General features: G+C 36.1%; 5 protein-coding genes, 2 non-coding genes and 2 pseudogenes across 8 annotated transcripts; 1 reads left to right on the top strand and 8 right to left on the bottom strand.

The window, feature by feature from the left end:
- The first annotated feature begins 1,027 nt into the window (after window positions 1-1,027).
- Window positions 1,028-1,098, top strand: TRNAG-GCC. The gene has a single exon. It is a non-coding gene; the product is annotated as a tRNA-Gly (tRNA).
- An 88-nt stretch (window positions 1,099-1,186) lies between these two features.
- LOC113336123 lies at window positions 1,187-5,306 on the bottom strand. Its single transcript, XM_026582114.1, has 3 exons — window positions 5,051-5,306; window positions 3,336-4,384; window positions 1,187-2,199 (listed from the first exon to the last, which is right to left on the bottom strand). Exons 2-3 carry the CDS (start codon window positions 4,302-4,304, stop codon window positions 1,360-1,362), a joined length of 1,809 nt encoding a protein of 602 aa, XP_026437899.1. The 5' UTR covers window positions 4,305-4,384; window positions 5,051-5,306; the 3' UTR covers window positions 1,187-1,359.
- Window positions 5,307-13,484: 8,178 nt separating this feature from the next.
- LOC113336177 (translation initiation factor IF-2-like) lies at window positions 13,485-15,228 on the bottom strand. Its single transcript, XM_026582166.1, has one exon. It carries the CDS (start codon window positions 15,108-15,110, stop codon window positions 13,725-13,727), a length of 1,386 nt encoding a protein of 461 aa, XP_026437951.1. The 5' UTR covers window positions 15,111-15,228; the 3' UTR covers window positions 13,485-13,724.
- Window positions 15,229-29,362: 14,134 nt separating this feature from the next.
- LOC113335899 lies at window positions 29,363-31,547 on the bottom strand (annotated as a pseudogene).
- Window positions 31,548-31,754: 207 nt separating this feature from the next.
- Window positions 31,755-36,288, bottom strand: LOC113335938 (tetracycline resistance protein, class B-like). Its single transcript, XM_026581947.1, has 4 exons — window positions 35,739-36,288; window positions 35,166-35,604; window positions 34,044-34,795; window positions 31,755-33,416 (listed from the first exon to the last, which is right to left on the bottom strand). Exons 1-4 carry the CDS (start codon window positions 35,762-35,764, stop codon window positions 32,924-32,926), a joined length of 1,710 nt encoding a protein of 569 aa, XP_026437732.1. The 5' UTR covers window positions 35,765-36,288; the 3' UTR covers window positions 31,755-32,923.
- On the bottom strand, window positions 31,980-32,052 carry TRNAF-GAA. The gene has a single exon. It is a non-coding gene; the product is annotated as a tRNA-Phe (tRNA).
- A 168-nt stretch (window positions 36,289-36,456) lies between the features above and the next one.
- Window positions 36,457-38,106, bottom strand: LOC113335888 (annotated as a pseudogene).
- Window positions 38,107-38,503: 397 nt separating this feature from the next.
- LOC113336094 lies at window positions 38,504-40,946 on the bottom strand. The gene is made up of 3 exons (XM_026582083.1): window positions 40,284-40,946; window positions 39,197-39,942; window positions 38,504-39,114 (listed from the first exon to the last, which is right to left on the bottom strand). The coding sequence occupies exons 1-3, from the start codon at window positions 40,569-40,571 to the stop codon at window positions 38,616-38,618; spliced, it is 1,533 nt and encodes a 510-aa protein (XP_026437868.1). The 5' UTR covers window positions 40,572-40,946; the 3' UTR covers window positions 38,504-38,615.
- Window positions 40,947-41,064: 118 nt separating this feature from the next.
- LOC113336095 lies at window positions 41,065-44,784 on the bottom strand. 2 transcript variants are annotated; one of them, XM_026582085.1, is made up of 4 exons: window positions 44,391-44,521; window positions 43,537-43,615; window positions 42,635-43,383; window positions 41,065-41,805 (listed from the first exon to the last, which is right to left on the bottom strand). In XM_026582085.1, exons 2-4 carry the CDS (start codon window positions 43,573-43,575, stop codon window positions 41,319-41,321), a joined length of 1,275 nt encoding a protein of 424 aa, XP_026437870.1. In that variant the 5' UTR covers window positions 43,576-43,615; window positions 44,391-44,521; the 3' UTR covers window positions 41,065-41,318. The 2 variants fall into 2 exon arrangements, with proteins under 2 accessions (XP_026437870.1, XP_026437869.1); XM_026582084.1 differs by lacking the exon at window positions 43,537-43,615 and having other exon boundaries at window positions 44,391-44,784.
- Between the last annotated feature and the right edge of the window lie 27,305 nt (window positions 44,785-72,089).

Raw genomic sequence — 72,089 nt, 5'->3', positions numbered from 1 at the left:
GTACGGCTAATAATGGAAGACTTACCAAGAAATGTATTAAGGTACACGTGTACGGTACTTATATGTCAGGGTTTGTCTATAAAAAAAGGAATTCCTCCCAGAAAGATGTAAAGTTCTCTAGATAATTGTATTATGTATTGGCCACATTATCCTATGATAATTTATAGGTGTTTACACCCAGGTCATCATCTGCTAATTGACACTGGATCATCATAGTTTTATTATCTGTTAAACTGTTAAGAATTCTTGGTCGCTTCATCTCTAGTGTAACAGCCGCTCTCGGCTTGGAATTCATCTCGACTCTAGGAATAAATATCTCTGATTAGCTGCTGCAATATGCATTAAAATGTCTTTGAGTGGGTGTTTCTGTGTATATGCTAAAATATGTGAGAACCAAGAAACTATTTGCACTTATTTATATGGATCCATTATTGAACGAGAACGACAGCTAAAAATGAATGCCCCAATTACTCACAACATCCAAAAAGGATCAGTTACCCGCCCCGTCTCTCCATTGAATGAGGCATCTACTATGAACATGCACATCGGAACCTTCACCATCTCCATCTCTTCTTTTACAAATGCATGTATATATTCTATTTATGAATGCATGTATCCCACAAATATTTACACTACTTGTTAAATTAACTAGGGTATGATGGGTTTAGCCTTCTATTGGGTTCCTTCTGTTTGTAAAAGTTATACGAAGACAAAGGATTTGTGGCCCTGCTCCACATGCAGTTCCTTTATTAGTTTTGGGCAAAAACTACACTCCATCAAATACATTGGCGGCTAGGTAGCATGCTAGGTTCAGAGCAAGTGGAGAGTGATTAGAGGGGTTAGTAGAGTTTGTTGCTTCACTACAATCCCAACTTAATGGGTTGATTAACTAAGAGGCCCTACTAATTCAACAAATTAATCTCCTACTAGCTATATTAGAGCTGTCAAAAATCTCCTGCTGCCATTGTTTAAATGGGTACCAGTGTAAATGCTAGTGTATTTTACAATGAACATTTAGACACAACCAGCACCAGTGGTCTAGTGGTAGAATAGTACCCTGCCACGGTACAGACCCGGGTTCGATTCCCGGCTGGTGCAATGTTTTTTTTTTCTTTATATGGAAGAGCAATTTTTTCTTTTTTTTTTCCATATTTCTTGAAGACAATTCTAAGAAATCTCGAAGACAAAATGTAATGGACCTAAAACCAATTTAAGATGATAAATATTGTGTATAATAGGCAAAAACTCATAAACACGCACCAAACAAGTTTAAAGTTTAAACCCATATGGGGTTTTTATGTACAAAAACCCTGTCCTTAAAATCACTCATTAAGTATCATTTGGTTTCATATTCCGGTCCTATCTCTCCTCTGCGTCGAGTTCACTATCACCGTCGCCCATATCTGCCCTTCCATCGTCTCCTATATCACTTTCACTAGCTGTCTCCCACTCAGAATCGTCCGCTTCTTGGCCATAGACATTACCTCCTCCTTCACCCTCGCAACTAACCCCACCATGTTTAGTAGCAGCCTCAGTGAATAGCCAAGCTGCTCGCATCTGCTTCTTGACTAGCCTCTCAGCATAATCAGGAACCTTATTTTGCTTCAAGGAAAGGTCAGGATCATTCGACTGCGAGCACTCGTTTATGAATAAAATTGCATCGAGTAAGCTCTCTTTAGCTAAACCAAGCATGTCATATGCTTGAGCCCTTCTCCACAAGCTCTTTGCGTGACGGTTAAGAGGGTTATGCAGGCACAATGCACGTGTAGCATCACTTATGGCTGTCAGAGGTTGTTGAAGAAGAAGATGACATTGAGCTCGGTTACTATAAAGAACCACCCTCTCCTTTTTGGACCTCATGGGACACAGTGCCAATGCTTCTGAGTATTTTGATGCAGCTCCAGATATATTTCCTGAAGAGAACAGAGAATTGCCTTCGAGCTTGACAACTAGAGCTGCTGCTTGTTTGATATGAAGATCCTCCTTTGGCATATTTTTCTCCCATTTCAATCTCTGTCTAGAATTTAGTAGTTCATCTATTTGTTCTTTAGTGCGAGTACTAATAGAGGTACGCCCAGTCCCTGGTGATTCAACACATTCTTGAAGAACATTCACAATTGATTCCCCAAGCTTTTTGTGATCTCCCAAAGTTGAGATCTCTGCCAGGTCAATAAGTGCAGGTACGGCTTTATCAGTCACCTGTACGAGAAAATTCAAACAACAATTTAAAGAATATCGCGATCTAGAAGAACCGATGTGTGTTTCTGAAAAAGAAGATAAAACAAACAAATAAAAACAGAACTTCATTACGAGAGTTTAGATATCAAGAAGTGGAAAACTGAGCTTCTTCTTCTTGCTGCGGCATATTTATCAAACAGAAAATATTAACATTCGGGTGGTTCTCCTTTTATGAACAATTACACCTCACAACTGCACTTAAACGTTGATTGATCACTCCTAATAGTGTTTGAAACCAAAACAGCAGGCGTTTAATAACTAGGTGACCCATAATTTTATGTGCTACTAAGATTTTTATGCATTAAAAACCTAAAATTACAAAGTGACGAAATATGTATCCTAAGATAGAACCACTACTTCATGTGCAGTCTATACAGCTCTACTGAGCATTTCAATTTCTCTTTCAACATTTCAGGATGTCCATTGCTGTTTCCATCTACCTATAGACTATAGTTTCCATAAACCTATATAGACTATACTTCCACCATAAACCAAGACTATATTTTCCATAATACCTATATACTCAATAGGTTTGCTTCTTCAACATTTCAGGATATGCATTGTGGTTTCCATCAACCTATGACTATAGTGTCCGTAAACCTACAGACTGTATTTTCCATATACCTATAAACTAAACAGGGTTTGCTTCTTCAACATTTCAGGATATGCATCGTGGTTTCCAACAACCTATGACTATAGTGCCTGCAAACCTACAGACTATATTTTCCATATACCTTTAAACTAAACATGGTTTGCTTCTTCAATATTTCAGGATATGCATTGCGGTTTCCATCAACCTTTAGACTATTGTTTCCATAAAGCTATAGATTATATTTTCCATATACCTATAGACTAAGTCGGGTTTGCTTCTTCATGCTATCAAACATAGATGCGAAAAGGGGAAAAAGGAAATACGAAGCAAAGTACGAAGCTTTGCTTATATTTGTTGCAAGCATAGTTGGAATTACGGCCACAACAGTTAAAAAAAAACTACAGAAAATAGAAATTCATAGTTTCAATGGTTGGACTTTGAAACTTAGAAGGCAAAAGTTTTCGAAGAAAAACATATGCAGTACACATGTATGGATGAACCTTACCTTGTGACAAGTAGCTGGATCCTGAAGAAGCCAAATAAGGCAGTCGATAGCCATATATTGCCAATCATCAGAAGAGCGAGCAATATTACACAGAGCTTCAACTATACCAGGAAAATTAGCAACATGCCCTCTGCCAAGCTTATGATGACAAATTGTCCGCAGCAAACCAATACCAGCTGGTGAGTTTTCATTTACAAGTCCACCCCACATGCCTGGTAATTTTACTAAGAACTCTGGTTTGCATATGATAGATAGAAACTCAGGTTTGAACGCGAAGCAATTAATAAGCTGTAGAGACCAGCACTGCAACTGACTAGCCCATTCCTCTGCTTTCCTTGATTCCATCTCGACACCACCCATGCCACGAGTAAGCAAATCACAGTGATAATTAAGCCTTCTATCCATTTGCTGGTAGAAATGAGAGTAAACAATCTCTAACGAGCTCATTGCAAGCTGAATAGATAGTTCAAGAACCTCTCCATGATTTGCCACAGAAGGAAAAGTACTAGCATAAGTAGCCAAATGCCCAAGGGCTCGCACTGCTACTCTCTGCTCCACCCATGTTAACCTCCCTCTTAAAAGTTCGACCAATGGAGGAATTACTCCAGCATGAACAGCACTTTCTGCAAACTCTTCCATATTCATAGTGTAAGATCCAATGATATGAGCTGCATAGTATGGAATATATATATTCTGGTCATGCGAAAGCCAGCGCCGATTCTTCAAACCCTTGCATATAAGTGCAGACATACACTCAAATATTCCCAAATCAATGAACTCAGGATCATTCGGATGTGCCATGGCAGTATTCCAAAGTCCACTTATAGGAAGAACCTGACCATCCTCATCCAGAGACGGAAGTTCTCTAAAGAACTTCAATACACTTGTTCTGCGTTTACTAGGGTTAGCCTCCTTCATAACACAGAAGAAGCATCCAGGGTATGGACAATCTTGTGTCATTTTATCCATCCCAACAAAATCAACTAATCTTCACAACAATTAGAGCAGATTCCACCAAAATTCCCGAACAGATTACAAGAACTTCATCACTGCATAATAAGAAGATGCTAGTGTAAGACAAGATATTTAAAGATAACACAGGCATACAAAGATGTCAACAAACAAGAACTGCAATTCAATTAGACGGATAAAGAGAGCAAATGTACGAATCCTAGATTTCTAACACCCTCCTGGGAAGACTAAAATCAAACAGTAAACTTGCTAGTTAAACCCCCACTGTATGAAAAATAGCTTATCGAAAAGGCAAATTCAGACAATTCCATGAATGAATCCACATCTAAACTTAATGGGGCACATTGCAATACCTAATTTTAAGAAACAATCAACAAAAAATCTCAATCTCTGACAAAAACAGACATCAAAAAGAAAAAACTCATTAACTACAGTCACTCACTCAAGCAGATCAAACGTTTTATACCACGCACACTCACGATCATGAAACATAAAAGGAACAGAAATGAAACAGTTTAACTCCTGTACATCGAAGAATTGAAACTAGAAAACCCAATATCCACAGAAATGAATCAAACCAACACAAATGCTAACAAAAATCAACCTCCTAACAACAAAAAGAAAGGATTTAACAGATTACAAACCGTTTCAACATCAAAAATCCAAGAAAAAAAAGTAAACAAAACCCAGATAAGAAGATCCAAGTAACTCTAGAAAAAGTGAAGGAAAAAAAAAAGGCATACCTCAATCAACTCAGACAAAGAGACATTAATCAGTAACCTCAAGCTTCTGAAAAACCTTCCAAAATCTCAGAGTAATAGATAAATCCAGAGACGAGAACAGGAAGAAGAAGAAGAAGAAGAAGGGTATTCTGTGATTTTAGAGTTCTGACAGCGAATGAAGATCTTGCAAGAAAGTAATAGTGGTTTGAATACAGTCAATGATAAATAAATTATTGGGATTTATTTCCTAATAAAACGTCTTTTTATGTCACAGACTCGTAAACCGTTGATTCCCCTTGAGATTATCCATTTACCATAGTATTGTACGGTGGATGAGAGTGGGTTAAAGGTTCTTTATGGACTCCACTGACACACCAGAATTATTGAGTATCCGTATTTACGAGATACTGTATATACATACGGTACTGGATTGTATCGATTACAACAAATGAACGGCTGGGATTATGATTAACGTGATCAAAAATGAGATTGGGCCCACTTTGCTACCTTCCGTCCGACAAAGACGAATGTAGCATTAACGGCGATATTTTAGGACTTCATGCATGGACCCACAGGCCACTACTTATCGGAAATGACTAATCGGGTCAGCAATAGGCAGTCCTTTTAGATCCACATCCACTCCGACATGATGGCTTTGTAACATTCATCTTTTGGGAACTAGATACATTCAAATTTCAAAATCTTACTAGTATTCAACCAAGTTAGTTTCTAGTTTCCTTCCGTAAGCTGTTGTATTCTTTTGAGATTGGGTTTGGGATTCCACGCATGAAATGGTACAAACGTTTATGGGTCATCATATTTTCCATGGAGATGGGAGAACAGGAAACTAATCAATGGTTACAGCATGAATCGATGAAACACAAACTTCAATGGATATTGCAGACATTCCTTGGATTATCCAGTAATCGAGATCTTGGCTTCCCGAGATATAAACAAGGCATAAGAAGAATGGCCGGGATGTTCACGGGCATAGTCGTGGATCCACGAGTAGAAGCATGAATGTTCATCGACATAGCCAAGACTATATATGCAATGCAGTTGACTTGCCAAATGGGCTTGGGGATAATGACCTGTCAAATTTGGGTAAGTTATATAACGTGAATGGTTGTATAATATGCTAGAAAGCAGGGACGGACCCAGGATTTTCCCTTGGGTAGGGCTGGATTGTAACAGTCGGCCAAAGGCCGCGGCAATTTTGTTTTGGAATGCAACACATAATTAGTGGCCAAATAGTGATCCACTCGTACAATACTAAATAGTTAGGGAAATAAAATTTAAACAAACACAAATAACAAAAAAAACAAAGTAATTACCAAAAAAAAAGAAAGTATGAGTAGAAAGATAGTGAGTGGAAGAAGATTATTTACTTTAAACAATATTTAAATTTTGATCACCTCATAGTATGGGATAAAATCACATACAATTAGCTAAATACAACTAACATGTGGGCTAAACATAAAATTTAACCTAAATTTCTATACTAAAACTTTTTTTATCCAAAAATTAGGGACGAGCTATAGCCTCCTTTAGCCCCTTGCAAGGCCCGTCCCTGCTAGAAAGAGTCGTATCAAATAATCACCTGTTTCTGCTCGGCAAATTAATTCATCAAGAATATCTCAGTTCACAATCAACAAAAAGACAGGCTAGTATGGACTCTGGAAAAAAGTGGAAGATTCACAGTAAAATCTGCCTACAACAAAATGCTTAAAGACAGAAATGGGTGTAGCTCAGTGGGTTTAAGGTTGCAAAGCATTTTTAAGAAATTGTGGAGATTGCCTATCCTGCCAAGAAAAAATCAATTTTTGTGGAAATGTGCGAAAGATATCCTACCAACTAGAGACAAATTGATGGGAGTGATACAAGATGATAATTTTAGCTGTCTTTTCTGCTTTCATACTCTTGAGTCTGCAAACTATATTTATTCTTGAATGTTCTCTTTCCGAGGCAGTTTGGTTTGCAGTATTGGGAACTCATACTCCGCAAGGCATCAGTCTAGCAGAATGGTTTTGTGAATGGTTTGATAAACTCATAACCAAACAGATACAAGAAGTGGAAGTCTGTAAGTTTGCAATTGTGGCCTGGTGTCTATGGACAGCAAGGTGTGATAAGATATTCAACGGAGCTAATATATCGCCTGACAACATCATTCAAAAATGCAGAAGAGAGTTTGCAGTGCTAGAAAAGAAACCAGTTACAATTCAAAGAACTAATCTTCCCCAAAACAGAATCAATCTTCACTGGCAGCCACCTTCTTCTAGTTTTATAAAATTAACTCTGATGGATCATATCTTGCAAATAATAATTCTGGAGGAATCAGACTGATTTGTCATGATTTTGCGGGTACCCATTGTGGCTTGAAATGCATCTTCTTAGATCAAGTATCTAGTCAAGAACAAGCAGAGAGTAAAGCTTTATGGGAGGCAATGCAATGGGCATTGGAAAAGCAGCTGGATAAGGTGGTTTTTGAGCTAGACGCAAATCTTGTAGTGGACGCAGTTCTTGGAGACTCTCTTAACATCGATTGGAGGCTTAACGACTTTGATTCTAGACATAAAAAAAACTTATTAAGATCTCATTCCTCTTGGCAATGTTTCTATGTGCCTAAAGAACAAAATAAAGTAGCATATTCTTTTTCTAAATTAGCTAGAACTCAAAGAATTAGTGGAGTTTGGATTTTAACATGAAATTCTTAATGAACTTCATGAGGAAGCAAACTATGTAACCAATATTTGAGCAGCAATTCAAATTTCAGTTTCAAAAAAAAAAAGTAATTCATTAAGTTTTTACTTCTTCAAGGATACGGGGGCTTATTCCTTCATTTATTTGGTGGTCCATTTGGATGGAAATGGAATCCAAGGATTTTTCAAGGTAAATATGAATCAAATGAGAGGCTTATTAATGATATAAAATGTATGATTCTCAATTGGACTATTGGTTCTAGGAGATGTGAGCATTTATCTTTAGATAGGGTAATTAGGAACCCGCATCCAGGTCTCATGTAAGTTTATACTTTTTCTTTTTCCCTTTCTCTAGTAGTCAAATCACTTTCCTTGTTTGTCTACTTTTTCAATAAATTTTGTTCTTTTGCGCCAAAAAAAAAGTTGACTTACAATTTACCTCCTTTGAAATATTATTGAACAATTATATAAACAAATATAATGCGGAAAAGAAATAACACAGACACCATAAATCTTGTTAAAGAGGAAACTGCAAATGCAGAAAAACCCTGGGACCTAGTCCAGATTTGAACACCACATTGTATTAAGCCGCTACAGACACTAGCCTACTACAAATTAACTTTGGACTGGAATGTAGTTGAGCCCTCACCAATCTCACACTGATCAAGGTACAATCGCATTCCTTACGCCTCTGAATTCTACCAGGACTCTACGCACTTGATTCCCTTAGCTGATCTCACCCACAACTAAGAGTTTTTACGACCCAAAGTCGAAGACTTATAAACAAATCTGTCTCCCACAGAAATACCTATGAAGTTTTGTCCCGTCTTATGATAAATCAAGGTGCACAAGAACCAATTGATAATCCGGTCTTATATTCTCGAAGAACATACTAGAAATATCAATCACCTCACAATAACTTAACTATATGGTGGTAGAACAATTTATTGTGGAATCACAAAGAATGAGACGAAGGGATTTGTGATTACTTTTTATATCTTACCTATCAGAGATAAATCTCGAGCAAATCTTAGAGAAGATAGTACTCAACATGATAGAACAAGTAAGATCAGAATATCCAACTACAGATAAGATAGTTGGATCTGGCTTCAAAATCCCAATGAAGTCTTCAAGTCGTTAACCTATAATGGTTTTAGGAATAACCTAGGTTAAAGGAGAATTGACTCTAACCGAAACTAGTATCATACATGAGGTGTGGGGATTAGGTTTCCCAGTTGCTAGAGTTCTCCTTTATATATCCTTTCAAATTAGGGTTTGCTAAGTTAGCTTAGAAACAAAATATTCACTGTTAAATGAAAATCTGATTTAAGATACAAGCTAAGTTTGCTTGAGATTTAAGATACAAGCTAAGTTTGCTTGACTTATAATTTACCTCCTTTGAAATCTGAAGGCGCACACCCATTTTTCAGGAAAAAATTATTCCCAAACCCATAGTTTATAAAATTCTGTTTCGTTATTTTTTCTTCTTCTTCTTCAATTCCTTTTCTCTGAAATTGGGTGATAAAATCAGTGGAAAGTTACCGAGATTCAAGAATTGAAAGGGGGTTTTACATCTGTTACGTTCAAGAACACATGAGGAAAGAGAATTACAGCTGCTACTGTTGCTGTTGTTGTTAATGAAGTTAGGGTTTTGAATCTAAGGTTGAAACTGAGGTGATGGGTTTGAAAATCCAACAAATGAACTAAAAGTCATACCTTTCTTACTTTCTATCAGATCGAACTACAAACAAACAAAAATATAGAATTTTGTTAATGGAATTTCCATTGGCAGTTGACGGAGATAGCTTCTGTGAAACAAAGTCAGGGAAATACGGACACTTGTAATATAGAATTTTGTTGCTGCTCGAGAAGAATATAGTAGGTGATTGCTGTTGAGCTTGGTGTGTTGATGGCTGGTGAAGTCCGAGTGTAACAGAGATACGAGATTTGAAAGAAGGACGAGGCAGTGATGATCGATGGAGGCTGAGTTGATACGAAGGTCTGATGAACTGATCAGGGAGTCGAATATCGAGTTTGAAGCCGGTGGTGGCTCTCTAAAAGAGTCACAGAAATGATACCTGCAAGTGCACAGGGTCTGTTGTAGTGAGTGTGCAAGGCAGGGTCGAACCACAGAGACTTGGGTGTGAATTGAAGTGATGAAACAAGTGACAGTGAACAAGAAAATTCAGTGGCAGTGAGCCAAAGGCAGTGACAAAGAAACAAAGTGGAAAAAGTAGTGAAGCAAATGAAAAACAGTGGGAATGGAAGTGTATGGAGATGGATGAGAATTCTCTTTCACCTAGCTAGTTAGCCTAGGATAAATCCTTGTCATGTGGATAGTTAACTACCTAAAATCCTTAGATTAACCCCTAGCATTGCCTATCTGATTAAAGCATAAACAATCACAGGTCATTTAGGTTCCTAGGTTTCTAAATAATATGGTTTGTTCATCCCTTAGATTATTACTAACTCCTAGCATTAATGGTATGTTTAAAGCACCACTAATCACAAGCCAGTGAACCCTTGGAATGTCACTAACCTAAGTGTTTTGAGCTCAACAGGGTCTAACCCAAATGGCTAACCAACATGGTTCAATGGTCTTCTCACCCTAGTGGTGAATTAGAACATGCTGAAGTTAGGAGTTTTCATGATTGTCAAGCATTAAGACTCAAAACAAGAACATGTGAGTCAAACAGGGGAATTACATGAACATTAACGTACAAAAGAACATGAACATAACATCAGAACAAAGTTTAGAACATAAGAACAAAATTTAACAGTGAAGAACATGTACTGATAGTATTATGGAATTGAAATTCAAATTAAACATGAAATTAACCCAATTAGGGGGTATCTCGGATGACCCAAGAACAATTTAAACATTCTACATCAGTTTCTATTTATAGCTTACATCAAATCCCTAATTTCTAAACCCTAAAATTTGGGGATTTTCAATTTCTCTCACCCATTTGCGAATTCAGCTCGACCCATGCTTTATCTTCTCTTCCTCCTGCTCCTGCTACGTTTCTAGCTTGATTTGTGTCATCAACTGCACACTCTAGGGTTCAGAGAGGAAGAGTGTGATATTGATGGAACAACTCGGCTAGGAGGATAGGGGGCTAGGTGGTAATGATGGTTTGGGGTATGGTGAGATAGGATGGTTGTGGCAGGGGAAGTGGTTGCGCCAGAGGAGACAGTGGAGGTGGTGGCGATGGCAGGGTATGGGGGTGGAGCAGTTGCAGAGAAATGAGGAGATGGGGGAGAAGTCGATGAAAATGGGATTAGGGTATAGGTTTCTGATGCTAGGGTGTGAGGCGGAGACATCAAGAGTTTATGTACGGAGACGAGAATCCGTTGGATTATCCCATATAGATTGACTCGAACGGCTAAGATGAAGAGGTATGTAGCGACCGTTGGATGATTCGATACAACGAAACCGATGGCTACAGATGGAGCTAGGTACTATGGTGTTTGACATGAGCTTTGGATTTTGATGCACAATGATGAGGTGGTCGTTGGATGATGAGATGGATCCAATCTGACGGCTCTCATGGAAATGGGTATGGATAATGGAAATGGATTTGGGTAAGGGTTTTGGGCCTTGGGTATGCCAAGCCCATATCTTCTTTAAGAACAATTCTTCCTCTTCAAGCCCATTTCTAATTGATTCGGCTCTTGCAAACATCATTCTTCGCTGCCTTTCTGCGAGAGTCTTTGCCGTTTCTTTGCTCTTTTTGCTCCGTGAGTTAACCAGGCTTTATTTAGTACCTAAAAATGCAAAATTAATTAATAAAAATATTTATTCTTGAAAACAATGAAAATACAGAATATGGGATAAAATGTAGAATTAATGCACAAAAGATGAGTTAAATGCCAAGAAAAATATATAGAAATATGCACTTTTTAGCACTCATCAGCCGGCAGTGATGGTGACTGAAAGATGATAGTTCAGGTATGAGAGTATAATGATAAAACAGAGCTGTGACGGAGATGGTTGTTATTGGAGGTTATTGTTGCTACTGCAGATATCGGATTTTGTATTGGTTTTGGGTTAGCCGAGAAAACAAAAACAAAGAGAACCTGGCAAAGATGATGGTGGATGAATGATTGATTGAGGATTGTTGTGACATGGGATGATTACGAAAGAGATGGAACAAAGATTATTTTCTGTAAATGAAGAGAACATAGACGTAACGATGAAGCTTGGCAGTTATGCTAGCTGGTGATTCTCGGGGGTCGCTGGTGAGGTGAGCTGAACAGGGAATGAAGTTGATCATTGATGGAGAGTTGGAGTTGGCAGTAGCAAAGCTGGATGTCTACGGAGATGATGGACTAGTGCGGTTAAGCTTGGCAGAGATGGAACTCGAGTAACAAGACTAAAGACGATGGGAAATGATGGTGATGACTGTTATGGTTTGCTGGTGATTCTAATGGCTGTGATGTTTGGGAGTTAAACGAGCAAAATAGGTGTTGTGGCTAAAAAATTCTGTTTTGTTATAACGTATTATAATAATGGAGGAGTTAGAAAATTAGAGAATGAGAATGGATCAGGAAACCATTCGGTTCATCTTTTTAGACTTTGGTCTGGAAATTTCATAATAGTGGGGCGAAATACTAAAGTAGTGGATTCGGTAGATTTGGATGCATAACACAATATCCGGCATCTTTGTTATTTTGTGTGAAATTAAAAATTGATGCATAATGCATCATGCAGTCGAAAAAATAGATGCATAACCTGATATGCATCCAAAATACTGATGCATAATGCATTATGCATCGAGAAAATTGTTGCATAATCTTTTATGCATCGAGAAAATGGATGCATAACCTGATATGCATCCTTAGATATGGCTGCATAACGCATTATGCATCATTTTTCTAGTACGCACTAAAATCAACCAAAACAATGGCTACATAACGTGTTATAGATGCATAACTTGTTATGCAGTCGAAAAAATGGTTGCATAATTCGTTATGCGTTTGCATAATGTGTTATGCATCTTTTTTTGGAGTCTGCATAACGAATATGTAGTCTGTTTTCAAATTTTTTTCAAAAAATGAAGATCACCTCCGATTTTTTCGTGAAAAACAAAAATTTAATATTGTTGTTCGTACTCGTTGTGTAGCCCTCTTAAAAAGATTTCCAACGATATAAAATTTATAAAATTTCAAGGCGCGGATTTTTAGATATGTTATATCCAAGTTGCGTTGCCAATTATATCCCTAAAAAATTAGACTGCATAACGAGTTATGCCTGAAAAATTAGGCTGCATAATGAGTTATGCCTGAAAAAATAATATGCATAACAAGTTATGTATTGATTCTTAATAATTTCGGATAATTTTGGGTGTCACGGTATCTAAAATTATTTCTGGGCTTAAGAATATTATTTTTTTTGGACCTGCGCCTAATTTTCCTTTGTAAAAATGTTCTCGACCGCGGTATATAACGACACATGACCATGATCCTTGATACGAGCCACTATCAAATTCATGAATTTGAAAATGACAGTAATAAATGATAGATTTCATTTATGACAGAAAGAAACATAAGCAAATGTGTGGGTGTTTTTTCCTTCCTGTTCTCATGTGATGCTGACTACCGCTAGCCACCGACACTTATTTATACAATTATAGAACTCATTTTATTGTAACTTTATATTGAGGCAGAAAATATGGGCTTGGACATGGATGCCATTGCATTTTGCAAGCGTCGGCTTGTAGTAGGAGATGCGACTGTCACTCAAAAATGCAACATTAGCAAACAAGCAGCAACGCCTCTCTAGTAAAATAGTAAAGATATCCAATATTGGTATTTACCGTCTGAATCTAAAACTTGATCAAGCAATTGTATTTTGCTTTCTAATCAACTTGGTTCTAGATTATTTTAATATCACATTATAAAAAATATAAAATTCAAATGAAATTCTTCCATTTGATTTACATTTAATTTAAAAATAAAAATAAAAATCTTAATTATAATTATAATAATTATTATTAGCTCTTCTTGCCTTCATCACCACCATCTTCCAAATAAGCTTTCTTTCTTCTTTCAGCACCAGCAAACACACAAATCACCAGGAAACAAACAGCATAAACTCCATTAATCTTCCAATTACTCTTTGGTGATTGATTCAAAACAGCTCTATGAAACACAGTCACATAGTAATGCAACCCAACAGCAAACCCTACAATAGTCTGTCCTAATCCTAACACTTTAGTGCTTAATCCAGTTTCAGTAGAGAACACTAAAACTAAGTACATTAACAGTAACAGCAAATACAGAACATAACCAAGTGTTTGCAAAATCTGTAAACAAATGTATCTGGATTGTGATGAAGCAAAGAAGAATTTCAATGGCTCAAGACCAGTGATTAATGCAGATAATGAGAGAATTGAGAAGTAAATTGATAAGTAAATTTGAATGAAAATGATTATTTTTTGTAATGAGAAGTAAGTTTTGATCTTGTTGAATATTAATGAGACTAGAATGAGCGGCACAAGGATGGAAATGGCTGAGATTATTGAAGCGATTTGTGATGCATATTTTTTAGCATTTGTTTTGCCAATGTATGGTTTGATGTAACCTTCTGTGATTTCCCTGTTTGCTCTGTTTATGTATGCTTTTGATTTTGTTGACATTCTTTCAAGATCTGGGATAAGTGTTTCTTGAAACCTTGACGGTAAATCCGTGAATTCTGATATGAAATCTGTTGTATCATCTTCTAGCATCCAGATTGGAGTTATGGGTTTCTTTGGTTTGTTCTCTGTTTGTATTTTGTTCTCTTTCAGGGTTTTTGTTTTCAGCTCTGGGTTTTTGGATTTGAGTAGTTCTGGGGTTTTGTTTTTGGATGTGGATACTTCTTTTGAAAGTTGTTGTGATTTCTTTGTGCTTGGACTTGATGATTTAGTGGAATTGAGTTTCTTGACTAGTACTGTTTTTGGTAGACTAATTGAGATTGTTGTGTTCTTGTTTGAAGTTTTCTTCTTTGGTTTCAGAATTTGAATCTCTTCATCATCATCATCATCTTGTTTGATGGGTTTCTTCTTCGGTTTTGGAACTTGAATCTCTTCATCATCTTCTTTAATGAGTTTCTTCTTTGGTTTCTGAATCTCTTCTTGATCATCTCCTTTGGTGGGATTCTTTTTTGGTTTTAGAATTGGAGTATCTTCATCATCTTGTTTGATGTTTTTTTTCTTTTTCGGTTTCTGAATTACTTCATCCTCTGTTTCTTCAACTGAGAACAATTTTCTTGTACCACCAATGCTCTGTTTTCTTTGTATTTGCAGTGAAGTTTGTGATGAGAATGTGGAAGAGATGAAGATAGAAGAGATTAGAATGAAAACAAAGTAATGAAGAAACAATTTCTTAAAACTCATCATTTTGATTTGTTTGTTTGTTTCAGCTGAAGCTCAGAGAGATTGAGATGAGAAATTAGATTTTGTAGAGAGAGACAAAGAATTGGGAAATGTGGGGTTTAAATATGCGAGAGCAGAGAGAGAGAGAGAGAGAGAGAGAGAGAGGGAATTTAATGGAACGGAAGAAAACAAGGAGAAAGAAGAAGAAGATGATGTCAGTGTTCACATGGTGCATATAGACAACAAGTTTGTTTGTGAGACCATTACGCCCTCAGCACCCTTTGGCTGTTTGGCAATGGGTTTCCTCCATTTTTGCAATAAACTCGTTTCTTAAATCCATTACACAATTTTACACCAGTAAACTCTCCTTGGATTCCTCTCTAAGCAAAGAAAAACAAGTAGCAGACATATTTGTTGAAGGAGCTACTGGCAAGCTGCCATTGTCGTCTATTTTCCCATTTTGATTCCTTAAAATTTATTTCTGCAGCTAGCATCGGGGTCTTCACTCACTTCTAGAGCCCACATTGTTAATGATTGAGAGATCTGGCAGTGGAATTCACAGTCCAAGGTCAAGTGATTTGAGTTCAGACGCTAAAGTTGACTTTAATGCACACTACTAGTGCGTACTACTGACTAGTGATGATCAAGGGCAAGAAGCCAAACATGTATTGATTGTTGATGATGTGCCCCATATCTTATACAGCTACATGCATGTATTTCTAGCCGACATTTCTATGCAAACTCTTTACAGCCCTTTCCGATAGCACATCGGAAATGGTTTTTCAACTTCTAGAAGTCAGTTTGACCGTCAAACTGACTAAATGATTTTTGAAAATCAAAAAATTGACTTTTTGTCAAACAAAATGGTTTGGATTCTGATTTATGCTTCTGACTTCGATTCCTGGAAAAGGAGAAATGAGAATCAAATTTATATCCAAACACGTTATTAGAGTTTGAATTGCAACCACATTTCAAGAGGAGGATGTAACCCCGGAAACAAAATTTCATCTTTTTCTTTTGTCGGATTCATATTTGATCAAAAGTGAAGAACCGACACAAAGAAAAGTGCATTAAAGAACAAAGAATGAATCCACATTTAAAGCTACGGGGAGGTATGGGTCCTTTTTAGTGGTTAGTTTGTTGGGATTTTTATTCAATTCAACCTAGACTAGACTGAGCTGCAGCAGCATGGCACAGAGTTCATGCACTACTACTACTTTTGTGTTAATGGAGTAGATCTCAGATGTCTATTTATGGTTTTATGAGCCCAACTACCATTCATATGATCTACGGTACCTTTAACCACGTTCTCCAGTTTCTTAGGACCATTTATTAGAAGAAGAAGAGTTCTGCACCCATGGGAAGGATTTCCATTTTTTTTTTAAGTCGACGTGATTTTATGTTGGCTGTGAAAATTATGGGTAAATAATGACCGAAAAATCATGATACAATCACCAAGTCCGTAAGGTATGAGGTGAAGTTAGTATAAGGCACACATGACAAAAGTAAAACAAGAAAACATAGTATGTTAATTTATTGCCCGTGTCACTGTAGTATAGTAATAAAGTCATCGGGTGATGATATCAGTGAACTGAGTTAAAATCTCCCGGATCAAAAAATATAAATAACTTATAAAGCTTGCTTTTTTCACCATTGGATTCTTACATATTTCATGAAAGTGTGAAACGAATGTTTTCTGATTATTGAACTACTATCTATCATAATAAGTCTCGACCCTTTCCATAAAGAGATGTGAAAAGTAAGTAGTTTAATTTCAAACTTTCATGACCAGATCATTAAAGTTTCCATGATATCATCTTGGCACCCTCTTTGAGTCACATGGCTCACCTCATTGGTCTCCTTTTCATTGTCTCGAGCTTTAAATCAACCATTTTCTTGTAGGGTATGCATGCTCCTAGCTGCAATTCTAGCTGGCTCATTCCAAGGATGTATAGTAAGTAATGCGCCCTTGTTTCACCACTGTTGATGGGGCAATATTTTCAAACTTCTCAAGAGAAGCAATGGATCATTTTCCCCTAAGTTCTTGGATGGTAAAAGGCAACATTGCTAATAGGGGATGTCATATTGTTTGGGATGTACCAAAATACACATAAAACAAAATGTTCAATCAATATAACTAATATCGGATATCGGTTTGTGTCGGTCGAAACCGATACAACTTTATATCGGGGATATTATCGTTGTAATATCGGTTCCAAATCCTATAAATATATTTTTATAGTAAACATTTCTCACCCAAAATACTTAAATTTTTAAAATACCACGTACACTTGACATTTCTTCGTGGATACATGGCACCAACAAGGACTCGACAACGCGAACTCAATGCATCACTGATGAATCTTTGTAAAGCCTTGGTGCGTACATGTACATAAGTAAATGGTCATTAACAATTAAATATAATATAACATGGAATATAATGTTGTGGACACGAGTTAATCATGTTTTTTTTTTTTCACAAACCCATTTTTTTGTGATTGATTTTCTTAGCTTGTTAATCAGTACTGGTTGACTAGATCTTTTCCTAGACTTTTTGGGTTCTACATGTAGGATGGATTAATAGAAATGGTTCCTTTAATCTTTGCACGTGAAATCAACAAATCTGGTTCTCTTTAATTTTTGTATATGAATGTCTGAGTAGTCATCCTAACGAAGAACAAAATAGAAAGAAATATCGTCCGAGACAAACCGGTTTTTACCGATCAACCCGGTTCCGTCGGAGATTTCCTGGAAAATATCTTTTATACAGTTACTAATTTTAACATGCATTGTATTTTCAAGAGGAAATGAGACCTTGGAAACAAAATTATTTTTTTGTCTGATTCATTCATCATCTTAAGAGGAACCGACACAAAGAAAAGGAAGATTCCAAATCTTAAAGCTTTTCCGGGAGGCGTGGGTCCTTTTAGTTAGTCTGTTGGGATCTTTTATTTAACTTAGACTAGACTTGGCAGCACGGTACAGAATTCATGCATTACTAATTTTGCATTACAGAGTAGATCTCAGTCAGATGTCTATTTTTAGTTTTATGAGCCAACTACCATTCATATTCATATGATCTTACCACGTTCTTGAGCTTCTTAGGACCATTTATCAGTTGGAGAGCGGACTTCTACACCCACTAAGTGATTTTTTTTTATTTTTTTTTTGTGAGACGTAGTTTTGTGAGACGTAGTTGTGTGTTGGCTGCAAAAATTAATGAGGTCGAAGGTTCAAATGAAGAGTGGACTTCTACACCCATCTGGTGAAAGTTTTTTTTTTTTTTTTTTTTTTTTTTTTTGTAAGACATGGTTTTTTGTTGGTTGCAAAAATAATTGAGGCCGAAGCTTCATGGGTAACGACCGAATTTACTCACGAACAAAATTCTAATTAAAATGGTTTTTTTATTCTCAAAATATCAAAACCAGCCCATGACCATTTTCTAACTCCACACTCCATGGTCAATTGAACAGTAATTGCGGTGAAATTTAGGAGATGTCCCTATTTTGTCGTTTTCTTTTTAAATTTTGGGCTTCTAATCGTCTGTGCCCAAGGGAGGATGTGCCCAATGTGCTATGTGAATGGCTTGTAGACACAATGTCTTCCCTTTCTTATCCCGATTAATCCATTTATAATTTCTACAATACAGGGAAGACAAGTATCTACTAGTCATTGGCTTGGCACATTGGGAGCATCCTCCCTTGGGACAGAGGATTCGAAGCCTTAATTTTGTGGTCCAATATTAAAGTTGCTGTAAAATAATGATCTAATTGCCAAGTTTTGTAAGATATGATTTGAAGTTAGTAAATGAGATGTGCCCTTGAAATAAGGCACACAAAACTGAAGCAACCAAAAAATTAATGATAATGATTTTTCTTTTATACATAGAAAAAGAGGTTTTCCTCGGATTACAGTTAAGAGTGGACCATAACGTCCATAATTTGAGGTTCTATAGACCATTACATCTTGATTCCAATTCTGAAGATTCGAATAAGTTAGGATTGCCCGTATAGCACTGTATTTCTATACATGATTAATAGAGTACTTGTTACAAAAGACTGGTACATTGGCAGCTCAAATTATATATGATCTCACTCCTAAGACAAAGGACTGAGCTAAAAAGTTGATGTCAAACTTAGTGTTGTCAAAGAATTCACTACTGATCTTATATCGTTGTTATTTTTCCTTTGCGTACTTTTCTATAAGCAACACAAAAATAGGTTGTCACTTCTAAGGGTATTAGTGGTGTCCACTCCACTCTGATGCCCATTTGAAAGCCCTCCCTCCTCAACCCTAGTTAGTAAGTTCGCGAATTTTTCCGTATCACGAATTTTACCGTCTTATTCGCGTACGTTTGCAACTCCGAACCCAAGTCGCGTATTATGTGGCATTCCCGGATTATTCGCGAACCGTTCACGAATTTTACGTATCCCGAATGATACGTCCGCTTAATTCGCCATAAATTCTTTAGCTTTTACTTTTTAAAGACTCCACTTTTTGGGCTTTACTGCCTCCCGAGCATACACGACCGAATATTAAAAGTGTTGAAATTTTTATGAAACAAAAACGACTGAAGAGATTTGAAGGTGAAGGTGAGAGAGATCTCAAACTCACTAACCAAGCATCTAAACCACCATACGACGTCCTCTTGGATAACTAATGTTGTATATATTATTAATATCATCATATTAAGTTTATTTTTTCTTTAAATAACTCACACATATGCATAAAAATTGGTCTATGACCTTATAAATAAAAATTATTTGTTATATATAGATACCGAATTTTCAGAGCCGAACTCACATTTATAAATCGAATTATACACATACGTATGCCGTTCCGAATTACTGACGAATCACGTCCCGTTGACCGAATTTTAGACCGAATCTGGATTTTACAAAACCGTATAATACTCGTACGTTTGCCGTTCCGTACGTTTTCCGAATCCCGAATTGCTAACTAGGTCCTCAACTACTTTTTCTCTCTAATTTCTCTCTGGTTGTTGCGGTGGATTACGTCCCTCTAGCTTTTCTGATGTGACCTGTGTAGTTACACAATGTCAGTCCAATACTAGATTTAGCATCATAATTCATCATTTGTCCTTTTTACCCTCTTAAAGTCTGAAAGTGTAAAGCGAATGTTTTGTGGTTATTGAACTACTATCATCTTAATAACCCTTTTTACAATGAGATGTTATAAAATACTTTCATGATCATATTAAAAAGTTTCAATATCTAAAAAGGAGAATTTAAATCCATGTGGGAAAATATATCATCTTCTCACTATCATTACAACTAGTAAATTAACCGATTGATCTTTATTCAAATTTCTTAATAATATCACGTACCAGGTGTGCCAGTGTTTACTCGAGAAGTAAACTCACTTCACACAATAAGATGAAATTCAAAACCTCAAATATAAGTCCGTCAATATGACCCAAAATCTACCATGTGACTCAAAATTTACTAGTTTTGTTGGTCTGCTTCATTGAATGGATTAAATAATTCAAGCATGTTGACGAGTCCCCTCCCCCGTTTTACTAATTGGCAAAATAAATTATCCCATTATTTGTTCACAGTTTTTTTCCGAAACAAATCTACATACAACCAGGCATGAGCACAACATGAAATAAATTTTACTCTTAATTTATTGTAAAGACTAATTTCATACACAGATGGGAAGCATGCTCATCTATACCCCGTTTTCACATCATATTTTAAAAATGCATGCAACATGAACATCCGAGGGGAGAGACAAGTTTTTAGGTTCAAATCTTCCGGTACAGTATTAATCTCCTGTATGGTGCTCACGTTAAATCTCACTGGATAAATTTGTTTAAAAGGACAGAAAATGGTTTCTAGTTTCATTAAGATAGAGCTCACCATCAACTGGAAAAATATCTACACCGTAGTTTTTAATGTGCCAAATGGAAAAGTTGGAGAAAACTAATAATAACATGTTATGATTGTTAGGGTGTAGATCGGTATTGTATTAGATTTTTATCCAACTCTAAATTCTGTCAGGATGTGGTTTTAAGTTTTAGCGTGAATTCATTAACAAACACTTTAAAGGTTAGAGAAAATTGATAGTTAGGGTGCACATACAGGGCAAGGAGCTAAATAAAAAGGAAGATTTAAACCATTACATTTGGTACTTTTTTTCTTTCCATTTAAATACCAAGTTTTGAAAGAATAAATCTCTAAACACTTTTTTTGGCAGCCCCCATCGAAAGAGTGATCGCTTTAATAACTTTTAAACATAAAGTTTCCCTCCTTTTCTTTCTCTATTAAGAAAATTTGATTTTTATTTATACGACACATTGTGTGTATTGTGCTTGGATTAACTTTAACACGATAAGATCACTCCTTTGAATGAAAGAGTTAGTCTCAAAATGGGACTACCCACCCATGGCCCATATGCGCTAAGGCCACACTGTTATCGAAAACGTTCTCTTGAAGTAGATATTGGGTGGAAATATCCAATGTCTCCATTTCTATACAAAACTTTGAAGAAGTGCAACGGCCATTTATCAAAAGGAAATGAGACTTTTTTATCTATTATACAATTACTATTTAAATGTTTGCCCCCAAAAGTTTATTGCATATGTATATTCTTAATGTGGATTCAAAACCAAGATTCTATTCAAGCTTTGGTGGCAACAAAATTTTATCATATCCGTTTGGGTATTTTAGACGTGCACAACTCCATGTAACAAAATAATTTTTGGAATTCAAAATAAAACTGTAATTGGATTTGAAATAAAAATATGATTGTGGGATCATTTGCATCTAAATCTAGGATCTAGAGATGAAAACAATGTAACTTTAACAATCTTAAGTATTATGTGGAATGTATTGTTTGAATGAATATTAAAACCATTATTTTTGCTAATACAAAATGCCATTTTAGCCAAAAGAATCTGGAGCACTGATGTATCTCCAGACTTGATCATATCATGCATATTTTCTGAAGTTGATTACTTAGTGCATAATTGAAGAATTGGGTGTTAATAATCTGATTTGGGTGAAAGCTTCTATTTTCTATGCTTGATTAGACATAACCATATATACAGGGGTCAACAGATTTCATTCATATGCGAATTTCAGTGATAATATTTTCGTAGATACTTTATGTGTTGGAACTATCATATTCCTGATATTTGGTGCGCATTGTATAGGGGCCAGATCACTTCTGATTTACTCTCAGGACTAGAAAAGCTTGAGGAGCTCATCGTCGAACAAACTGGAGCGGTTGCTAGATTCCATATATTGGGTTGCTGATGAACTTGAAATACTTGAAATACAAACAAGACGGCGTATTCCTGGTATAATAAAGACCATGAAATTCCAACAAAAAACATAAATGTGTGGTCTAGAGCCTGGTCGCACAAAGTGGGATTTTTTCTATGGCAGGTGTATCATAAGAAGATAGTAACAATGGACGTTCTTTGCAAAAAAGGTAAACTAATAGTCAACGGTTGCCTTCTTTGTTGCAAATCAGGTCAGTCGACCACCCATCTTCTTCTTCATTGCCCGATAACCTCCCTAATCTGGCAGTACTTTCTTTCTTATACAAATCTGGTCTGGGTTATGCCCAATTGCATTGACACAAACATCAAGGGTTGGAGGTTTAAAACTCAATCGGCAGCTGGCCAAGTTCTATGAAAGTTGCTGCCGGCAACAATTACTTGGACTATATGGATGCACCGCAACAAACTTGTCTTCGAAGATGTTACGTTCGACGTGGAAAATGTCATAACCCAAGTGAAATCCCAAGCCTATTTCTGGGGCAGAAACGATGCGGCACTCAAAGGGATTCAATTAGATAATGTTTTGTCCAACTGGGGACAGTTTTTTGTTAGCTAAAGTGCTTTCACTTTTCTCAATTTATTTGGGTCTTAGAGGTTTGTTCTGGGTGTTGTATAATGCTTACTCTTCTCTCTCGTTCTTAGTTTTGGTGTTTTTGTAATCTGCTTACTTCCCGTAAGCTTTTTCAATATAATTCTTATCTTTGCTGAGGAAAAAAAAACAAGCTTTAGGGATTCCCAGACAACATTTCTAATTACGGGTAATTTCTTGGTTTTCTATTTTTTATTGAGAGTTACTTTATCTTTTCAAATATTAAGTAGGGTTATGCTTTTTAATGCAGATCAATAGAGATGGATGTAAGCTTTAACAAAGAGTTATATTATTATGAACCTGGATTATTTTCAGACAAAACAATTTCGGATGTGTAAGCTTGGGGAAAATTGAAATATAAGTTCTCTCACTGCAAACAGTCACTAGATTAAGTGATAAACCATTTTAAGCACCATCAAAGAAACAACTTGCAAAAAGTACACTATGGTCGGATAATGACTGATTTTATAAGCATTTTTTTGTTGCAAGGTTCGTTTTTATTTTTGTACCTTGGAGAAATTATAAGCTGCTGGGATTAAGTTAATGGAACTAAGAGAGGGTTTTCTTTTCTTTTTTTGAAAAACTAACATAGGCTTTCACTAAAACTCAAAGATATTACACGGACCTTTGAAACAAGTACTTGAGTACATCGGGTAGAGTGTACCACCATAACATAACACAACCCGAAAAGACGAGGGTACTCAAAGATATTTAAATCTTTTTCCAATCCTTCTTCCTCCCTTCATATTTGATCACAATTATTATTCATTTCATTCGTCACCATAAGATGAACCGCCATAAAGAAAAGGAAGACTCCGTATTTAAAGCTACCCTGCGTGGGTTGTCCTTTTAGATAGTTTGTTTGGATTTTTTATAACCTTAGCAGGCAGCATGACACAGGATTCATGCATTACTTTTGTGTTCCAATGTAGATCAGATGTCTATTTTTTAGTTTTATGAGCCAACTACCATTAATATGATCTTCATTACACGTTCTTGAGTTTCTTAGGACCATTTATTAGATGGAGAGTGCTCTCAATAGAAGAGTTTGTTGGGAAGAAATTCTGATTTCTTGTTTTCATACGTGGCTTTGCGTTGATTGTGAAAATCACATATAAATGAGATCATAGTTTCGTAGCTAACAACCAGATTTACAAATGCAACAAAATTCTAAGTGGATTAATCGTTTTCATTCTCAAAATATCAAATCTCATGCGATGTTTATTATTCAACTCCACACTCCACAGTCGATTGAATGGTGATTGCAGTGAAATTCAAGAGATGTCTCTATTTTATCTTTTTAAATTTTGTGGTCCAACATTTTAAAACTATGAAATGAAAAATAAATATCTAATTGCCATAAGATATAATTTGAAGCTAGTAAATGAGATGTACCCTTGAGATAAAGGCACAAAAGGAGAGTAAGAAAGATTGACCATCATAATATGTTGTTACTTACAAAGTTTGCTTCGTAACACCCTTGGAATCTTTCATACTTCATGAAAGTGTGAAATGAATGTTTTCTGATTATTGAACAACCATGATCTGAAGTCTTAACCTTTTTCACAATGAGATGTTAAGAGTACTTCCAAACTTTCATGATTAGATTAAAAAGCTTTAATAAAAACCCAATAAAAGGAAAAAGGAGAATTTGATTCCATATGGGAAGATATCATCCTGGCACCCCTTTTTGTGTCACACGGTTCACCTCATTGGTCTCTTTTTCATTGTCTCAAGCTTTAATCAACCATTTTCCTATGGGGTATGTATGATCCTGCAATCCTAGATGGGTCATTCTAAGGATATATAGTATTGTTCCCTTGTTTCACCATTGTTGATGGTGAAATTCTTTTCCAACTTCTCCAAGAGACGCAATGGATTAAACGAAGTTTTTTTCCTGCAAGTTCCTGAATGAGAAAAAGAATCAGAAAGCATAGTCTTTGATTCAATTAGCATTTGATATTTTATTTTTTTGTACACTTTCTCCACATACAATATCTTGCTTCCTTTTCGATTGCACAACGAGATGATAAACAATTCCAGTATTTATCTACTCGAACCAACTATTGCACATCTACAATGCCCTAAACTCAAGTTACCATACTTACATGAGCCTTCTCTACAAGTGCCTTCAATACTGAAGGATGCTCAATTGGTAAGCTATAAAAAGTTTTAGTATTCATCTACTCGAACCAACTGTTGTACATCTGTAATGCCCTAAACTCAAGTTACCATACTTACATGAAGCCTTCTCTACAAGTGCCTTCAATACTGAAGGATGCTCAATTGGTAAACTATAAGCAGTAGGGACTTCATGGGTAAGTAGGGACTTTTTGTATCTATCGTCGACTTCAAGGGCATGCTTCACTTTGTAATAAAGCTCAATCACAGTTCCTTTTTATATACTTTAGAAGCCTGAATTTTTGAGTAGTTTCCATCTCTTGGAGGTTTTTCTGACTCCAACTCCTCCATTTAATTCAATTAGGCCTATTCCTATGCACAAGGTTAAAAAAAATGTTTGACATACTAGGTGGCATGGCATATGTGTTGCGCAAGTATGGGAAAACCACGAAGCAACATAGGTTCTATCGACCGTTATTATTAACAACGCTGGTGATATTATGAATATCACTGGCGTCATCAAACCCATCGTGCAATTTATATAATATCGCCAACGATATTATGATTATCGATTAGTAGTTATTTTGCAACGACTATATCCCCCTGCTAGCTCCTATATATACGCCCTTGTAATTCTTCAAATTACTCACACCTACTTCTACATATATTTCACCAATTTCTCTACATGTATTCTCAATTTTAAATTTCATAATCATCAATGGAGAGATCCAATGAATAGAGGAATGTTCTTATAAATCGGTTTAGATTACATCCAAGGTAGTTAATATCGTGTATCGATCGTGTCCGATACACCTGTACAAAAGATAATATCGGTTTTTATCGGTGATACATCATTAGAACTAGAATTTCAAATATTTATAAAACCATAGTAAACGATAATAATAATCATGCATATATCTCAAATTTCCAAAATACGAGGTGGTTTATTAGCCAACATTGTAATTGTTTTCCCATTATGCCGGTAAATCTTTCTTATTATCCTTCACTTTTATCTTTTAAATTTTCATGCCTTGCAATCTAAATATGGTTTCCATCTTATATCCTACCATATAGTCGTTGATTTTATATCAAAAATATATTAGGACTTTTTACCTTTTCCAATCGACGTTGTACTTATTTGTAAATACTAGATGCATGTTGACGGAATACTTATTCACTGAAACTGATATTATCGGTGTATGAGTGAAACCGATATATCGGCCTGTACCGCCCTGTACAACCGATAATATCATTCCATCTTTGTATCGCCGATATTTTCAGTATCGTATAGGTATTTTCCAATACCTAATAAAAACCTGTAATATCGGCATATACAACCGATATTGACTACCGTGATTACAGCAAGAAATGCATCAAAGGAGGTTGCAAGAACTTGACGATGAGGAAGCTGAATATAATAAACTAATCGACACTCCGATGCTCATACATACGGGCCAAATACCTAGAGTTCCAGAGCCACAAGAAGATATACGTATCGAGAGGGAGGGAATTTTACCACCAGAAGCTGATGCACGATTATTTTCTTTCCAATTGTACGTACTCTGATCAAATTTTCAAGGTCGATTTCGCATGCCTCGGCATCTGGTGAAAAAGATTATTAAGGTCAATTATTAGTTTCATGCAATGAATATTAAAGGTCATAATTCTGGACAAAAAGTTATTCTGACTTTAAGGATTCTAGGTTATGGAAAACCAGCGGATGCGAACGATGAGTACCTTCGTATGGGTAAAACAACTTCATTCACTTAACTTTCATTGTTTTGTGAAGTAATGATTAGTTTTTTTGGTCTTAACATATTTAAGAAAACCAGCCGAGGAAGTTGTTAGACAAATATTGAAGGAGAATGAGGAAAGGGGATTCCAAGAAATGCTAGGTAGTCTTGATTGTATGCATTGGGTATGGCAAGAATGCCCTGTTTATTGTGCCGGTCAATATAAGGGTGATTATTATCTGAAACCAACTGTTATCCGTGAAGCTGCTGCTTCTTATGATTGTTGGATATAACACGTTATTTTGGTCTTCCAGGTCTAGAGAATGATATTAATGTTTTGCACAAGTCGACTAAGATCTGAAGTATGAAAGTTTTCCCCAGGTCCATTTCATGATCAACGGCCATCAGTACACTCACGGGTATTATTTTGCGGATGATATCTACCCAAAATGGTCAACATTGGTTCAATGTTACCCTCAGCCTCCTGCCGGTGCATTGTGCCATTGATACCGACATTTTAGTGAACGCCAAATAGCAGTGAGAAAGGATGTGGAACGCGCTTTTGGAATTTTGAAGAGGAAGTTTCCTATCATTTGTGGGCCACATCGTGGGTTGAGTCATCCTGAAATGCACAAGACTATGCTCACTTGCATTATTCTTCATAACATGGTACTTGAAGAAACCCGTCGCCATAAGGAGTGGACTAACTATGAAGATGATATATGAGGCCTAAGATTCAACCACAAAGAGACGTGTCAACAAGAAGTTATGATCAAATAACTAATTACATTCAGAACCACAATTTATATGACAGTTTAAGAGAAGATCTGAGAGTGAATCCTTGGGCAGAGTATGGAAGAGCGGGTGGGCGTAATTATTAAGCTATGTGTTTTAGATTAAACTGTTGATTTATTTGTAGTTTGTTTTATTCAATATTAAGTAGAATACAACAACATTTCAAATTAATCAACTTTTCATTTCAAACTAATATTAAGTAGAATGCAACAACATATCAAACTAAAATGCAACACTTCAAATTAAAACTTAAATTAATACATCAATTATCTAGAGGTTCTAGTACATCGAATTCATCATCATCACCACCAGGTTGGTTGTTATTAAATCCAGTTTGTTGTTCAATTTGTGCTTGAATCTCCTGTCAAATTCGATTTGCCACAGAGGTTTTTCCGGGGGTTCATAATTGAAGTGTCATGTTTAAGAATATTATGCTTGTCATAGTCATTCACAAATTTTTCTTGAGAAAGAAGACTTTTCTTACTCTCTGTTTTGAAATTTCCTATCAATCGCTCTTCGCTTCTCGACGGTCTTCTGATGTTCCGTAAATTCCACCATGTTGAATCCGTCGGAGCTTCCATCTTCCTGAGCTAATTTTCTAGCAAGTCTTGCTCTGTTTCTTCCAAAAGTTTTTTTTTTAGCATCATCATTATTGATAACTAAGTTGACATTTGATTTTCCTGGGGTATTAGTGAAGAATTTGACGGGCCTGTTGAAAATGGTGACAAATTTAGTGTTGAGGTAGAAGAGCTGCTAAAACTTCTGGATTATATCTGTTCAACACCTTCAAAATATGATAATAACTTTCGAAATCGAAAACTTTTGCAATTTTTTCGCTGCCATTCTGTATGAACCTATCTTTCAACATCACCATCCACAAGACTACTCTCCCGGACTCCCTTGGCTTGCATTATCACAACAACATATTTGGCGAATTCCTTGTTGATTACAATGAAGCGTTCTGACAAGCCTTTTGCATCACGACTACTGATGTTCGTGGTTTTTTTCATATTTGCAAAATATGTTATCTCACGTGGTGTTACCATGTTGTTGTGCACCATGAACACAATTTTGGGTAAAATAAACATAATTACGATAAATGCATTCATCTTCTATGATGGTGTATTTTGCACCGCAGACTTTGATCTTTTTACCTTTGCCTTGACTTTGAGATTGTGAATCCATATTACAAGAAATTAAGAAGTGTAGAGAAGGTGTGATTCTTTTGGGTTTGAAAAACATTGACAGATTGAAAAATTTTAGAGGAATTTAGAAATTTTGGTGTGAGTTGAAATAAGTTTGAAATTGAGTATTTATAGAGGGGGAAAGTTGTAGCCGTTGGATTGGTAATTAGACGAAAAAAAAATCTCTTATTTTCTGTTAATAACAATCTTCTTTATAAAAAGCACAATACATTTACACAGTGAGATCCGTTTTTATTTATTTATTAATCCTTAATTACTTTTAGTAATCCTTAATTATAGTGAGATTATTTTTTATTTTTTTTTATCAATCTTCTTTAATTATTGATGTCGATAAAATTCGTACTCAGACCACTTGCATAATCACCCGATGACTCTACGGATGTACTACAATGACATTAGCTAATTAATTTCTCCTTAATATAAATTAGGTGGATAACAAAAAATTTGGGCAAAAGTTCCATACTTCCATGTAAGTTTGAAATTGTCATATTATAATCAAGTGCAACAAATTATGAGAAATAACGCATCTGGGACCTTTATTTATTTTATTTTTTTTGAAACAATCTGGGACATTTATTTAATAATAATAAACACTCGTACAACCAACCAACCAACTATAAACCCAACTGCTTATTCGCGGGTAAGCAGAGACTTCTCATCACTATCATCGACTTCAAGGGCATCCTTTACTTTGTAATCAAGTTCAATCACAGTTTCCTTTTCATAAACCTGAACTTGAGAGTAATTTCCTTCTCTTTGAACTTTTTCCGACTCCAACTGCTCCATTTCCGATTCAATAAGTGCGTTCATTTTTGCACGGTCCCTGTCTCTAGGGTAAGTACAATATAGGAAGGAGTAAACGAAAACACAGATAGTCATTGGAATAGCTATTGCCGTGTAAAGTGCCTTGGCTAGTGAGGCTGCATTTTTTTTTATCTGTTTCGACCTCAACTGACTGACTTGAACCTTGAGGAGCAGGTGTATAACCAAAAACATGTTGGGATAGAAGTCCAACCATTGGAGGAGCAAAAGAAGCTAATATATTCTCAAAGGATCGATCCAGTGCATAAATGCTCGTACGAGATTTCTCAGGAACTATCTCTGCAAATATTGGACTGCATATAACAACATAGATGACGAACATGAAATATCAGCACTTGCTCAAGTAATTCAAAAGGAGTAAATGGGATCAAATAGAGAGTCCTACTTGTTTGTAGCCGCAGCGTTCCAGGACGTAGACAGACCGATAATGACAAAAACCAGACCGTGTTTGAATGCGGTGGACGGATCATCAGGTAATCCAAGCATCAGAATCCATGCCAGTGGGATGAATGAGCCTGCACTTATCTGAGATAAAATGATCCTTCCAGAGTTTGGGAAATGGACAGAAAGTACATCTCCCATCTTTCCTCCAAAAAGTGCCCCAATAGAACCAGCCGCTGTAAACGTACTCCAGAGGAAAGCTGTTTCTTTGTGGGTGAAGCCTATAAGTTCTAACCACATTGGCGCGAACGCAAAAGCCGACCATGGAAATGATCCACTAACACCCTGTGCTATTAAAATCTGAAAGGATGGGATTTTCATCACAGATTTTGCTTCTTCAAGAAACTCCTTCAACTCTCCTGTACTTGAATCCTCATTCGTCATGTTTTTCTCTACAAACGAAGGATCTTTTGCATACAATCGCACTAAAATTCCAACTATGATACTCACAATTGCAACTATATGAAAGGAAATCCTCCAACCAGAAATACCCATGAATGATGTGGAAGCAAGAAGAATTGACAGCATGCCACCCAGAATGGACCCAATATTTCCTGTTAGTTGAAGCCATCCAAAAGCTACACCGCGGTTATGGTCCTCAGTAGAATCAGCAACAAGGGATTGAATGGCGGGTATAACCATAGCTAGTCCAATACCATTTAAACCCCGTGAAACGGCCACCTGAGTATATAAAAAAAAAGTCTATAAATTTCAAGCATTCGCTGTTTTCAAATGCACCAAAATGAAAAGAAATGTTTATTTATTCCCTGTGCAAAAAATCTAGACATTGCACAAAGAGCCATTGAGTTTGTAAGAAGTATGTAGATAGTGGAATGAATGCAAGGTGAGTGGGCACACCATATGCCAGCTTCACAGCGGCCGATTTAACGTAACACGGCCTTTTTAACGGTAACGAACGTGAAAAAAAGTAGGCCCCATCAAATGGATCTAGACATCTTAAATTTAAAAAAAGTCAAACTGAAATCCATTACGAAAACTAAACAAGCAAATGAAATTACTCAAGTAATAATTTCAGAAAGCAATAATGTCAAGAGACAGTACCTGAAAGAATGTGGAAGAGATGCCAACCAAGAAAGTTGCAAAAGCCCAAAGAAAAGCACCAAGAGCAATAACATGAGTACGATTATGACGAGCTGCGAGATACATTGCTAATGGGTAACACAGAGTCTGAACAATTGAACGGAAGAGAGTTAATGAACCTAAACCAGTTGGATCAGTATGTAGAGCTGCTCCTACTTCTTTATAAACACCTGGTAGTAATGATTCATCTGCTCTTTCCATAATTCCTGCAAGATTCACTAAAAGTAATGTTAATGTTTCTGACTTCATCTTTAACTCTGCCTCTATGGTGTAGTTTCAGAGGTTCAGAGAGAGAAGAAGCAGAGGAGATCCATGAAAGGTGTTTTTGTTTTGTGTTGACTAAAACAGTTAACACTGACCAGATGAGTCGACTCACGTTGATGAATATTGAATAAGAACTGAGGAAAAGATTCCTTGAAAGTGGGACAGCCTGAAAATTTAAGGAATCTTTTTATGTACTACTATTAAAACTAAAGAATTTGATTCCAGAATCTTTGGGATGTGAATGAATTGAGATGCGGCACGTGTGCAATGTAGTATTTTTGTGCCAGGTTGGTTCAAACTTTCCCAACAGAAGCAATGGATTTAAGGAATTTGAGTGTACATCTTTACAAAATCTTGCAAAACTACATATATAGGTAAACTAACAGAACAATATGAGATGGAAGTTTCATCCTCTAAATTTGTAGAGATATCAAGCCTGTGGCAATGAGGCAAAAAAAATGGCTCAAACAACAAAACCTAAAGCTAGAAAAGAAAAAGTTAAAAAAATATTTGTGCGGTGAAGATGGATCGAACACCTGACCTTAGGATCTTCAGTCCTACGCTCTCCCAACTGAGCTATCCCCGCTGTTGACGTGTTCCTATATTTAATTAAATATATTTTAAAAACAAACTGAACTAATACCGCAATCCAAAGTCTGGTCTAAATTCATAGCTCACACAATCCAAAGCAGGGCCCGTCTTAGCAAGTTTATCCGCCGAAAAGTTTACCTCCTCCCTGTGCACATGGCTAAACTGGATGCTAATTCTCTTCCAACCAGCTACGATTATCCACAGCACTTCATTATTGAAAAAGCTCTGAATCACACTTTTAGAATCTGAAACAAGCTGCACAGCGAGAAACCTCTTGTACATGCTCACTCCAGAGCCAAAAGAATTACCATCGATTCAGCCACGTAGTTGTCTGAAATTCCCAAACCAAGAGACACTGCGTAAACAAATTCACCTTTATCTTTCCTGCAAATGAAGCCAGCCCCAGCCAAACCTGGATTGCCTCTAGCTGCCCCATCACACCAATCTGATTTGAATCTGGCAATTTCCATCTGCATTCAATAATTCTCTCCCTTCTGATATGCCTGCAAACAACCCCAAAACTGGAGCAACTGAAGTTCATATACAGTTTAACATATTACCAGACATCCTCCGTTTTCATACACATTTTGCACAATTTTCTCTTTAATCTTCTGTAAAGACCAACTTGCATCTTCGAAAATGATAGCATTTCTCATCACCCATATCCCAACCATTCCACCAAATACTGCAACCACCCAAAGCTCTTTGACAGCAGGATTTATATGTTTAGCTTCATCACAAATTAATCATTCTCACCCGAATTGCTTCTGTCAATTACAGAACGAGCAGATCAACAGTTGTGTTATCTTTTGTTCATAAGACAACCATCAAAGATCCTCCAATGCCCTAAACTCAGGATATCGTACTTACTCATGGGTAAGTAGGGTCTTTTCATCACTATCATCGACTTCGAGACCATCCTTTACTTCGCAGTCCAGTTCAATCGCAGTTTCCTTTTCATAAACTTCAGAAGCCTGAATCTGACAGTATTTCCCTTCAATTGGAAGTTTATCTGATTCCAACTGCTCCATTTCTGATTCAATCACTGCATTCATTTTTGCACGGTCTCTATCTCTAGGGTATGTACAGTATAGGAATGAGTAAATGAGTGCACAAATTGTAATCGGAATAGCTATTGATGTGTAAAGTGCCTTGGCTAGTGATGCTGCATTTTTCCGATCTGTTTCTAACTCAACTGATTGGCTTGACCCTTGAGGAGCAGGTGTATAACCAAAAACATGCTGGGACAGAAGTCCGACTATTGGAGGAGCAAAAGAGGCTAACACAGATTCAAAGGATTGATCCAAAGCATAAATGCTTGTTCGAGATTTCTTGGGAACTATCTCTGCAAATATTGGGCTGCATATAACATAGATGATAGATATGAGATATCAGCACTTGCTCAAGTAAGTAGATCAATTCCTAAGAAAAATATACACACACAGTCATTATTTAAGAAGTCACTCGAATCGAGGATAAACGTGATTTGTAAATTGTGGAAGCCCTTTTTGGCCATTTCAAAATGCAATTGTACATATTCACCGGGGTTCATTAGCTAAGCCACTCAGAGATTAAGTAAGAAGAATGGTTACTAGATGGTGTTTGGTAAAGCTTGATATTAAAACCAAGGATTCTCAGTAATATGGTCTCTACCAGATTGTTTGTACAACCACCTGCTCATATCTTAATATCCAAAGCTTGACAATTAAGCATGGACAGGCCAACTTTCTTCGCTAACAGGATCCTAAATTGCAGCTTCACAACAAGTGCTACCATCCATTGGGTCAATCAAGATGAGTTTCTCAGGAGTACCAAAAGCAAGCATGAAACAGAACATATATGAGTGGGTTAAATTTCAGAAAGGCAAACGTCTTCTAATTTCAGAACTCAAACATATATGCTGGGTTTAATATTCATTTTGCAACTTAGCAGCACAAGTTCTCCTTAATTCAAAAAGGGTAATTGGGATCAAATAGAGACTCTTACTAGTTTGTCGCCGCGACATTCCATGACGTAAACAGTCCCATGATGAACAAAGCCAGACCATGTTTGAGTGCAGTGGATGGATCATCAGGTAATCCAAACATCAGAATCCATGCTAGTGGGATGAATGAACCTGCACTTATCTGAGATAAAATGATCCTTCCCGAGTTTGGGAGATGGATAGAGAGTATGTCTCCCATCTTTCCACCAAAAAGTCCCCCAATAGAACATGCAACTTGAAACATACTCCAGAGGAAAGCTGTTTCTTTGTGGGTGAAGCCAATAAGTTCTAACCACATTGGTGCGAATGCTAAAGCCGACCATGGAAATGATCCACTAACACCCTGTGCTATTAAAATCTGAAAGGAGGGGATTTTCATCACGGATTTTGCTTCTTCAAGAAACTCCTTCAACTCTAATAATAATGATTTTCCTGGACTTGAATCCCCATTCACACTGTTTTTCTCTACAAACATAGGATCTTTAGCATACAATCGCACCAAAATTCCAACTACGATGCTTACAACTGCAACGAGATGGAATGAAATTCTCCAACCAGCAATACCCATGAATGAAGTGGAAGCCAGAAGAATTGATAAAAGGCCACCCAGAATTGACCCAATATTTCCTGTTAGCCCAAGCCAACCGAAAGCTACACCGCGGTTATGGTCCTCAGTTGAATCAGCAACAAGGGACTGAATGGCTGGTGTAACCATAGCTAGTCCAATACCATTCAAACCACGTGAAACGGCCACCTGAGTACCATAAACAAAATCTATCAACTTACAACATTCACCGTTTTGGCATTCTCAAGTGCACCAAAATGAAAGAAATTATGCATGGACAATGAAATCTAGACATTGCACAAACAGCCATCGAGTTCCTGTACTAGATAGTGGAGTGTGATTTTAGGTGAGTGGGCACACCATGAGCCAATGATAAATGTTTAGACAGCGGTAAATAACCATGAACAAACATATACCCACCGACATCTATTTTGGATCTAGAATCTTAAATTCAAAAAAGTCAAATTGAAATTCAAACCCTACAACAAGCAAATGGAATTATTGAATCCACATAAATGTGGGTTTAAACAACTTGGGAAAATACATCAAGAGAAAGTACCTGAAAGAATGTGGAAGAGAATCCAACCAAGAAAGTAGCGGCAGCCCAAAGGAAAGCACCAAGAGCAATGACATGAGTACGATCATGACGAACAGCAAAATACATCGCCAATGGATAACAAAGAGATTGAACTATTGAACGGAAAAGAGTTAATGAACCTAAACCAGTTGGATCAGTATGTAAAGCTGCTCCAACTTCTTTATAAACACCTGGTAATAACGATTCATCTGCTCTTTCCATCATTCCTGCTAAATTCACTAACACTAAAGTTAATGTTTCTGACTTCATCTTTAACTCTGTCTCTGTCTCTCTTCTGTTTTCAGAGTTATAGAGAGAAGAAACACAGGAGATCCATGGAAGGTGTTCTTTGTTTTCTGTTGACTGTCTCTGACTAGATGAGTTGACTTGGCAGTTGATGAAGTAGGAAGTAAGGAACAGCCTGGAATGGGATCTAAGAAATATTATTTTATGTATTAACTAAAAAAAGCACAACCCATTCACAAGAATATAAAACTGATTAATATCTGGATATCAAAAAAATAAAATTAAAAAATAAAACAGATTAATATATACCAGTATTTGTGCCCCTGATTCACCATTGTTCTAATAACACAATATTTTTTGTGCCATTAAGAGAGAGCCTTCACCCAGGTTGCCGTTGGTTCAAACTTCCGCAACAGAAGCAACATGGTCTTTGTTTCAATTAGAAAGATTAAGAATAAGTTTCCACACTTTCTCTAAGTACAAAATCTTGCTTCCCTGTACCACGAGCTGCTGTAAACTCAGGTTATCATAATTGCATAAGAAACCAACATAGACCCGCCAATGCCAGTAAACTCAGGCCACCACCTTCTGCTATCTTCTTCTCCTCTTCGGATGCAAACTCTTCCAATACCAGTTTCACAACAATAAAACGATGGTAACAATAACAACAACAGAATAGGAAGTGGAAAAAACAACATTAGTGAAGACTGAAATAACAGCTTTACATCTTTACAGCCATCAATGCAACCACAGCAGGAACCCAAGACACTAAGATAGTGAGAAATAGAAGATCATCAAATTATTTCATTTCATTTTTTTGAACATCAACTAGCAGATGACAAAAGCTCTTATGTATCAGACCTATTGTTGAGTTTCAATATGTACAATGACTCAACTGATAATAAAGGGTCACCAACATCCAGTCTATTAAAGTTTCATGGAGGGATGCAAACCGTCAAAAAATTGGTTGAATACCCCCAAACATCACGCTCTTCTAGCAATCCTATCTAAGGTTGAGCAAGAAATGTAAGGAATAAGGAGTAAGATTATGCTCATTGGGAATAAGATCACCCAAAACAAGCTTAACTTATCATGTTAGGTACCCACATCACCTTCGGGTAGTTCAATTTCATCCACATAATCAGTTGCAGGCTTGCAGCAGCATCGTCATCACCAACAGAAGCCGCTTCATCTATATGTTTGGAACTATAGGGCATAGGACTATGTTTTAATTCTACTGCAGCTTCAAGAAGTTATGGAAGCTCTAAAAGCTGCAATGGGAGATATTGTTTGAGGGTTTCCCGATTGCCCAGATAAGGAACCCCTCGACATCGGCTGGTTGGGACTGCAGGGAAGGACAGTGTACACAAAATCAAAAGGCTTGAGGCCTCTAGTTGTTGCCAGCTTACTCTTAACCCAGTCGCGACCTTGCTTGTCAAGATAGACACTCCCCAACCATGTGGTATTTCTGGTTGAAGGAAAGATAGGATTGAATTTCCCTGTAATTGAAAGCCATTCTTCATCATACTGAATCTGCAGAAATTGGCATCCAGGGAGGCACTAATCAAGTGCAAGAAATTTGCATCCGGACCAATGCTGCAAATATGCAATGCAGATGAGCTGAAAACCAGTAAGGAGGCTTCAACTTCTCTAGCAGATCTGCAGAAGCTTTACTTCCCAAGTTTTTTCTTGAATTTCTTTCTTAAAATAGGGTTTGAAATGAACCAGTTGCTGCCGATTTTCATAGTCGGTGATACCAACAGGCCAATCATGTGAAAGGAAAATATAGATAGGTTCTTCAACTTGCATGAGCTTGTAGAAACCGTACACAAGCACATGATAGAGAGATCGAATGTCATTCTCGCTAGGAGGCCTCTTGTAGTGTCCTTACCGGTAATGGCGTGCATTGTACCGTGTCCAGCCTCCATAATACAATTCCCACAAGTAACTGGATGCTTCATGATTCCCACCAATAAAGACGGTAGGAAATGGAGCAACTTCTTGACCTGGGTAACACTTCCAGAATGAATCCATACATAGTTCTGTATGTTGGCTTCACATTTGAACTCTCCAAATCCTTGTCATACCTTACAGCCTGAAAGTCACCACAACAGATTAGTAAATCAATATTTGTCTTCTCAACTTTCTCCAAATGTAATAAAGTCGGACACACATTGTCTAGATCTCCATGAATGCATCTTTCTACTGCAATTACCCACTTAACAATCAAATACTTGAAAGCTTGATTCCACTGCAACTTCAAAATCCAAACGCAAAGGTTCAGCACTCCGCCCTTTAAGAATCTTCCCTAAACCAATTTTGAATTTGATTTTTTTTTTGAAGAACCAATTTTCATTATCCGAAATCATGACCATCTTGTAACTACAGATGTTGCTATCATAAACAAACCCGTATCTAACATAGTTTAGCTTTCAATCAATCAGAAAATCAGATATATTCCGCAGTCGAGTAGTGTTGAAATTGAATTGGTAATATTCGGAATTGATCATAGGGTTCATACTGAGATTGACCAAACATGAGTCTAGGGTTGTTACTTTGAATTGTAAGATTAAGCAAGGTGATTCTTGATAAAACTAGGTTTAGAAAGTGGATTAACTGGTAGTAATCTGAGAAAAGTATCTACCTGAATCTCTTCCGGAAGTCTCCACATTGACATTTCACATTTCTTCAAATTTCACTTCATCAGGAAACGAGAGAAACATAGAGAGAGAGGTTGAGAGACTACTAAACGGGGAAATGAACAAAGCCTTGGCCTTTCACTTGCTTTTATAATGCTATGAAATGTTAGTCCCACATCGATCAGAATTAAACTTGCGCTTGGTATATATACCCCAGCACTGATCTCAGTATTATCGATCTACTTGTACAGGCTCTGTAGTTTAGGACCCGAAGGAACACTTTCCGCCACTCGGGGAATGGTTTTTTTTTTTTGGTGGGAAATTATTTTTTGTTTTTGGCCGTTCTCTGCAAGTTCTTCAATGGTGAAAAGAATCCCAAAATGTAGTCTTTGTTTCAGTTAGAATTGTTGTGACATTAAATTTCTTACACTTCCTGTTAGTACAAAATCTTGCATAAGACAAATACCAATGTCAGTCCCCCAATTCTAACTATTTTACATAAGACAAATACCAATGTCAGTCCCCCAATTCTCTAATCTCAGGTTTATCATGATTGCCCATGGGTAAGTAGTGTCTTTTCATCGCTATCTTCGACTTCGAGTCCATCCTTTACTTCGTAATCCAGTTCAATCACAGTTTCCTTTTCATAAGCTTCAGAAGCCTGGACCTGGGAGTATTTTCCTTCCATTAGAACTTTTTCTGACTCTAACTGCTGCATCTCAGATTCAATTAGCGCCTTCATTTTTGCGCTCTCTCTGTCTCTAGGGTAAGTACAATATAGGAAGGAGTAAACGAGGACGCAAATTGTGAAAGGAATAGCTATTGAAGCGTAAAGTGCCTTGGCTAGCGAAGCTGCATTTTTTTTATCTGTTTCAACTTCAACTGATTGACTTGAACCTCGAGGAGCGGGTGTGTAACCAAAAACATGCTGGGATAGAAGTCCAACAACTGGAGGAGCAAAGGATGCTAATATATTCTCAAAGGATTGATCCAGAGCATAAATGCTTGTTCGAGATCTCACCGGAACTATCTCTGCAAATATTGGACTGCACATAACATAGAGGTCAGCACTTGCACAAGTAAGTAAATCTCATAAAGGGGAAAATGGGAAGAAATGGAGAGTCTTACTTGTTGGTAGCTGGAGCATTCCACGACGTGAACAGGCCAATGATAAACAAAACTAGGCCATGTTTAAATGCGGTGGAGGGATCATAAGGTAATCCAAGCAACAGAATCCATGCCAGTGGGATGAATGAAACTGCACTTATCTGAGATAAAATGATCCTGCCAGAGTTCGGTAAACGGACAGAAAGTATATCTCCCATCTTTCCTCCAAACAGTCCTCCAATGGAACAAGCAACTGGATACATACTCATGAGAAAAGCCGTTTCTTTGTGGGAGAAGCCAATAACTTCTAACCACATTGGTATGAACGCCAAAGCCGCCCCTCCAAATGATCCAGTAACACCCTGGGCTACGACAATCTGGAATGTCGGGATTTTCATCACAGATTTTGCTTCTTTAAAGAACTCCTTCAACTGTAATGATTTTCCTGTGCTGGAATCCCCATCCACACAATTTTTCTCAATAAACCGAGAATCTTTGGCATACAATCGCACTAAGATTCCAACTATGATGCTTACAATTGCAACAAGATGGAATGCAATTCTCCAACCAGCAATGCCCATGAATGAAGTGGAAGCTAGAAGAACTGACAACATGCCACCAAGAATTGCCCCAAGATTTCCTGTTAGTTGAAGCCAGCCAAAAGCCATACCCCGGTTATGGTCCTCCGTTGAGTCAGCAACAAGGGATTGAATAGCTGGTTGAACCATAGCTAGTCCAATACCATTCAAACCACGCGAAACAGCCACCTAAATACCATAAGAAATGTCAGCATTCCCCATTTTGGCATTGTCAAGTCAAGTGCACCAGAAATGAAAACAGTGAGTGGAAAATTAGGCCTATACTCTGACATTTAGACACACTAACATCATAAGGTAATACAATACAGTGCTTGTAATGCGAAAATCTGTGAAAGGACATATCCCCCCATTAACATTAATTTTGGATCTGGGCATCTTAAATTCCATTAAGTCAAACCTAAATCCAACACCATAAAGGCAAAAACTGAACAAGTAAAATGAAATTACGGCATCACTAATGTTAGAAATCAATGAATATGGAGTATTTTACAACTTGGGAAATTGCATACCTGAAAGAATGTGGAAGAGAATCCAACCAAGAAAGTCGCAGCGGCCCATAGAAAAGCACCAAGAGCAATAACATGAGTACGATTATGACGAACAGCTAGATACATTGCCAATGGATAACAAAGAGATTGAACTATCGAACGAAACAGAGTCAATGAACCTAAACCAGTTGGATCAGTATGTAGAGCAGCTCCAACTTCTTTGTAGACACCTGGTAATAAAGATTCGTCTGCTCTTTCCATTATTCCTGCTAGATTCACTAGCACTAGTGTTAATGTTTCTGATTTCATCTTCAACTCTCTCTGTCTCTTCTGGTTTCAGAGGTTTAGAGAAAAAAGAAACAGAGGAGATCCATGAAAGGTGTTCTTTGTTTTCTGTTGACTAAAACACTGACCAGATGAGTTGACTCAGAGAGTCAGACCTGATGAAGTAGAAAGTGATAGTGACAGCCTAGAATCTAGGAGATGTTTCGTTGGTGTAATAAAAGAGTTTGACTCCAAAATATTTGGGATCTAGATGTGGCACGTGCGATTGCTTTTGGATTGCATTCAATTTCTGGGAAGATGGAAGACAAATCCCAGCACTAGCAGTTGTAGTACCCAAATACTGGGAGTGGGAGCCTCCATGCCAGAAAATGAGCCAAAAATTGCAAGGACTGCTGAAGTGGTGGTGGTGGATCCACTGGAACCATTGCCACATTCACCATTAGGTGCAAATCGATCTGTTCACTTTTCTTCATTGGCCCAAGACCCTGTCTCTGAACAACAATAACAAACATTTCTCTTCTAAAAAGTTATATTTGTACACCCTGTTATAAGTACAAAATTTTCTTGCCCAGTCTGATTGAACAGCGGGTTCAATCGTTTTTAAGGATATTTGTATGTGGAACAACAACTATTTTATTGATCCTACTATGTCCTAGACTGATCAGTTTATTATAGTTACAGAATCTTTTGCTGTTCAAGAGGTCAAACAAATTACATTTCTGCAAAATATGAAAGATAATACCTGCTTGGTATATTAAACCCAATTGATTCTTATTCACGAGTAAGTAGGGTCTTCTCATCACTCTCATCACCTTCAAGGCCATCCTCCTCCGCTCCATAATCAAGATCGATCACAGTTTCTTTTTCATAAACCTGAACTTGAGAATAGTCTCCTACAGTTGGAAGATTTTCCGACTTTAACTGCTCCATTTCTGATTCAATCAGCGCGTTCATCTTTGCTCGGTCTCTATCTCTTGGGTAAGTACGATAGAGGAATGTGTAAATGAAGCAACAAAGAGCCATTGGAATTGCTATTGCTGTGTACAGGGCCTTGGCTAGTGATGCAGCATTTTCTCTATCTCTTTCTACCTCAACTGACAGACTTGATCCTTGAGGAATCGGTTTATAACCAAAAGCATGTTGTGATAGAAGTCCGACTACCGGAGGTGCAAAAGATGCTAACACAGACTCAAAAGATCGATCCAGAGCATAAATGCTCGTCCTAGATTTCTCTGGAACTATCTCTGCAAATATTGGACTAGATACGACATACAATTTCATATCAGCAATTGCATAAGTTTTAGAAATATTGAATACACCTAGCACAGACCAACCAATAGACTTAAGACGTGACTCTGAAATGGAGCAAACAATGACATCTAATCATGGAAGCTGCGTTACATGGAAACTGCCACGGGTGTCCGACACGGAAACGTTTCCGTGTGTCCATTACAGCAATTCTGAAAATTCATGATTCGAGGACACGACAGTATGCATAAAATATTACTAATTTTATAAGATATGCAGAAATACAAATGATGACACAATGTTATTTGTCCATTCATAAGTTAGTACTCTCATGAACAAAAGTGAGTACTCAGCAAAAGTTTAGTGTTGCAGACAATACTTACATGGTTATTGGTTATACAGTTAGATTTTTGATTGCGTTGCTTACAAAATAAGTTGGTCATAATGAGCCAGTACTAAGGTCTTACTTCAATAGGAATACTAGTGACGAGATTGCAACTGTTGCATTCTCTTCATCAAATTGCCTTCTATTTACAGCCACAGAGCAGAAGAGTTTTGTGTGAATAGAGTAATAAATTTTTAATTGCCTGTGTCCAAGGAGCGTCAGTGTCAGCATCTGTGTCCATACGTATGGACACGGGACACGAGCATACATCTGAAGTATCCGTGTAACGCAGCATGGAAGTAATTTTGGCCATGTCACTATGCTTTGTTTCGATACCAACGGCATCATGGCTCATTATTTCAAAGTTACTCAGGGTTCAGCCAGAAATTTATTTGTTTATTAACCTACGAAACTTCAAAAGAATCAAACAAATATGGGAGTAAAAGAGGCTTACTTGTTTGTAGCCGCAGCGTTCCAGGTTATGAACAAACCCATGATGAACAAAATCAGGCCGTGTTTGAATGCAGTGTTGGGATCATCAGGCAAACCTAGCAGCAGAATCCCTGCAAGTGGGATAGCTGAACCTGAACTTATCTGAGACAAAATAATCCTCCCTGCGTTTGGAAAACGGACAGAGAGCACATCTCCCATCTTTCCTCCGAAAAGTGCCCCAATAGAACTAGCAACTGTAAACATACCCATGAGAAGTGCTGTTTGTTTGTGAGTGAAGCCAATAAGTTCCAACCACATTGGTGCGAATGACAAAGCGGACCATGGAAATGATCCACTAACTCCCTGTGCTACAATAATCTGGAAGGATGGAATTTTCATCACCGATTGTGCTTCTCGAAACAATTCCTTGAACTCTAACAATACTGATTTTGCTAAACTTGAACCATCTGTACTACTTTTATCTACAAACCGAGGATCTTTGGCAAATAATCCAACTAAAACTCCAACAATAATACTAACAATCGCAACGAGATGGAAGGAAATTCTCCAACCAGCAATACCCATGAATGACGTGGAAGCTAGAAGAACCGACAACAGACCACCGAGAATTGTCCCTATATTTCCTGTTACCTGAAGCCATCCAAAAGCTACACCACGATTGTGGTCATCAGTTGAGTCAGCAACAAGGGACTGAATAGCTGGTATAACTATAGCAAGTCCAATCCCATTCAAACCGCGGGAAACAGCCACCTAAAATATCAAACATCAAACAGCTTGAATAACAAACACCAAAATGCAAAATGCATCTGTTCCCTATGTGAAACATACAGTTCTCAAGTGCTAGAATTTTTAAGTGGATCGAAATGACAGTTAGTTTACCTATCTACGGCAAAATTTGCTTACCCGTTCTAGGTGTGAGCCGTCTGTTGTATGCACATACATACAGTTCTATCTCAAAACCTCCCAATCCCAACAGAAATGTCTGCACAGAGGATGAGATTCAGACATGTTCCGGGACTTCAAGTACCCTACACCAATCTATAGAGGAACACCAACTGAGTTGTTTAACACTATAGGCCTATCCCCTAGACTCCTAGGGGTGGCTGTTCTTAGTAGACTGTGTTTACCTATGTAAACCATACAGTTCTCAAGTTTTAGGATTTTTAAGTGGATCGAAATGACAATTAGTTTATCTATCTACTCCCTTTTGGCAAAATTTGCTAACCCATTCTAGCTGTGAGCAGTCTGCCATATGCATATACATACAGTTCTTCTCAGAAATTCACTACCAAAACAGAAATATTCCTGCAGATGATGAAATTTAGACATGTTCAAGACTCCAAGTATCTCACACTAACTAATCAATAAGCCTTGCCCCTAGGGTCCTAGCAGTGGCTGTTCTTATTATAATCAACCCCATGAATACACAATTTTCTCAACAATTTCAACTTTGTGGAGTTTTCCCACTAGTAAATCAATAAACCAACAACCCCATTTTCCAAAAAGAAGAAAATCGATTTTGGATCTACAAATTATAACTTCCAACAAACAAAACTGAAACCCAAATCCCACTGAAGTACGAACACAATAAACAGATCTATAATTATGAAATTAACTAAAAGCTAGGGAAATTCAACTTAGGCAAATTCAATTAAGGAACAATAGATGGATACTTTAGTTCAATCAATTTGTGTATTGTGGGGGAATTCCAAATTAAGCAACAAAAATGAGAGAGAGAGAGAGAGAGTACCACCTACCTCCAAGAAAGTAGAAGAGATGCCAACCAAGAAAGTTGCAAAAGCCCAAAGAAAAGCACCAAGAGCAATAACATGAGCACGGTTATGACGAACAGCAAGATAAGTAGCTAATGGGTAACACAGGGACTGTACAATTGAACGAAACAGAGTTAATGAACCTAAACCAGTTGGATCAGTATGTAGAGCTGCTCCAACTTCTTTATAAACACCCGGTAATAACGATTCATCTGCCCTTTCCATTATTCCTGCTAGATTTACCAACACCAATGTTAATGTTTCTGATTTCATCTTCATCTTCTCTGGTTTCTCAGAGATTCAGGGACGGAAGAAACAGAGGAGAATGATTTTCTTCCATGTTCTTGGGTTTTCTTTTGGTCTGACTTTTGACTCAGAGACTTTGGTAAAGGAAAAGGAATGTACGGGAACTTCGGGTAAGAATTTTGGTTTCACAATTTGTGGGACAGGTTTAGTGGATTTATGACACGTGTGACGGTGTCTGTGTTTTTGTACGCATGACAATTTTTTGTGTTGATTTGGGAGTTCATGGCACATGAGACGTGTAACAAGAACCCAAGGGTCCAAATGAATGGGCGCAGCCAAGATTGAATGTAAATCTTACAAGTTTTTCTAGAAGGTGTTTCTATATATTCGTGTCAGTGGCTCGGTCTGTTTTATTACCTTGCTCAACCGAATTGGAATAAAGGGTGAAGTCTATGTCAGATACTAAGTCAGATTTGAATCAAAATAAAAAACAAATGATTCGTCATCTAACTCATGCTAAATCATGAATTAATTCAGATCCAAATTTCGAATCAGATGCAAACAAACATGTAGTCACTGTCTAGTTAGATTCTACGTAAAATGTGAGCATATTAACATGTACACCATTCTAGTGTAAGATATACACGTACTTCTGATATGGGCGATACGACTCATCTTCACAACATGGCTCTACATCACGGTTTATCCGTACATGGCACCTATAATAAACCTGTTCTATCTATGCTTAAGATTTTCCTTGGATTCAAAGCTCAAAATGTCATTAATCAGCAGGGAAAAAAAAACCTAGCCAAATAGGGGTATACCCAGATTAATTGGGATATACCTAATAAGTCAAAACTCGTATCATTATGAAGTAAAACACAACACCCCTTAACCATTTAATTTCAAAATGCCTAATCTATCCTTACTTAATTAACATTAATTAATCAGTTTAGGTTAATTAATATAGTTAATTAATTTGTTGAATTCGAATTTTGAAATTAGGTTTTATTTAGATTGAACTCATCGATTATGTGGGAAGGTTTTTGAGATTTTTTTTTTTTTTGAGATTTTTGTTTGTAACGGGAATGAATTCACACTACCCAAACATTTATATAGATGGGATTGTAAAGCTGTTGAATGATTTCATGTTCAAAATTTGAGAAGAAATGCACACTTTTAAAACTGAAAGTATGAAAAGTCGGCAGGGTCGTCAATGTTGGAAGTAACGACCACAAATAGCCGATAGGGTCGACTATATGATTTTTGACCTACATGAAAGATGTTACAGATACATGGTTAGTCGGCAAGGTATTAATTTCATAACCGGCCGACTAAACTGTAGTCTTCAAGGTATAAGGATGAATAGCGCGAAGATCCTGTAAATGCTAATTTCAAAGATGAAAAGTCGTCACAATATTCAACCTATAAAGATATCGACTAATACTAGTCGACAAGGTCGACAAAAAAACACCCTGCCGACTTTTGATAAAAATGTGAAATCATGTATTAGTCGGCAAGGTGGACAAAAAAAATACCCTGCCGACTTTTGATAAAAATGTGAAATCATGTATTAGTCAGCAAGGTCGACAAAAAATACCCTGCCGACTTTTGATAAAAATGTGGATTCATGTATTAGTCGGCAAGGTCGATAATAAAATACTCTGTTGACTTTTCATAAAAATGTGGGTACAAAATCATACCCAATCTCAAAACCCATACTCAGTTTGAGATTGGGTACAAAATCATACCCAATCTCAAAACCCGTATGATACAATTTTTTAGTTCCTTCTCGATTTTTTTGTTTCGTTTTGATTCTTCGTTTTTATTTTTATTTTTTATTTCATCATGTATAGTTAGTTAGAGTATTGAAGAAAGATTTAGAAAACTGTTTGGATATGTTTTAGCCCGCATGGTTGTTTTATTCTATTAATAGTCTGGGAAATTTAGTCTTTTAACACCTTTTAGACACCCCTTAGCACACTTGCTTGGATGAGTTTATATTCGGTATACCCCAATTAATCTGGGTATACTCCAATTTGGACAGGAAAAATAAATGAATAAAATACAATAAATCAGAATTGGAAACCTTACCTAAAAAAATAAAAAACAGAAAAACAGGGAAAAAAAAAAGATGATCATGTGAAAATCGCCTTGTAACATCTTACATGATTTGTGTGAGACAGTCATTTGACGTAGACTCGGAATGTTTCGTATTGATCATTCGATCACTTGAAAATTGTTTTGAAGCTAATAGTTTGTGTGAGACAGCTATTGCTATCTTCCGAGAATGTTTCAATGATTGAAATGGAGTTTAGAACAATTAGATATAAGCATAGTATGCGTACTTACATATATGTAATCCAAGTCTGGGAACCATAGTATGCATACCCATATGCGTACTGGTTGGTTTAGAGAAAGTCCGGGAACCTTGTACGCATACCGGAACGCGAACTGACGTGAGGTTCAGGTCCGGGAATTTCTGCTGAGTTTGGAAGGTATGCGTACCCGTTCGCATACTGGCGAACCCAAACTTAGTCCAGGTACTTAGGTATGCGTACTTGTATGCATACCTGAGTAAGTTAAGTTCTAAAATCGATTTTTTCATGAACTAATACATTTATATAATAAGAAATGCAATCTTTTGCAAACCGTGGCTATAATGTTCATGACTTGATTCGAGTGAATCAAAATCGATTTTGCTTCAATTGTGTCTTGTATACTTCTTTGAGAATATAAACAGTTGAACAACTCTAGAACTAGTTTCATTTGAGTCATTTGAACTAGTTATGGTTAAGATGAATGAGGTTGATATGAAAGTGTTCATATGGCTAACTTCGGTTAACTATTGTTGAGCCAACAAGGTGTACACGTTTAAGTACGGTTACTCATATCTAAATGAAGTCACTTTTCATTTGTTTATAACAAGCTAAGTTCGATCTAACGGTTGAAATGTATTAGCTTGAGACTAATCAGGTTTTCATCTGACGGTGAATATTGAATGCTTTGTTAACAAGGTAGTATTGATTGCGAATCCTGATTTGAAGACTATATAAAGGAGAACCATAACAACTGGGAAACTTAATCCCCACACCTCATGTGTGATACTAGTTGCGACTAGAGTCGATTCTCCTTTAAGCTTAGGTTTTTCACGAAACCGTGTAGGTTAACGACTTGAAGACTTCATTGGGATAGTGAATCCGGACCCAATTATTTTCTCTGTAGTTGCGTATTCTGATCTTGCTATTTTCTATCGTGATTGAGTACTATCTTCTCTAAGATTTGCTCGAGATTTAATCTCCGATAGGCAAGATAATAAGTAATCACAAACATCTTCGTCTCATCGTCTGTGATTCTACAATATCTTGTTTCGCTACCATACGATTAAGATTATTGTGAGGTGATTGATATTTCTAGGCTGTTCTTCAGGAATATAAGTCTGGTATATAAATTGGTTCTTGTTCACCTTGATTTATTAAAAGACAGAAAAAAACTCATAGTTTTATCTGCGGGAGACAGATTTATTTATTCAATAGACTTTTCTGTGTGAGACAGATTGGTTTATCAATTCTTCGACTTTGGGTCGTTGCAACTCTTAGTTGTGGGTGACATCAGCTAAGGGAATCAAGTGCGCAGAATCCGGCGTGGTTTTATAGGCTTAAGGAACGCGACTGTACTTTGATCAGTGTGAGATTGGTTAGGGATCAACTACATTCCAGTCTGAAGTTAACTTGGAGTAGGCTAGTGTCTATAACGGTTTAATACAGTGTGAGTGTGGTGTTCAAATCTGGACTAGGTCCCTGGGTTTTTATGCATTTGAGGTTTCCTCGTTAACAAAACTTTTGGTGTCTGTGTTATTTATTTTCCGCATTATATTTGTTTATATAATTGAAATATCACGGGTTGTGCGTAAGTTCAATCAATTGTGAATCCAACCTATGGTTGTTGATTAAATTGATTGACACTTGGATATTGGTTTGTGATACCGTCCAAGTTATTTCTTATATTCAATCGGGATCGCAAATTTCTATTTGCTTGATTGCAGATTGAATTGAGAAATAGAGATATAACTCTTTGATATACTTTTCTTAAGATTGAGTCTGACTGTCTAGTTGATTCTCTTGAAAGTATATTAGAGTTAGTCCATACAGATTGCTAAGCGAAATATTGAGTGTGGTTGTTAGACCCCGCTTTTTCAGTAATATCAAATGGTACTGTATATTTATTAAAGAAAACAATCAACAACAACCAAAAAAATTTCAGATCTAAAGCTAAATGTATTACTGAACATTTAATCTAGATGTAAACTGTTAAAATCATGCTCAACCTCAAACCAAAACCATCTTTTCAATGAAACCAGCTAGTATTTTTCTCAAAGATACAATTTAAAAAAAGTCAAAGCTGTAATTACTGAGGTTGACCATCAAATTTAATATGTTAACAAGCATTTTTTTGTGGGAATCATATATACCTTTATATGAACCTTTTGATGATGAAGGTTCTGATGATGATTGTTCCATATTTGCTGGAAATTCTCTAAAAGAACAAAGATAAAACACATATTAACAACTAAAAAAACCTTTTATAAAAACAGATGGAAAACCCATTCCAACTTCAAAAAAAATAAAATAAAAAAAGTAGTATCCTCATAAAAAATAGAGAATGAGATGATTGGAAAGAGATAAAAAGATGTTTCTGAAAAGTTTAACCTTCAAAAAAAACAACAGAAGAAAATGTATGTGAAAAACATAGTAGGAACAATAGATCACTGAGAAAAGATAAGAGATGATTTCCGAAAGAACAAAACAGAAAAACAAAATCGCTTATAGAAAATCCAAAACTAGATAGAAAAAACTCATTCAAGAACAAGGAACAAACTAAAGAAAGAAGTATGTAAAGAAGAAAGTTATAACAAGGAACGTCGTCATTCTGCAATTTAAATATAACTTAGATAATATTTTGTCTTGCCGAGGAGAAAATACCAATCAAACAACAACAAAACCTATATAATGCATCATATAACAACCTATTTCTGATCTCAAGGATCCCAACAAGGAAGCACTAACAACCTTAACACTGCTCCACTGCCCATTACAGTGACGTTGATCAATTTCAGTTGATACACATTGTTCTGCATAATTAATGCAAAATTACCTATTTCCTCTAGCAAGTTACATCAATACAGTTAAACGATTGGATTTTGTTTAGGATCTCACCTTAACCATGGTGGCTTCAAATCCCCAATATTAAACATAGAAATACTCCTCCTTCATCATCTATATTTGCTTTTGCAACTCTTCTTTGAGTTTCATCCTCATGTAATGAAATTTGTTTTTGTTCCTATGCACAGATCCATCTCGCAGAGGTTGCCAATTTTCCTTCCTCGCTAATCTCTTTCAACTCCGTACCAAGAATGACATCCACTTGCTATCTCAATTTTCTTCTGAAACATATAGAGTATTATGGGTTTAGGTTAGCATGTCATACAAATAGGAAACTTGTTCAGAAGTTTAATAATAACTTTATATAAAACATTATACAAAGCAATAGGTCGAAAATGAATAGGAAGAGAAGCATTTTCTACCTTGGGGATGATAACAATATTAGTGTGATTGAGCCTCCAATGAATGGAGGCAGAACTAAAAGCATTCTTGATCATCTTGACGACGTCGCGACCAACTGCATTCCAGCATTTTCTATAGAAGCATACCAAAAATCCATCTGGTTTTGGGAAACTATAGGACCCCATATTTTTCAAAACATCATTGATCTCTTTGAAAGTATGGATATCTGATAATGAATTGCATTCCTCCATTGACATTCTAGTACTCCAACTGGAAACATTGATGAGAAGCATCTCCGTGGAAACTTCACTTACAAACATTTGTAAAGTGACTAATCAGCATGGATATTTTTATCTTTTCAAACTCTTTAACATGATATATGATATGAGTAGATTCAAATTAAAGGACAACAAATGAATCTCAAATAGAAGCAGAATTTTCAATCAAACTAAAAAAATGGTAAATTGAAATGTAAGGCACTAGAAATATCTCAAATAGAGTCAGAACTTTCAATCACACTAAAAAATTGATAAATTGAAATGTAAAGCACTAGAAATATAGAACAACATAATAAAAATTGATCTTATATATCATATAATTGAAGTTTGTTGATCATATCTTGAACCTACTATTCATCTAATAGAAGTACTATAAGAGAAAGGAAATAAAAAAACAAAGAAAACCCTCAAAGTACTCAAGTTTCTTCCTCGTAATAAGATCCCCGAAAGTAATTTTCCTAGTAATATAATAAAACAGAATCCCAACCAAAACTCTCTAAAGCCTTAACCCCTATATGACTCATCAATCTGGTGGAAACCCATGTGTGATATCAAGGGAAGCTAATTATTTTCTCCTCTTCGCCGCATCCTCCAATTTCATCTTCGCTACTCTCTGATTTTCTGGAGTCATATCAGTAATCATCTCAAGGAAATCGACACAGCCTTTGACAAAGAAATCATGCATGTAGTAAATGTTCTTATTGTTCTATATGGGATAAATCTTGAAATCCTGATGAACATGAAAATAACCCCAAAAAAAATTTAGAAAAAAAAATGTTATAAAGGAAATAAAGAGAAAGAGAGAGGAGGAGATTATTTTACATACATAGTTTCTCAGACAACTCAAGACACAAGAAACCTGTTTTGAGGCATATAAAACCATTTTTCTATGTAGGGTGGATTTATAAGGGGTGTCCTAGCAGTGGGTAGATTACTAAGTTACCCTTAACTATTTTAAATTACTTAAATATCCTTCACCTAAATTTAAAACACAGACCAAGACTAACCAAAATCCAAAATTATTTTCAAAATAAAAACACATTTTCATTCCTAACCTAATTTAATCATTAATCAAATTAACAGTTTTGATTTTATTTTTCATCGGTGATTATTGATTAAAATGAGTCGTGTGAAGCGTTGCACAAAAAGATTTAGTTTCAGATCCGCATATTGGAAACCATATCTGTGTTCTTCCAATTTTTTTTATGTTTCCGAAGAACAGTTCGGCTGATAATTAAATATGAAAATGATAGCCGAACTTGACTTTGTTAAAAAACACACTTTGTTCGGTTGTTCAATTTTTTATTCGAATCAGCCGAACCTAAAAGAGTGAAGTTTCGGCTGATAACTTGTCAGCCGAACCGTTCATCTGCTCAGTAGATCTAGGTTGTAAAACATCAATTTTTTGACAAACTCAAATAATAAAAAGGACATTAAACCTCGTTTAGAAGTCTACCTCTGTATTAACAAACCTTAATTATCTATTAGTTCAGCAAATCTCAAAAGCCTAATTTTTTTTTTCTTTAACAACCCCTAACCTAACTATTTCTCTTAAAAAAAAAACTTTGAAACTAAGACTACAGAATCATTGACATTAACTACTAATTATTAATATTATATTATAATCGTTATCATTAACGCTAATGAAGTAAGTGCATTATTGTCGTGATAAAAATAGGATGGATACAAGGTTATTGATTTTACCACATGATGAATCTATTTTTCCATTACCGTGTATGCCTCAAAACAGGTTTCAGAAACATTGTTTAGTACTCCTCAATTTGGGCTTAGCTGCATCGACCCTTTGTCCACGTTCTTAACCAGCACGGTCCATCCTTCCCTGTACCGCTCAACATATTCTTTGTTTGCAGGGTCATCAAAAACATGGTAAAAATCTTCAATAAACGATTGGCTTACATTATTGGTCCTAATTTTTGGTTCATTATCAATTGCTTTTGCATATGAAAAAGCGGGGGTCTAACAACACCACCCAATATTTCTTTTGGCAATCTGAATGTACTAGCTCCAATATACTTTCAAGAGAATCAACTAGACAGTCAGAGTCAATCTTAAGAAAAGTATATAAGACTTATGAGGTCTTTGCGAGCCCGATTGATTATAAGAGGATTAACTTGAACGGTACCAAAGACCAATGTTCAAGTGTCAATCAATTCACTCAACAACTCAAAGGCCGGATACAAGAACTGATTGATCTTAACGCACAACCTGTGATATTTCTATTATATAAATAAAATATAATGCGGAAAGGAAATAACACAGACACCAGAATTTTGTTAACGAGGAAACCGCAAAAGCAGAAAAACCCCGGGACCTAGTCTAGAATAAACACACACTGATTATAAGTTGTTACACCAATTTCCTAATACCTATTCGGACTAGATGTAATACCTTCTTCAGCACTTGTATAACTCCTAGCAGAATACCAATTCTCTTTAGAAATTCTTCACGCAAATCTTCTAGCAGAATCCGAGGTTCTCTTTAGAAGATACCACAACACGATTGATACGATTCGATATTTTGTTTGCACAAAACACCGGTTTGATTTCCCTTTAGATGTGAATCAAGGTTTTGGAAATCTTGTGTTTGTTTTGATAAAAACTATTACTAGGTAAAAGTGATATAAAAAAACAAACCTATAGATTAGGGATTATTATACTCTTCAATAAAAGGAAGAGAAATCTAATAACTCTACAACAAGAACAACTAGAATAAATCTAGAGATATCTTGTTTAAAACTTCAAAAGGATTTTTACGAGATACCTTAATCGAAGTTTTCTTTCTAGCTTCCGATTTCAACTAACAAGTGTTGATATACGATCGGAAACTGAAATCTATTAAAACCTAGGGTTTATGATCAACAACTCTTGAATGGTTTTATATCAGAAGAGAAAACCTTAGAATAGTCAAGAGGTGAAAAACTTAGATTACAAGTTGTATGATCAATCACGAAGATAAAATCCAACTCGGCTTTGTGATCCCCAATACAAAGACTCTTATCTCACTCTTATTCACGAAGAACAGAAGACGTGGAAACAACCTGCAAAGCTTACGCCAATTTTCCAAAAGGGGATGAAAAACATGTAAACTCACGAACCCTTTATTTATAGTGAACAATAGCTTGGAAGCTAAGCAAAGATGTTTTCCTTTTTCAAGACTCTCCTAATTATGGGAGTCTTTCCTAAGTTACAAATATTATGCATAAATAATTAATTAAATAATTAAATAGCAAATATTTATTTATGCGAATAAATCACATTCTAACTTAGGCGGGAATTAAAAGTTATTTTAAATGCTTTAATATGGTAATAAAATATATTTGGAATAATAGCCATCTTTCCTAGACAAGGAAACATCACCAACTTGACCAAAAATAGCTTTTAGTCACGAATTGGGCCCAAATCCATGAACTACTAAAAACAGCCCATGGATTGTTTCCTACTAACGAACTTTAATAAATCACTCATAACTTCATCGTTATAACTCGGAATTGGGTGATTCTCGGCTCGTTGGATTCGTAAGCTCATTCACTATAACATGAGATTCTTTATGAGGATAAAGGTTATTGTCTACAAGTTCATGAATCAAATAACCTCAAGTATATATACATAAATGTACATTTACCATCATCGGAATTGTTCCATAGAGTGAGCATATATCTTGATAGATTATAAAGGTAGAATTGAACAAGAATCCAAATGAAATCAATCACATAACTTTGTTGATGAAGTACTTGTTGATGTCTTCTTGTAGTCTTCAATCTTCATCCTTTAAGGATAGCTTCGATTCAACTTCTTAGACCTAATCTAGTCCGAAACTATCTTTGTATGCTTAATCAAGAATGCATTTTGGCAACTAAAATTGAAAACTAACTTGACATACCAACGCTAGTGGGTTCAACCGAGCAGTACTCTAACAACATATATTATAGAAAGTGAAACTCAGTATACATTTTAAACCCTAAATTTTCTTATCCGAATCATAGATCTAACTAATCATAAACCCACATCCCACTAAAAATAGAGCTTAAATACTGATTTTCTTTAAGATAAAAGTTGAAAAAATAGTCAAAGTCTTGCTGACCGTCAAGGAAAATAAGTCAACAAGCATTTGGGATGAAATTAATATACTTGTTCGTGCACGTTTTTCAGTTGTTGTTGCTGATTCTGCCATCTTAACTGAAAATCTCTGAAAGAAGAAAACTGAAAATAGATTAATGAGTAAAAAACTTTTTATAAACGTACAATCATAAACGGAATAAAAACCCATTCCAATTCAAAAAAAAATCACTAAATATACACATTGAAGTTCCACCGTCAAATAACAATAACAGAAGATGATTTCTATGTGAAAACCAGAGATAAGAATATGATTTCTAAAAGTAAAAAAAAAAAAAAATACAGAAAACCCAAAACTAGCTAGGGAGAAATCCATTCAAGCAACTACCTCCAAAAGACAACATAATAAAAAGTAGATGAAAACAGAGTAAATAGATCCCTGAAAAGAGATAAGAAGATGATTTCTGAAAGATAAAAAGAAACATAAAAAAAAAATCCAAATCTAGCTAGAAAAAACCATTCAAGTTAACCTTAAAAAGATAACAGAAGAATTTTTTTTTAAAAAAACAGAGAGAACAAGTTGACCATTCAAGAACACATAAATTAATTAGTTGTATAAACTAATAAAATTAATTTGATGAATCAAAAGGCAATGCCTAATGAACTTGGCACAAAGGTTGTTTTAGATGACCTAAATATTGTTAGATACTCCAAATATTTACGTATTTTTGGAGTAAAATTATATGAAAAGAGAAATAGATAGAGGCATAGAATAGATTTCTATTGATAATGGACCAACCTTATTACATAGCTATATTATCCTTTAAATACATGGAAAGGTAAACTCTAACTATATAGATGGGCTGCACATCTATGGGTTGCAGCCCTACAACACTCCCCCGTGTGCGGTCCAATAGAACTTCATATGAAGTGCTTCACATATAGCGCTTAAAATGTTGTTCTTCAAATGTCGTCCTCTCCCTAATGACTTCCGCTGAAATCAATTGCCTCATTAAAACTTTGACCAGTAAAAACCCAGTGGGATAAAACCTTGGTACAATTCTTCGCATGTAGTACTCCACATGTTATCTCGTACTTTACATGTAGTTCATCACATGCAATATGATCTTCAAGGACCGACTAGTCTAAGTTAATTGTCTCGTTAAAACTTCGTCAGGGAAAACCCAGAGGAACAAAACCTGAACTAAAGAAAAAGGAGTACAATATTAAACAAACTTAGAACATAGTTGTACTTGAATACGTTTCCTCATTAAAACCTTGATAAGGAAAACCCAGTGGGATAAAACCTTGACGAAGGAAAAAGAGTACAACGTGACAGATGCAAGTAAAGGTGATCTGTTGCAGATGATCACTTTGCTCCGTTGAAGTTGACTAGTTGTTTCACAATTCTTAAGGCAGAAAATCCTCGTGGGAAATACAATAGCTTTAGCTGGGAAATTACATTCCCGGTGTTTGTTGTTATCTCATTAAAAACCTTGTCGAGTAACAAAACCCTGTGGGAAAAAACAGCCTCGACGAAGGAAAATAGTTCAACACACCATTAGATGTTCCCCCTGATGCCAGAAAATTTTCATTAGTCTAATACAGTCAGAAGAAGTTTATCACACTTTACTTTGGTGACTTGAATGTTTATATGACCTTGTTGTTGATTCTGGAAGTTACGTTGCTTAACAGACTATCGCGTTTCATTTCTTTGATTCTGATATTTTCAGTAATATCAACGTGATTTTTATGTCTTCAACGTTCAACATACTTGATGCTTTTAGTGTTGTCTCGCTAAAAACCTTGTCGAGTAACAAAACCCTTTGGGGAAAACTATTCTCGATCGAAGGGAAAAAGAGTACAACACATCTTCAATTTCGAAGTAAAATATGTCGACATCATATCCTTGGATCCTCCCCCTGATGTCGGCATCTCCCCATGACTACTTTCAGAGTTGTTCCAGAAAGTTCCTTTAGTCATGTACTTTTCGAAACTGAATATCGGTAATGACCTAGAACATAGTCCACCACATCTCCCCCTTATTACTTTCGATGGAGAAGAGATTATTGTTCCTTCATAATCAACAACTTTTGAATTGCACTTTCATTAGCATTCCTTTTAATGTCTTTGCAGGGATAAAACAAATTTATGTCAATGGTTACTTTTAAGTACATGATTACATTCACTATACCATTCCAATGACGTTGCGTTTGCGCTAAACTATATCTAGCTAACAAGTTCACTGAGGATGTAACATTTGGCCGAGTAAATTATGCTAAGTACAATAATGCGTCTATTATACTTAGACACAACTTCGCCATCTTCCTTTATACGAATTGGTCATTTATGTACATTTGAATCTCGACTAATCATGGGAGTGATTGCAGGATGCATGTCCTTGTTAAATTTCCTGACAATGGACATATACAAACTGGTGGAATAATATACCTCAAGCTCGGTCTTCTAGTTCAGAACATAGATAAGATCGAGATTTCCCAGGATTTTCATCTCAAATTCTGATTTTAAATAGCTTGTAAGATCTTTTATTCCATTAAGAGTACTTATCATGTCCATATCGTTGACATGGATAGATATAATTCTGAATCAGGAACTTATTTAATATGCATGTACAAAACCGTACTTGTTTATCCCTTCCAAATAAAATAGTCACTTAGACGGGTATACCACATCCGCCTGATTGTTTAAATCAATAAGTGAGTGTTCCAGTGTAACTGCAAACACACTCCGTGGTTTAGAGTCATTCGACTTGGGAAGCAAAAGGCCATCATGCACTTTTGCAAATATCTTCTATCTTTTGATTCTTTCAGAGATACGTAACAACCACATACATACGCTGCATTTCAAGTGTTTTTGAAATTACCAAGCTAACTAAGTAGCGGAACACTATAAAGTTCATTACAAGAGAACAATATCCAGGGCTTTGTGAGAAACCTCGCGCTACAAGGAAAGTCTTTATACTTTAAGACTGCTTTCTTCTCATTATGCTTTGTGACAAATTAATCATGTATGTCCAACATGCTTTATACTAGGTTGGTTAGCACTACCACACCAAATACCCGTATATTTGTCAAAGAACTAAGTTATACATGGATTACATAGGCCAAATATGCTATTTATTTGAAATTAATCAAAATAAAGCATGGTTCGATCTCCTTGTGCTCTACTTCTGGAGCAACTATTTTTGGATTATATCATCACTGTGCGTGCATGATCCATTGACTCATGTGCATTCTCATAATCCGTCAGGATTTCATTGTTCTCTAGAATCATTTAAAACTTCGGAGCGTCCTCCAATATTGATTCATGGACATAGTCAGAGACAATCAAATGAAATGATTTCATTAATGATACAACTTAGGTCGTGCCTTACTCATCCACTGCCTTTCTAGGTGAACATTGATCGAACCTGGTGGTATCTCCATCTTCCTTTATGGATCCACAGCCTCAACTACACTTCCACCAATTGTAGTTGCAACACCTTAGCCTATGGTGTACCCCATACTGAGGATTTCTAACCTTGCAGGAATATTTGCAGCCGGTATGTGTGATCTTTTCATGTTGTCGATATCAGTGCACTTTCTGGCATCGATTATTTTTTGTCACTTCACATTTATATTTGTGGAGTACTACAATCAATATGAGACACAGTGGGAACACACCACGACAATTCTTGTCGTTCCCTTAGAAATACATGTTCTTATCTCCCCATAACGACGGGAAGACTGTCTCATAAAAATGACAAACCGCAAGTCCAACGGTAAGAGATCTCCTGCCAAAGGTTTTAAAACGCGGGTAATTGTTGAGAGTAAATATCCAATAAAATTACTTAATTATATTCGTGACCCATCATAGTACGATGTGGACTCGTAATGACACATTTATAGTGCAACCAAAAATGCGTAAGAACACAAATGTCAGGCTTAAATTCAGTCACCAACTGGTACGCATAAAAGGTTGACTAATATTGGGTTCTAAAACGAATTAAGTAAAGATGCGTGAATTCATATCCCCAAAGTAATAAAAAGTAGGTTGGTACGCATAACCTATTCCTTAGAGATCATCTGTAACCTTTGATGATAGTCTTTGAGAGACCATGAGGTATAGGATGCTCTGCATTGATCCTATTAAATATGCAATAACCATCAAGTCCTTTTGATGTGCACTAGCTAGCATTTACAAACGGTGGTGAGCCCTTACATGTATAATATGTGCTAGTAGTTTTCCAAACGCAAGACTTCTTGGGAACTATAACTAGTTCAAAATGTCAAAACATTCACCAGACCCATAAGTCACTTTAATGGTCCGCATTCTGCATGAATATTTTTCTAAATTTCACCTCGTTTTCTTTGTAATATAGGTTGTTTACCATTTTCATCTTCGGACGGTCTCAATCCTTTTTACAATAGACTTTGTAAAAATGAGTGATGTGCTTCCTTACTTAAAAGCATAATGGGAAGGGGGGGGGGGGTGTTGTGCGTCTAGTTCTTTAGAGAACACTTATTGAGAGATATGCCGTCATTTCGCATTCTCTCAATCTTTTTCCCGTTTTCGTTCACTCAAATAAAGTGATGTTTGTATGAGTTATTTCAAAACAATCATCATGACAAAACAAAAGTTGCTTTATGGTTATGCTCGAAGCCTGTATGAGTCAATTCCCAACATTTCATCGTCAGAGTTCATATGGATTCAATAATCCAAATACTATAATGATTTACATTTCATTAGATTGACTCATTAGTTTCTCTAAAATATATTTCCTTCCAAATATATTAGAGACTATAAAAGATGCAATTAATTACATTCTCATCATTGTGAGGTTCCACATGATATCCATCTTCATGGGTTACTTTGGAATTTAACAAGGTGTTATTATCTCTCGGTACATGTAGAGATTTTGTGACTTTTAATCTTTGTTCCATCTTGGAAACAAAGTTTTGAGCAGTGTTTCGCTCAATGATCCAATCATCTGTAGTCAAATTATAAAGAATTAGTTCAAAAACTAGTGTATATTCATTAAATTGGTGGGAGAAAAACCACAATCAGTTAGACATTGAGTCTTAAGAGATTTAATAAGTGGTGCGGCCTTATTACGTAATAAAAGTCGGATTCACCTCAATTACTTTAGAGTGAATATATGTTACGTTTCATCTAGAGATATCTCTAGTGCTTTAGAGAATATATGTGTCGTGGAAATGATGTACTTTGCATTCCATAAGCGCAGACATATGATCTAGTTCAATTGAATAAGATAGTTAATTGGCCAGGAAAAGTTTTTGTTGCCATTAAAGTTGATGTAAAAATTGGTTGCTACTACGATACACACATTACATTGTATATATCAACACCTATAACCAGGTACATTTCCAACTCTTTCATTTATGATAGGAGATAGAATCACATCTTAGCTTCATATCATATTCAGCTGATACCTGTACTTTGGTGTCATTACTACTGGAGAAAAATACATCTTTGTCTCATAATATATATCCCTTTTCACATGCTTTATGTGAGTCATTACGTCCAACCCTCATTACTTCGAGGTTCTTTCCGTTTTCAATTTTGCTACATTTAGCTTAATTTGAGAAATTTTTTTATCTCAATAGGCCAATAGAATCTCACTACATATCTCAACCACTTACTTTAGGTTGAGTAGAAAAGGTAGTTCTCTTGTTGTCATACTTCAACATATATTGTTTCGTTAGTATCATCGATGAAGTAGAGAAATGGAAATTTTCTGACTCATATCACCTTTTGTGAGTTCTTTCACAAAAATATTGGAATACATGTGATTTTATTTGCAACGTATCTTTTGAAAACTACCGACTCGTTAACAGTCGAGAATTCAAATTTGGGGAGAAAATATCAAGTATGCAATAACGGTCCTGAAATACTTCTAAACCCCAAATGAATACATTGGAATAGAGTTGGAACAACCAATTGAATAAAAGACATTACTTAACTATAACCAATATCATATTCAAGGGAACAACATAGTATTGAGACCAAAATTCTTAATGATCAAAATTAACAGTCATAATTTAAATTGACGTTTCACATAACATAAATTTTAAAACAAAAATATAACTAGTCATGTTCTAAAACCAATAAACACGTCCAACAAGCAATCACCCTTAAAGCACGTATTAATTTCATACCTCATTTGGCTCTCACCGCACATATACAACCAGAACGACTCTGGTCACGCACAGTCCGGAACATGACATAAGACGGATCAGGACGGGACAGGACAGCTAGAACCAGATCGGAACAGGACCCAGTCGGGTTGATGGATCGGAACAGGACCCAATCGGGTTGATGGATCGGAATAGAACCCAGTCGGGTTGATGGATCGGAACAGGAATCTCCTCCGCAGCAGTGTTGAGAGAAAAAGAAAAAAAAATACGCCCAGAGAAGAAAAATGACCATCATCAGTTGGTCCAAGGGGAAATTGAAATCAACGTATCATCATCAATCAGTCTAATAATAGATATGGGGGTTTATTCTATATACCCATAACAAATCAGTCTTTGACACATAGATTCATACAATATACCTTTATGATTTAATAATAATAAGATTTGAAAAGTGATGACTAATCAATAATTTGATAATCCTACTATGCGGATTAAGAAACATAAGGGACATAAAAATCAAAAACAGATCATACCCAATGCATCGGATTAACCAATCCATTTAATTTCCTTTTTTTTTTAAATCAAAACAAGTTAAACAATAATCATAACATGGCAGACGACATTGTTGCTTTGAATTTTGTCGGCGTACCTTCAACTATACATTTCAAGAACAGAAGCACAAATCCAATGGGATGGAGATTTCCGAAACAACTGATTTGGATTCTCGAGATGAAATCAGTGATTTCTCCGTAATAACAGCATCGGCGGATTCAGTGATTTCATGATAACAAATCTTTTCCCTTTAAACGGTGTAATAAGCTTCTTTTAATAATTCTCAATTTCTAAGTACATATCCAATGAGGATCGAGATTTTCCAAACTTTATCCGGTGCTTGATTGGAAGAAAAAAATGATTTATGTGAGCTCGTGCGTGATAACGTTTTGGAGTAGAATTATATGAAAAGAGAAAGAGATAGAGGCGTAGAATATATTTTTATTGATAATGGACCAACCTTATTACATAATTATATTATCCTTTAAATACATGTAAAGGTAAACCCTAACTATATAGATGGGCCGCACATCTATGGGTTGCAGGCCTACAACACGGATATTTTTTTTAAACCATTTTTGGAACGAAAAAATGGAAAGATATGCAATAAAAATTGATTACCCATACATATATATGGTTTGTTTGGAATTCAAAATATAAGAACACACACCGTCAGAGCCGGCCCTCCCCTTAAAGCAAGCAAAGCCTTGCTTGAGGCCACAAATTGAAAATAACGTCATAGTAGATTTGAACTCTTTAGTGTTTTGCATGAAGGGCTAGCTTATGTATATATGTGGTGGGGTTATTTTCACCCTTCAATCAATCCAATTGGATAAAATAATTTCTTAATGTCTGCTCGGTATAATCATCAGCTGCTTTAGTGCTAGCTAGTTAAGCACTTACCCTTGCCGGTACAGATGCTCATATTTGTGTGTCAAAAATTATCTAGAAATCTCTATATTACAGATAAATATAATTGATTAACGTTGTTAATTGCCAAGAAAATGTCTGAGACTTTGATATTACATCCATTATTAACGAGTTTGCATTGAAAACTTTTCAAAAAACACACCTTTTGGCCAGCATTTTTAGAGTATATTTCTAATCAACAACCTTAAATAAGTTTTGGTGTTCTCAAGGAAAAAAAAGAAGTTAGTGAAGCTTCTTTTCTTATAGTACGACCACAAAATAAAAATCGCTTAGGGCCACCGAAAATGCAGGACTGGGCCTGCATACCGTGTAACAATTTTGATATATAGAAAAGTCCATACTTGATTTATTTGGAGAAAGATCAATAATGAACCGAGATTTATCTGATGAAAGCACATCAATGCAAGAAACAAATGTTTGATGATCCAGAAAAAACATTTGTGATGGTAAAATAAAATAAATTTTCGAGAGACTTGAGGACTTTGTCAAATAAGAGTAGTGGTGTTTTCAATCACATACTTCATGTTAAATACAACGAGAAAATAAATCATAGTATTCCATATATTAAAGAATTGGAATCTATGGATCAAAAAATATAACTAGAGATTCTCGAAAAATCGAAGATAATTAATAATTTGATTTGGCTCTCAGGGCTAAAATCAATAGAATTACAGGAATTGAAATTAGCTAAAAAAATATCGGAGTCAATGAAAAAAGATTGCGGAAGCGACTGGATAGAGAGCATTTCTGCTCTGATACCATGTTAGAGCATATGTGTGCACATGATCACTGCACGATAATTATCTTAGAATAATTATCTTGGATCGAGAGCATTCGTGTTCGTCTATACTCGTGCAGTGAGCCGAGATAATTGTGAAGATGAGTAGAATGTTAAGTGACCGTGTAGTGCATGTGAAGTGAAGATAAAATCATTGAGAGGATAATTCTAGAAATATTATGTTAATAATTTACATTCAAAAATAATTATTCTCATTCAATTCTATGATATCTTTTATATCTTGTCAACTCTATAAACAAAGAGTGTAATTTAAATGTAAAACCATCCCAAAATGATCAAAATCTGGAGATCAATATAATCTCACCCTTTGGGATTTCTCCGTGGACGTATGCAATCAATGTCGAACCACGTAGCATCGTTCATCTAATATCTCCAATTTCATTTTGATATGTATATTTATTTCTTTTGTATTTTATCGTTGATTAATATTTATATTGTTTGTCAAATCAATGATATCCATGTTAATTTTTATCTCGAACGATATCATTGGTTCGACAAACATGGATATCATTGATTTGACAAAAACTATAAATATTAATCAATGATAAAATACAAAAAGAAATAAACATACATACCAGAATGAAATTGGAGAGATGTGACGAACGATATTACGTGGTTCGACATTGATAGCCTACGTCCACGTAGAAACCCTTAAAGGTGAGACTATATTGATCTTCATAGTTTGATCATTATGGAATGGTTTTACATTTACATTACTCTCTCTATTTATAGAGTTGACAAGATATAAAAAAATATCCTAGAAATAAATGAGAATAATTATCTGTGAATGTAAAATATTAGAAATTAATAACATAATATTTCTAGAATTATTCTCTATGATTTTATCTTCACTTCACACGCACTACACGGTCACTTAAATTTCTACTCATCTTCAAAATTATCTCGGCTCACTGTACGAGTATGAAAGGACACAATATTCCAATACACACCTTTAAGGTCGGATACTACAATGATAAAATCCGAACAACGGCAACTCATACAGCATCCATTGTCGATCAATGGATTGAAGATGCATATATAAATTTTGCAGATAAACTCAAAAATATTGTTGTGGGTGTCGACATCGAATGGAAGTATTGCAGTTATGTTTTGAACATTTATTTTTAATATTTCAGTTCTTTGGTCGCTATAAAAATCAAGTCCCTGAATCTCTTATCAACTTTTTTAACGACGAAATTACATTCGTCGGAGCTCGGATGGATAAAGTTGTGCACAAGCTTTTGGTTGATTATGTTGGAGATTTTCTTAAAATAAAAACCATAAATCATTATCAAACTTTGAATGGGCAAAACTTTATGCTCATGTGTTGGATTGGGGCAAAACAAAAGTCTGTTTTCGGTGAAATTCAATGACCCTTGCTGCCAACAGATGTGTCGTTTGAATAGAGATTGATTTCCCTTTTCAATAAACAGAATTCAGTAATCCAAGAGACATGTTCCCAATAGACATATTTATTGGGTTTGAATTCAAGTGTTATGCCTGTTGGAAAGAAACAACCACCATGAAGAGACATTACTTTTTTGATCAGATGTTTGTTGGAGATCAACAGACACCATGAAAGGATGTGATGTTTCATGAAGGTATGTGAGACTACTATAAATACTTTTGTCTTGTGGCCATTCTAACACAACAAGTTTTCTATCTTTTTTTTCTCATTAGTTCTAAGCATCATCAATAATATAAGAGTGATTATGGTTTGTACAAGAAATCACATCTTGTAACAAACAACTCGGTTGTATCCTGAGAGTGTGTCTTCAATTCAACCCTTGTGATAAGTTGGGGGAAAACATACTAAGAAAACGAATTTTTCGTGCCTTGGAGTGATAATCTAGAACCCAATTTATCAACAGTTTTAAGTATGTCGACCATTCAAGATTTATGACTCACTAGGATTGTTCAATCCCTGCAAGTCATGAATCAAGACCTCAATCGTCTTGAACGTTTCGATGGATGTAACTTTACTCGGTGGCAAGAAACTGTCTTATTCCTCTCACTACAATCAACCTGAGCCATATCATCAGTCATGATCTTGAAGCAATTCCAGAAGACAACGAAAGTGATAACGAGGCTCGCAAGAAGGAATTGAGGCAAAATCGCAAAACTAAAGATTTTCTCTATTGAGGACATATTCTGAATGCACTTTCAGATGTTGTTTATAGTGCTGATTGTACCATTGAAGGTGCAAAATCTTTGTGGGATGCTCTGGACAAAAAGTATCTCCAAGAAGAGGTAAGTATCCAAAAAATCTTAAATAGCAATTATTTATATTGACTTTAAAATGAATGATTCATCTTTTATTGTTACCAAAGCACATGATATTGACCTCCTAGTCAGTAAATTCAAAGATGCTACAATTTTACTTCCTGAAACATTTCAAGTTGGTGTTATAATTACCACCAAGTTCAAATGGATACAAGAAGAAATTAAAGCATGGAGAAAAAACCTACACTATGGAATCTCTTATTCGTCACTTATGGATTGAGGAAGAATCTCGTAAGAGGGATAAGAAAGATGACCAGGAAATTGAAAAGGCTATCATGGTTCAAGGAGAATCATCCAAGAACAAAAGGAAAATGAATTCTAATTTCAAAGAAAATAAGACTGGAATTTCTAAGAAGCCTAAGGGTGATTGCTTTTACTGTAAAAAGCCTGGTCATTATGCTCGTGATTGTAGGATTCGTATTAAAGACGAGAAAGACAAGAAGAGTCAAGTTAATATTGTTGCTATTGAATATGAAAATCCGTCAAAGATAATTTGTACTGTTGAGGAAGTTAATTCTATATAAATTGACGACGACGACTCTGGATGGTGGTATGATACTGGAACCATGATCCATATTTGCAAAGATAAGTCCCAATTTCAGAATTACGAAGAGTGCAACAACAGAAAAGTCAGGATAGGAAGTAATAATCGTTCTAAAGTACTGGGTATTGGAGCGGTTGATCTTAAATTTACTTCAGATTTTTTTTTAACTTTGATTAATCTTACACGTTCCAGACATGTCCAAAAATTTAATTTCGGGAGATCGTCTTAATAAGGGTGGAGTTGAGATTAGTATTAAGTCGTACAATGTAATAATGTCCAAGAATAATGTTTTTATTGGCATGGGATACTCATGTAATGGTATGTTTAAGATGAATTTAATAAAATCAGTTTCTTCTTATATTGTTGAGTCATTTCCTTTATGGCATGGTAGACTAGGACATGTTAACTATAAGTCTATTAATACTATGCTTAAATTAGGTCTTATTCCTAAATACAACATGAACACTCTGACAAATGTGAAGTATGTGTTCAAGGAAAGATCACTTGTAAGTCACATAAGTCAGTAACCAAATCATCAAGAGAACTTCTTGGTCTTGTACATTCAGACGTAGATGACTTACATAGAAAAGTTTCGCGTGGAGGAAACAAATACTTTGTAACATTCATCGATGATTATTCTGTGAATTATTCACCGAAAGAGGGGGTGAATATAATGATACAGAATTAGAGAAATTCTGTGAATCATATGGAATGATCCATGAATATACACCACCTTATTCACCAGAATCAAATCGTGTTGCAGAAAGGAAAAATAGAACTTTCGTAAATATGGTTAGTTATATGTTGATAAGTTCTGGATTGTCTGATTGTTGGTGGGGTGAGGCACTTCTTAGTGCATGTTACATCCTTAATAATATGGTCCATATTAAAAGGATTGACAAAACTCCATACGAACTGTGGTTCAATCGAGCACCTAATCTTAAACGGTCTAACGTGTGGGGATGTGAAAAAACGGGGATCTAACAACCATACCCAGTATTTCTCTTAGCAATATATATGGAAAACTCTAATATAATTCCAAGAGAATCAACTAGACAGTCAGACTCAATCAATGGAAATATATCCAAGAGTTTGTATCTCGATTTCTCAATTCAATTCGCAATCAAACAAATAGGAATTTGCGAGCCCGATTGAATAAGAGAAATAACTTGGACGGTATCACAAACCAATATCTAAGTGTCAATCAATTCAATCAACAACCCAAAGGTCGGATTCAAGAAATGATTGAAATTAACTCACAACCTGTGATATTTCTATTATATAACAAAATATAATGCGTAAAAGAAATAACACAGACACCAGAAGTTTTATTAACGAGGAAACCGCAAATGCAGAAAGACCCCGGGACCTAGTCCAGATTTGAACACCACACTGTATTAAGCCGCTACAGACACTAGTCTACTCTAAGTTAACTTCAAACTGGAATGTAGTTGAGCCCTAATCAATCTCACACTGATCAAGGTACAATCGTGTTCCTTACGCCTCTAGAACCACGCCATATTCTGCGCACTTGATTCCCTTAGCTGATCTCACCCACAACTAAGAGTTGCTACGACCCAAAGTCGAAGACTTGATAAACCAATCTGCTCTCACACAGAAAAGTCTATAGAATAGATAAATCTGTCTCCCATTGTTGATACATGAAAAAATACCCCCTTGACGAGTTGGGGGTGCCCTTAAAAATAGGGGTGAGCTCGGGTTGCGGTATGGGGATTTGGGGACTAAGCCCAAGTCCAAGTAGGAAATACCCATGAATATGGGAGGACAAGTGAGGAATTAATGAAGAAGGGAAAAGTTATGTCAAAGAATGGCATTAAGGGTAATTAAGAGGTGTTAGGACATGTGTCATGATGTAGTAAAAAGAGGGGATTTTAGGAAAGCCTATAAAAGAAAGGATAAGGTACAATGGAAAGGAAACTCTCTCTCTTACTATTCTTGGTAAAGTGAGGTAATTTGGTGTGGCTAGGACGGGTATGACCAGAATCAAATTCACCCCTCAACATTTGGCGACCACACCCGGAGGCTCGTTCCTAGCTCACCATGACACACCCAGAAGGTGCTGGCTCAGACGCGGTAGAGAATCCAAACATCCCTCCGCTCAACCCTGAAGGCGAGAGAGTAGGAATAGTAACAGACCCGATCACACAAGTAAGAAAATCAGGAGATGTTTGTGAAGAAGACAAACATCAAGAAACTGAGGAGGCGGCACCTACCCAGCCCTCTCTCAAAGAAATGCAGGAGGATTTAGAATACCACATACGCAGGGAGCAAGAATTTAGAAAGCTTATGAAGGCATCCAACGCGACGAAAAATGCCAAAGAAACAGTGGAGAACGCGGAGGAAAAAGATGAGGAACCTGTAGCTATGACACAGGAGGCAATGGCAAGGTACTTAGAGATAAATTACAGAGTCGTAAAACAAGACAACTACAACTTCATGGCGAGTCCCTATACCCCCGAAATCACAGAGTACCAGTATCCAGAGTGAAAAGGAGAGGGTACCCAAATATACCTCAAGCTTAAACTTTTTCTACCTATAAGTCCTTTCTCCGAAAGTGATTGTCTATGGACTGAGTCGAGACAATACAACTAATCGGTTCACACTTCGTGTGATCGTCTATGGATACGAGATCGAGACAATACAACAACGAAGTATGTTTACTTGATACAAAGGTTCGGACTTAACCGAACACAATAGGATTGCTTATCAAGTAAATAGGAATTAACGTTTGTGTAATTTACTTTAATTATAATAAAACAATTATAATGCGGAAAATAAAATTAAATAACACAGCAAGATTTTGTTAACGAGGAAACCGCTCATGCATAAAAACCCCGGGACCTAGTCCAGAATTAAATACTCTCAGGATTAAGCCGCTACACAAAATTACACCTAACTTCGTATAGTTGAGACCAAGTAACTAACCCTATAGTTCACTTAGTTCCGTCTGTATTCCCACGCCTCTGACCTATGAATAAGTCACGTAGTTGGAACAATACCTTTGGTTCATATTCCAAACAGTAAAGGAACAAGAAATCTGTTTGGTATCAACTCTATTCAACCAAGTGATATGAGTCGGACAAAGGCTCTTCCGCTTATCTTAACATAAACTCCTTCGTCGGGTCTAGATCTATCTTATGTTTAATCACCCTAAGGTAATCGTTTAAGATTAAGCCAACAACACCTTTAATCCGAAGAACCGTGTTGATGCCGATCTACTCAATTAATCAATCCAATCTACCACAAGGATAAACCGATTATTAATTGGATCCTCTTTTACCGAAACAAGTATTGTGCACACCTAAGATTATAGAACCCAAGTCATATCTTCAATATCTTTTTTGTCTTCAAATCTTCTTAAATATTCAATAAAAACCTGCACACAATCACTTGAATCTCTTGTGATCAATCACGCACAGAACGGAGTCTGTTAACAATGGATTATCACAAGATCGTCTTTAGAACTAACAACAGTCTAAACATCCATGTCGAAACTCTGAACTAGTTTGAGTGAATATTATATCAGAAGAGAAGATTCCCAAGCATAAAAAAACTAGGTGCAAACAGATTTCAACCATAGTTAGTCAATCAAATCAATCGAAAACAAAGATAAACCGCAATTATCTAGTTTCCCACCAACGGGTCGCGCTAGAGCTTCTCAATCCCAAATAAGACTATAAAACGAGCGACCGTAAGAGATTTCACCTAATTAGATTACTCTCCTCTCCGATAGGCGGCTACACCAGTAACAAAGACAAAAGAGGAAGTTTGTTGTTACGAAGGATTAGTTTGCTAGAAAGGCAAACTTCGTGTATTTATAGACAAGGAAGTTTGGACACCAAGGAATTTACAAAACCAAAATATTCTCAAGATATTCATAAATGCACAAATTCGGTTTTCATAATTCCTGGACATGCTCTATCCAAAAATAACAATCGAAATCTCTTGGAAAATATAATTAGTAAATGCACATTACTAATTCTGTAATTTCCATACAAATGAAATTAATAACCTTAATTAAAATATTCTTAACTTATTTGTGTTTTGATCCAGGGATTCTCTTCCCTTAGCCGTTAAGGAATATCTTTGAACAATTATAGAAATAAACATTCTCAGCACATGTTCAAAGTTTGTCGACAGCTTTACTTTGTAAGTTCTCTTCCACACTTACAACCTTGAAACCGATTTGCCACACTTCCAAACAAGTTTAGAATTGGTTTATCTGACTTTCAAGAACTATGTGATTGATCAAACCAACATTCAATCACAATCATGGGTTTACGGTTCTACCAAAACAAGCTTCGGTTCTACCTCCATGTGAGTACTACACATAGTCACACTAGCTTCCCAAAAGATTCGGTTGACTAGGTACTAGGATCGGCTCGCCACATATATATGGTATCTAACTTATATGTGTTGCACATGTTCACAGGATCGGTTCCCCTTTCTGCTGTAAACCTTGCTGCACCCCACACAAGGATCGGTTCCCCTTGATGTACTGCACCCCTTACAAGGATCGGTTCCCCCTTTCTCATAATAGGATCGGTTACCCTTTCCCTTACAAGGATCGGTTCCCTTTCCCTTACAAGGATCGGCTCCCTTTCCCCAAGGCAGACATAATCCGATCATACCAAGGTGATTACTTAAGATTGGTTACTAATAAAAGTTATACCAATACAAAAGTCAGGCCTTTGTGAATAGTTTTACCAAAAACACAACAAGTTGTGAGCGGTTCTACTTTATCACACGTATTGTTTGTTCATAAGATATACAATGAATAACAAAAACAATAACACTTGGAAATTTCCTTTTCGGTTCACAAAACAAGTTTATGAACTTACTTCCTTAGAACACATGTAAACATTGTTCCCTAGGATGAAATCCTCACCTCATACCCATACATAATCACAATAGCAATCAAATGATTATGGCGACGTCTTATCTACAAATTTTAATGGTTAATCAATAAACCTCGTATTGTATTCCTTAATACTATGTCTATCTAGAGTTCAAATATGATTCGCAGTTATGTTTTCAATATGCACGACTTGAAAGATACGTTAGGGAATGAAACAGTTCATGTCAAATATCACTAACCTCAAGTGGAAGGATGATTGTTGTCGTTGTAGCTCCTTGCTTCTTCACATCTTCAAGTCTTCTCAATACTTGTAATGTCTCATATCCCAATACTTTCAATCTAACCTATACGAAGTTTAACTCTAGTACATAATCAAGCAACTCTTAACATGAGTTCCGTCAGTTCTCGGACTGAGTCTGCGAACTAGGTTCGCGGACTTGGCAAGCCAATTCCACAATCCTCCTGATTTATCTTGATCAACAAAGTTCGAAAACTTCGGTTCAAGGAATACATGGTTATGTAATATAAACTCTCATTTCAATCATTGAGACATTCTCAGAGGACGCTATGTAGCCGTTATTCACAGACCGATTCACGTCAAAGCAATTCTCAAAGTGATTGAAACTTTTCATGACTTTTGTCACTAGGTGAAGATAAACTTGATCAAAGCGAAACGCTTTACCAACACAGTATTTCGAGATAAAAGATAAGCAATGAATGCTTAGCTCGAAATGTCAAATGTGTATGATCTAGTCTATATAGCATACGACTTTTGTCTCATAAGAAGTAGGAGATAGAAGAGATAGACTTTTGAGTGATAGATAAGTTCAAGTCTCCACATACCTTTTTGTTGATGAAGTTCCACGGTTCCTTGTATAGATATTTGTCGTCGTAAGAGGAATCTCCATGAAGTCCTTGAGCTCAACTACACTTTTCTATCCTAGTCCGAGACTTAGCTATGTAGGCTAGAAATCAAGACTTATAGTTTTGATCACTAACATTGACAAACATGCTTGAGATAGCAACGCATGCGAGGTTGATTAATTTAGTTCTTAATGCTTGACATATAACATCTTATGGAACAACCAACAAAGCCAAGGTAAATCGACTTAGTTGTAAGGTGCTCAACATAGAACACACAATGGAGCCTTCACGGTAAAACATAATAAAATGGATCAATGAAGATCAATACCGTGGATAACATACAAGGATCTATTCTATTTTCCATCATAACGACATAATAGACTTTATCCTTGTTGAAAAAAGATTTTATCCTATTTTCCATCAAATTAATGATTACATAGGCTTAACTTTTGTATATGTCAAAAGTCAATTCGTCCTTTCATCAATACGAATACCGATTCATGAACGACTT

The sequence above is a fragment of the Papaver somniferum genome, unplaced genomic scaffold (genome assembly GCF_003573695.1).
Source record: "Papaver somniferum cultivar HN1 unplaced genomic scaffold, ASM357369v1 unplaced-scaffold_150, whole genome shotgun sequence".
Taxonomy (NCBI): domain Eukaryota; kingdom Viridiplantae; phylum Streptophyta; class Magnoliopsida; order Ranunculales; family Papaveraceae; genus Papaver; species Papaver somniferum.
Note: the sequence above shows the minus strand (reverse complement) of the source record. Positions and strands in the feature narration are given on the sequence as shown.

Excerpts from the sequence above, each read along its gene's own strand:
- LOC113336095 (XM_026582084.1), bottom strand. The coding sequence starts at position 44,684 with ATGAAGATGAAATCAGAAACATTAACATTGGTGTTGGTAAATCTAGCA. Across the intron at positions 43,384-44,390 it reads TCTCTTCTACTTTCTTGGAG|GTGGCTGTTTCCCGCGGTTT; the intron begins GTAGGTGGTACT and ends TTGATATTTTAG. Across the intron at positions 41,806-42,634 it reads AACGCTGCGGCTACAAACAA|TCCAATATTTGCAGAGATAG; the intron begins GTAAGCCTCTTT and ends TGTCGTATCTAG.
- LOC113336123 (XM_026582114.1), bottom strand. The coding sequence starts at position 4,304 with ATGGATAAAATGACACAAGATTGTCCATACCCTGGATGCTTCTTCTGT. Across the intron at positions 2,200-3,335 it reads ATCCAGCTACTTGTCACAAG|GTGACTGATAAAGCCGTACC; the intron begins GTAAGGTTCATC and ends TTTCTCGTACAG.
- LOC113335938 (XM_026581947.1), bottom strand. The coding sequence starts at position 35,764 with ATGGTGAATCAGGGGCACAAATACTG. Across the intron at positions 35,605-35,738 it reads AATCAGGGGCACAAATACTG|GCTGTTCCTTACTTCCTACT; the intron begins GTATATATTAAT and ends ATCCCATTCCAG. Across the intron at positions 33,417-34,043 it reads AATGTCGCGGCGACAAACTA|CCCAATATTTGCAGAGATAG; the intron begins GTAAGAGTCTCT and ends TGTTATATGCAG.
- LOC113336094 (XM_026582083.1), bottom strand. The coding sequence starts at position 40,571 with ATGAAATCAGAAACATTAACACTAGTGCTAGTGAATCTAGCAGGAATA. Across the intron at positions 39,943-40,283 it reads TCTCTTCCACATTCTTTCAG|GTGGCTGTTTCGCGTGGTTT; the intron begins GTATGCAATTTC and ends TATGGTATTTAG. Across the intron at positions 39,115-39,196 it reads AATGCTCCAGCTACCAACAA|TCCAATATTTGCAGAGATAG; the intron begins GTAAGACTCTCC and ends TGTTATGTGCAG.
- LOC113336177 (XM_026582166.1), bottom strand. The coding sequence starts at position 15,110 with ATGATGAGTTTTAAGAAATTGTTTCTTCATTACTTTGTTTTCATTCTA.